Source organism: Schistocerca americana, chromosome 6, assembly GCF_021461395.2.
Source record: "Schistocerca americana isolate TAMUIC-IGC-003095 chromosome 6, iqSchAmer2.1, whole genome shotgun sequence".
In the NCBI taxonomy this organism is placed as follows: domain Eukaryota; kingdom Metazoa; phylum Arthropoda; class Insecta; order Orthoptera; family Acrididae; genus Schistocerca; species Schistocerca americana.
In genome coordinates, this window is record NC_060124.1 from 495379580 (window position 1) to 495451668 (window position 72089).

The following is a 72089-nucleotide window of genomic DNA, read 5'->3' on the forward strand; positions in this document are numbered from 1 at the left end:
TCTCCCAGTATCTTTAACTTAGCATAATAAGACTCGTTTGTCATGTTGTACCTGGTATTTTAAAGACGTACATTTCTTGGGTATCATGGAAAAGCTGCGCTCACTGCAGTCAGTTTATGTTAGTTATGCTTAGGTTATTCACGTGCGCGCATGTATACGGTATTGGCCTTGTTAAGTGTATAGAACAGATTTCTTTCCTTTGGTACGTTTTAATAGCTTGTAAGTTTTGTAACTGCATGTTCTTAAGAGGGAGAAGAGGAGATGAATTGCTGATTGAAGAAGTGATGACTAAGAGCGAAGCTGATGATCCCGAAAGTGGAGACTTCGATTTTGAAGAAATCCAGGATCCGAAAGGAAGAATGATTCCAACACTGGCCAACGAGCATCATGTGATGAAACAGGAGACAGTGATTACCGGCAGATAGTAAATTGATTGTAGACAAATCGGCACAGCGTGTAAGTCACATGCTCTGCTAAAGAAATCGGGCACACGATCTGGTAAAATCATAGCTCATTTACCTGGTTCGAAAAGTGTTGCAAAAGTATTATAAATCCTCTACAGTGCTGTGAACTGTTATTTTGATGAACAAATTTTGCACCTACTCGTTAACTGTACTAATAAGTACATTAAAAATATACGGGGAAACTTCTATAGCGAGAGACAGGCCCAAAAAAACTAATAAAGTTGAAATGAAGGCCTTATTGGGATTATTGTACTACGATGATGTAATGCGTGACCCTCGACTAGGTCTATAAGATTTGCGGTGAACAGATGGCACAGGAGGTGAAATATTTCATCTCATCTCTGCTTCGGTGTCTCAGATTCGATGTAAAGAAAGAAGGCGAATGAGAGTGAAAACATCCCATGGCAGCGATATAATGGGTTTCACCCTAATTGTTCCAAACATTCTGAAGACTTACAGTTCTAAATATGTTATAGCTGACGAAAAAGAAAAAGCATTCCGTGGAAGACGCAGACACCATCAAACAAGCATGTTATAAAGATTCTTGCAACAGTGGATACCAGAATAGTATAAACATCCAACGGTGGAGGGCTGTATTAGGCAACAATGTAAAGACCTCACGTGATCTTTGAAATACTCCTCTGTGATACAGACAAGAGGGAGATTGAGTCAGTAATTAAATCACTGAAGACTAAGGACTCTCATGGTTATGATGGAGTTTCTAGCAGAATATTAAAGTACTGTGCTGCACGTGTTAGTCCTGTATTTAGCCATATTTGTAATTTTTCCTTTAGGAATGGTCAGTTTCCTGAGCGATTAAAGTACTCAGTAGTAAAGCCACTTTATAAAAAGGGAGAAAGGGAGAATGCAGATAATTCTAGAGCTATTTCTACGCTATCAGTGTGTGCAAAAGTTATCAAAAAGGCTGTGTATGTAAGGTTAATTGATAATTTTACATCAGACGATTTGCTATCAAATGTACAGTTCGGCTTTAGAAGTCGTTTAACGACTGAAAATGCTATATTCTCTTTTCTCTGTGAGGTGCTGGATGGCCTAAACAAAAAATTTCGAACGCTTGGCGTATTTCTTGATTTAACTAAGGTATTTGACTGTGTTGATCTCACAATATTGCTCCAGAAGTTGGACCATTACGGAATAAGGGAAGTAGCTCACAATTGGTTCACCTCTTACTTTAGCAACAGGGAACGAAAGGTCATTATTCACAATGTTGATAACGGCTGTGATGTGTGATCTGAGTGGGGTACCGTCAAGTGGGGGGTGCCTCAGGGATCAGTATTGGGGCCGTTCATGTTCCTTATTTATATAAAAGATATGCCCTCTAGAATTATGGGTAACTCTAAAATATTTCTGTTTGCTGGTGACACTAGCTTGGTAGTAAAGAATGTTGTGTGCAACATTGACTCAGTTACAAATAGTGCAGAACATGAACTCAGTTCATGGCTTGTAGAAAATAAACTAACGTTAAATCACAGTAAGACTCAGTTTTTACAGTTTCTAACGCACAATTCAACAAAACCTGACGCTTTAATCTCACAGAACAGGCATATGATTGGTGGAACTGAGCAGTTGAAATTTCTAGGTGTTCAGATAGATAGTAAGCTGTCGTGGAAAGCCCACGTTCAGGATCTTGTTCAAAGACTTAATACTGCCATTTTCACTATTCGAACGGTATCGAAAGAGAGTGATACTTCGACACGTAAATTAGTCTACTTTGCTTATTTTCATTCACGTATGTAATATGGTATTATGTTTTGGGGTAACTCTTCCCGTTCTAGAAGGATATTTATGGCTCAGAAACGGGCGGTTCGGGCAATAAGTGGTGTGAGTTCACGAACCTCTTGTCGACCTCTGTTCACGAGTCTGGGTATTTTGACATTGGCCTCTCAATATGTATATTCCTTATTGTCGTTTCTTGTTACCAACATTAGTCTATTCTCAAGAATAAGCAGCTTTCACTCGGTTAATACTCGGCAGAAATCAAACCTCCATTTGGATTGGACTTCCTTAACTCTTGTGCAAAAAGGTGTGCACTTTACTGCTGCATCCATTTTCAATAAGCTGCCAATCGCATTCAAAAATCTTAGCAGTAATCCACGCGCTTTCAAATCGAAACTGAAGAGTTTCCTCATGGGTCAGTCCTTCTATTCTGTCGAAGAGTTCCTTGAAAAATTAAGTTGATTCATATTGTACTACTGATAACGTTTACTTAAACTTACGGACAGACTTTTTTTCAGGTTCATGAACATTTATTTTTATGTGTTATTACTTTTATGTTGTAAGTTCATGTACTGACACGTTCCATGACCTTGGAGATTTGCTCCTCAATTTGGTCCTACGGAACTTGACGAGTAAATAAAAAAATAAAATAAAATAAAATTGGATGATGTGTGGGCTGCAAAGGCATAAACAGAAAAACCAAATATGTTTGTAAAAACTGCTGAAATACATTTGGCTTGAACATTCTGTTACTGTGTAACAAGACTATATCGACACTGTATCCCACTCAATATGTGCATTATTTCCATAGCTAATCATTTCTCTGTACCTCCATTTAGTGCAAATTGCTTTGACTAAAATGTAAAATTTTTCTTTTAATTTGTATGTCAACGTGATTGGTAATGATATTACCTCAATTACTAACACTTCCCTCCATAATACGTATCACGATGCAAAATAAACCGGTGGAAACTGCAAGGGTCTGTGAGACCAGCTGCGTGCACTGATGTCGAGATTCCAGTTGCGTGCACCGCCGAGTTAACATGGTACGTCTTTCTTCTTCGTGTCTACGCATTTATTCCTCAACATAGTCATCCTGGCGACTAACACGTTTCTCCCAACGAGAGACAAGTTTCTTGATACCATCACTATACAATGTTTGACTTCGTTGACGGGTCCGCAACCTAATCTCCGGTTTCAGCGCTTCATCAATATCAAGGTGAAGTCCTCGAAGGCGTAATTTAAGTTCTAGAAACAGATGAAAATCAGTTATCACCGAGGCGGGACGGTATGGAGAATGATCGATGACAATGAAATCAAGGTGTTGGAGTGTTGCAAATGTCACAATGCTTGTGTGTGGTCTGGTATTGTCATGCTGTAAGTGAGGATGCGTGGTCAAACTCTTAGAAATCGACACTTGATTACACTACGCTGTGTTTCATGCACCGAAATAGTTAGGTCACACACTGCCATGTTACAAACTACAATTCGGAGCCCTCTAGCAGAAAAGGGATGCAAATATGTAGACATAAACAATAAAGATGTAGAACATTAATAACGTTTACTTTATTTAAAAAGCTTTAAGAATTTTTGCATAAAAGTTCAGAGGCTTTATTTGCAGCACGCCATCGTAGCTTTGCCACCAAAAATCCATGAAAGTAAAGAAAACTCTTCTTTAATCAGAGCACCTGAAGTGTAACTGTTGTGATTACAATCCTGTCTTTAGATTTATAATGGGACAAATGCGACCCAAGAACGCGAAAGGGTTAATATGTCTCGGTGTACCAAGGCGGTCTACTTTATATTTTACTTGTTAACACTTGTGAAACGTTTGAGGCATCTTATTTGTTGAAAGAATGCCAGAGCGTTCAGTACCACTGCTTCAGCAGTATCGTCATCATTAAGATTGCAATCAGTATCACGCAGTGCAGGTACAGATTTTTTCCTCGCCACTCATACACTTTCGATACGACTACACGTTGTATTGTTTTCTGCTGCATATCGAGACAGGGTTTCATTGTGGAAATAGTTAAAAGCATATTGCAATGAAGACCGCACCGAATTTCAAGGTTCTGTTAACCGTTTTCATTGTGAAGAACAGTCAGCGAACCCTCAGGTCTGTACTGACTTACTAACTACACACGGAAGCAGTTCGAAAGATAAGTCAGTGTTAAGTACAGTGAATAACACTGAAAACGTTGCGAGTCAAATCGAAGCAGCAGTTTGAGCAACATCTTTGAGTGTGTAGCAACAATAGTCCAGACAAAAGCCGCAACCGTGGAAGCCTTGGTACTGACTGACCAGAAGGATGCGGCATGTTATCGACAGCTTCATACACTGCTGTTGCACTACCGTGTTTATGACGCACGGTCGGACAGCAGCTCCGTCAGTTTCAGTTGCCGACAGCGAATCCCGGCGTACAGCCTGTCTATCAAGACTGTGAGTACGCATCACTTCGTTCTACGCCTCTCCATCAGTACGTGCCGTCCGCGATCGGTGATCTCCAACTACTCTGGGTTTCGATGCGCGGTTGTCTGGGGGTGCTGTCCAAAGATATCCCCACATAATGATCTTCGTTATGTATCTATTAAGCAAAAAACGAAGTCTAGCTAGACATCAAAAGAGGATACTTTTCTGTGCTGCTCCTTCTAACATTACTATCGAAATTTCTTATAACGATCTTATCTAGTCTGTTTTTACTTAATGTGATTTCTGTGTAGCTATGCTCTTTGATGTAACATCCTTGTAAATGTTTTATTGATTATTTATGATAATTTATATATTTGTAATCAATCCATAAATGCAATATCGAAAGTATGTGCTGTACAATAATGAAAATGATATTTTACTGGGTCAGGCATAGGCAAAGTAGGTTTGTAATCGTGTAAAACTTGGAAGGAAGTCTCTCCGCAACGGAATTGGCTATGCTAGAATAGAAAAGATGGATATGTTGGCTGCATTGAAAGGTTCTTGTGTGGCATGAGTCAGTCGGTGGCTAGCAGGTAAAAAGTGGGCATCTTATGAACTGAAAGAGCTGAGAAGAACTGTAAGGTTGTACAATATAGCATCTTATTATTCGTGGCATACGTTGGTTATGCTCTCTACTATGAAAATCCAGCGCTAAGTAGAGAATTTTCAGAGCCTGTTGCACTAGAAGAGCCATGGGTACTTCTGTCGCTTTTCTGAATTGCACTGAAGATCGACACTGCCACCGCCTTCAGCGCACATTTTCAGTTGAGGACTGTGTAATTGCGTGGACCAGTTACATGGTTACCTTTTCAATAATAATTTTGTGTTCGGTAAACTCTGTGCTGAGCCAACCGTATTTTATCCTGAGTCGTTCACCTAGACAGTCTTATCCCAAGTGCTACGGTGAATCCGATTATCCTCTTTCACTGACCTGAAAAGAAATTATTTTCCTTAACAAATGAAATTTTGTGGAACTGGAAAGAACATAATTCCTTAGTGAGTGTAAATTATGAAATACTCCACGTAGTTTTCAAGGATGGACAGTAAAAGCATTCAATTCACTTACTCTTTTAACTGAAATAATAGTGTTTACAATTTAATGTGTTATGCAGTTAACATTGTTTCCCATATTGTCTTGTGACTAATGTGTTCAGTCGCGATCTGTATCTACCGATAAATTAGTTTCTGGGTCCCCAAGCTGATTGTTGAGCAAATTTAAATGTCATATTACAATAACAGGAATCAAGAATAAGCAACAGCCTACAAATATTCAAACTATACTAGATTCAAGTGCCTCATAATCCATTTGAGCTAAATAATATAAGTTAGTGAATACTCCTCGAGTATGCAAATAATAATGAGTACAAAGGTTCCTTTACCTCTTAACTATTAGTAGTCATTTAACAATAATTGTCATTATCTTCCTACTGTAATGTACAGATTATAAGTATTATTGAGAGCCAGTTGTTGGCTAAACACATTAAGACTTCTCCAGTCCATTACAAGTCAATTCACTGGAACATTACTTGGTTAATTGTGCTACTGTCTTGCATATAATCAGCAAAACAGAAGTTTAGTATCAAATAAAGTCAACTCACAAAGTTAACTTTCTTCATGAACCAATACTGCGTACAACTTGGCGTAATTAGGCTGGCGACCGTTCCCTTTTACGGAATCACAGTTCAATTGATTACTAACAGGACCTTGGTTCTCTTCCCTTTCATATTGCTACTACTTCATTTCAATAGAAACATTTGGGGAAACAAAATTAGTCCGATACCTTACCACAACACACCGTCACGGACACAAAATAAAAACTGTTTCACCGTGGTAGTATTATCGGCACAGTACTAACACAACAGCCGCCGGCATCGTTATAGTCCATGTGAAACCGTTTCGTCTAATATTACAGGCTTCTAGAGATAAAATTAATTCTTTCAAAACTACTGCAAAAATAACATTATTTCCGTTGTATTATTCCGAGAATTGAGTGTAATATACATATCGAAACTCTGAGAAAACAGATTTTGATTTCTTTTCGTTTATGGTTCACTCATTCAATCAACAGTCATGCAAAACAACTCGATGAGGTGCAGTAAAATTAATAAATTACATTGCCTGACAATATAAGTGAGATACACAGAAGATATGGCAAAATGTCAATGTAACTGCGTAAATGTAGACACCATCGGCGAGTATGTAAATGATCAGAGCCGCGAACTCTGTGGCAGTGGAAACTGACTACTGTTTCAATTTTCCGTGACAGGTAGAATGACATCAGAGTGCAATATCGTACCTTGCGTCTCTTGTTGTACCCATACCTGGTAGGGCCTGTAACGGGCGTTAACGGACGTAATATGTTCAGTGAACGTTGTCAAGGACACGGCGATGACGCGTAATCGTGTGAGATAGCGTTAGCAGCCCCTGACGGATGTGGAAGATGCCCCATTGTAGGTCACCATTTGGCTGGCTGATGAATCATGCACTATTTAGATCTGTGGGGCATTCGGATGTGATAGTGGTCAGACGTTCGACTAGATGAGAATGCCAGGGCAGGCACATCAGTCGTATAGGTCCCGGTCGATCTCATCTGACAATCACTGTATTGCGCATAAAACACATGGTAACCTCTTCCCATGTGCGCATGCCAGCCGAGAACACGTATTAGACACCCTTCAACATTCTGCGTCATCTGGCACCACTGGTCGGAACCTAGCAGCAGACAGCCTGTTGAACTACCGACCAATACGTAAACTGCCGTTAACACCGCAAGACGAACGGCTCTGTTAAGTGTGTTGGCGTGAACGGGAAGCGTGACGAATGGCGTCGCACTGAGTTTAGCGACAGATCACGGCTCTGCAATGCCCTGGATCGTTAACGATTGTGAGGACGACCTCAGGAGGGGTTCCGTTCTTCCAGTGCGTTGTACAGGCACAGCGATGTTTCTCGTAGCGTCTTGGTGTGCCATGTTATTGGGTGTGGTTTCGGGTCACGGCCGGTAGTGACCGAGGAAGTCTAAAGTTGCAACAGTACGTCAAGCACATCTTGTGTGACCTGCAAGGCATCAGTGTCATGGTGTCATGTCACCTATTAACAGATGCTTGCACGTTCCTCTATGAATTGTCTAGTGGTGTTGAGATACTCCAGCGACCAGAAACATCCCCAGATCTGCACCTGATAAAGTATGTGTGAGGTTAGTGCGAACCCTAACTGCGTCACTTTGCCGATACTCATGATTAGGAGGACGTGTTACAGCGGTTGTGAGCTAGTTTGCCTCGGGAGAGGATACAACACCATTTTGACATCGTTCCCGACCGAATAAATGCATGCACACTGGCGAGAGGGCTACAGACGCATGCCGATACGTGAGCTCTTTCTCCCATGCTCTTTGCAAATGTGAATCGAGTTTGTAACCACTGAAATAACGGGTAAGGTTATAGTTATGTTATGTTAAGTTAAACGGGGACCTAGAAGCGACGGAGAAGCTCCGTCCCCGCCGCAGCCGCAGTAGTCCGCAACCCCAAGACGACTACCGCAGTCCACTTCACCCCTCCGCAGCCCCATACCGAACCCAGGGTTATTGTGCGGTTCGACCCCCGGTGGACCCCCACAGGGAACGTCTCACGCCAGACCAGTGTAATCCCTAAGTTTGCGTGGTAGAGTAATGGTGGTGTACGCGTACGTGGAGAACTTCTTTGCGCAGCAATCGCCGACATAGTGTATCTGAGGCGGAATAAGGGAAACCAGCCCGCATTTGCCGAGGCAGATGGAAAACTGCCTAAAAACCATCCACAGACAGGCCAGCTCACCGGACCTGGACACAAATCTGCCGGGCGGATTCGTGCCGGGGACCGACGCTCCTTCCTGCCCGGAAAGCCGTGCGTTAGACCGCATAGCCAACCGGGCTGGTAAGGATATGGTTAGGTGGTTTCTTACTCTATGACTGAACACAACTGTGTAAGCTGTAATGGCGTTGTTTAATATTGTAATTTTTCACGGTTACACAGTTTACAAGGTGACAATGGTCAAAAGCCTGCATCTTGGTCTCTGAAAGTGAACTAATCCTAAACACAACCGTATTAAATTGTAACTCTCAGAAACTTAAATAATCCTAAACAAAACAATATTAAATTTTAACTAGCAGTTTCTTTACAAGATCATTTGTACGATTATGATGTGATGTTGGCCAGTACTACAATAAATTATCCGATTCCGGTTCGAAGTTTATACTACTTTTACGATGACAATCAAGTCTACGGAGGATGGTTAGTTTTGTGACAAGTATACCAAAAGATAATCTGAGGTGATTAGAATTTACAGTGGACGCAAGCTGGTGAACCAACAAGTTTACGCCTCTGCACGCAGTATTTACCTTAGCTGCGATGAGTTGTCGTCTGCTTGGCTGCTGTCGCCCACTAAAATTCCTATAAAATCTTACTAAGTCTTTCCTGACTTTTCCAGCAGAAACTTTTCCTATGTTTCTCGATATTTGTGAAAACATGAACTCATCCCTAGTCTCAGACTAAGACGATATACACGCGCATGGCTGGAGCAACTTGCATATTATAATGCCTTCTCAGTTCTCGCAAGAACAATTAACTAACTGGCTGGTTCGTTTCTCCACAGTTGGAGCTCAACGACGCTCAGCTGAATTCTAGCTGAAGGTCAGCCACTGTGAACGCAGAGTTCACACAAACTTGTCCTGTGCATTGTACAGAGCGTTATGCGCTCTGTCCTGCAGTTGACCCCAGTTCATAGGAGTCCCCAAAAACTTTGCCCTCATCTTTCTTGTTGCCGAACTCTCTCCCCACCTGGGTTCTTTCATTCTCCACCTCACGGCTTTTTTAGACCAGTAGGATCGTTCCTCTTATTTTGTGGAAACTCTCTCCTCCAATTGCAAGCGTCTTACCATTAAACTGCGTCGAAATCTCGGCACTTTACTCCTTCCTGGTGCGTTTCCGCCAATCGCACGTTTTGTGCCTGCTCCAGACGCCTAAAAAGTTACATGTGTCAATGATGTGTGTACCACTTGCAGTTCACGTGATCGAATACATCACTGATTTCGTTCGTATACCTTTGGCATTCCAAAATGCAGTTTTCTAAAGCGTCTTTCTGTCCTACTTCCCCCTGCAGTATGCGTCACCTGTCCAGTCACTGACCTGCTCTCCCTGTGGGATGCGTCCCCATAAGAGCTTTCTGTAGTGCCTCCCAGGTGCCACCTCTGTCTGCCCATGCTGGCTTCCACACAAAACGTTTCCTCTCGCTGCTTGTTTCACCTCCTGCTCACTGACATGCATTATATGGGAGTGGTGTGTTAATACCGTCGACTGAGTGTCATCCCTTTTGCATTACATACTTAAAGCCAAATCCGCTCATTACCGCCGAAGTAAGTTTGGTGTCATATTCTCCTTTCCATTATGATGTACAAAACGCTTATGTAAGGTGCGAAATTTACCTTCATTTATTCTGGCGCCTTACGCATATCCTTCTCCTTCTCTGTTCAATTTTGCACTTGGTCAATCAGTGGTTGAGAAATTGATTGAAGTCAGTGCAAAATTGTTTGCAATTGCTGACTGTAGTAACTGACCTATTTACTGACCAACTTCCTATTTTAATATGTTGTATACCTTAGACAGCGATTTGGTTATGTTCCTTTTTCTTTCAATATTTAACATTTTTTCTAATTTCTTGATTTTTATACAATTCCGTTTAATTCATCTAAGCTCCTTTTCTTTCAATGTCGTTGTCTACATTTTAATGTAAATTTAAATACAAACAATTGGAGCTTATCTTCAAATTTGTATCATCCCTAATTTTTTTTAAATTTTGAGATTGGTCTCTTTTTTGGTTTCCTAATTTATGTTAAATGATGGTGGATGTGTACTGAAGTTGGGGAAACCGTCATTTAACATTATCCTCCCCTTTTTCCGTAACTCCAGCTTTCATATCAATCATAATCTAAGAAAGTTTCATTTCTGATAATAAGGCCTTATGACTTATTTCAAAATCAATCAAATGATTCCCATGACTTTCAGGCATAATCCTATTCATGAACATGTTTATATTCCCCAAAATCTTAAACTACTGCATTATAATTTTACAAAAACTTTCAAATTTGACTTTTACAAACATATGAAATTTCTCATAGCATGTAAGCTTTTTTATACAATTCTGTTTAATTCGTCTAATATGAAATTTCTAATCTTATTAATTACTTTACAAAACTTAAACAGACACAATGGAAGGACTAAACCTACTTATCTTTATCTATCCTCTCTTTCTGGAAAACTTATTACTCACCAGAATCTTAACCTGTTCAGAAGTGTTACCTTAGGTTTTGTTAATTATGTTAAAAAATATGAGATATTGTGAAGTACTACCGTTGTGTCAAGCTAAAAAGTAATACATGCATCACCAATAAGGATCTGTTGCTAACACATAAAAGTCTTCAAAAGCAAATATTTTTAAACACAAACGCAAAAATTATTCTTATTACCCTTTATTTGGACAGTAGTCTGTCACAGACAGTTCTTTCTCCTACCTCTTTAACACTCATGTCAGATAGTTCTGTATTTTGACAGAATGTAAGTAATGTACATTTCTCTCCAATTTCTATAATTGAGCTGCTTTCTTAATGAAATGTTTGCTTAATTTATAAATGCCGGCACGGTAGCTTAGCGTGTTTGGTCAGAGAGCTGGCTGGCCTCTGTAATAAAAAAACTGAGCTGAAAGATCAACAAGCTTCAACGGATGTCATGTGACGTCCGTTACGACGAAATACAACGAACCATAACGAACAAAAACAAAAACAAAAAGAAACTTGGCTCACTGAAACTGTCCCTTTATTTTTCGTGTGTTTCGACGTGCCTCCACCGAACATGGATGACGATCGGCCGTGGACCTCGCTGCGTCTTTTCTGAGCATGGAAAGACGGTCGGCAGAGATAAAGGTAACTGAAGGTCTGAGCGTGTCGTGAATACGTGGTTGCCTTTGTTCCATTTCGCATGTGTCTATGGCGACGTTGGATTGGAGATCTATTCTTGGCAGCATACACTTTTCTTCTTCATTTGACTAATATTTATATCGGTTCATCAATGGTCTATTCGTTTCCAGGTTTTCATATGAGTAGTCATCTCCCGTCTTTCGGTATGATATCTGAAGGTGTTGCAACTTGCCACAAGGAAAATCGGACTTTGGTACTGCTCGGACAGTTAAATGCAGTAATGGTCCTTTGTGGGAAGGGATTTCAAAAGGTTTCTGTGGTGTCACCGCCAGACACCACACTTGCTAGGTGGTAGCCTTTAAATCGGCCGCGGTCCATTAGTATACGTCGGACCCGCGTGTCGCCACTATCAGTGATTGCAGACCGAGCGCCGCCACACGGCAGGTCTAGAGAGACTTCCTAGCACTCGCCCCAGTTGTACAGCCGACTTTGCTAGCGATGGTTCACTGACAAATACGCTCTCATTTGCCGAGAAGATAGGTAGCATAGCCTTCAGCTACGTCATTTGCTACGACCTAGCAAGGCGCCATTACCAGATTATATTGCGATTGTTACTAATGTACCGTCAAGAGCGATGTACACCAGTTATGGATTAAAGTTAAGTATTACATCAACTACGTACTTTAATTGCTACTATAAAAACCTTTAATTGTTCCAGACCTCACGCCAGTCTGCGTGAGCTTAAAAGCGTGCATTTCGGCCTCCTTTAGCAACACGGTGTTGGCTCTTCTGCCAACACTTCAGTTTCTTGATCTCTTCTGGTACAGGCTCTTCTTTCTTCCAAATCTTCTGGGTTGCATCTTCTGTTCTTGATGTATCTTGCTGTCATCTCACTTGTGTCTTTGTTCTTCTGTGGACCGGGAATTGGGATTGAAGACCTGCTGAACCTCGTTATCGTTTGATCCGTTCTCATGGCGTCTTCTTTGAAATTGTTGTGTATTTTGTTATTGTATTCCGTTGTTCATCTAGATAGGCTGGACAGCCTTCCATAGTTCTCTTGCTTCGTCCCATGAGTATTCAAGGGTTGTTTCGTAGTTGCTTCATCCCGTATGGCCTAATAACCGTTTCAGCGATTCTGCAACTTGCGTTACAGAAACGCGTCTCTTCTTCTTCCTGTGGTGAATTTAAACACCCGCTCTTCCTCGCTGTACTATGTCTGCCTCCGTTCCGGTTTCGTGGACATCCTACTTCTCTCCATATGCTGCTTTGGACAGCTCGCGATAGAAGTGTCAAGTTTTAACACTTTCGCAAAACCACTGTTATGTAGCTTGTATGTGGCTTACATATAAGTCAAGCTCACTTCATGGTACGTACATGGTGATTGTATCCAGGATCCGTTGTAGCTCTCCAAACTTTTCCTCCCAGAGGTGTTATCCTCTTGGAGTTGCTTTCACCAAGGTGGCTTCTTCTGTCATCTCGTAAGGTGACGTACCAGGCACTCACGCTCAGCGTCCCTTCCCCTCTCACCTAACCGCTCTCCTCAGTCCTGTTGTCGATCTGGCCGCCATGATGCTGCACCTCTTCTGCTGACTTTATATCTAATACAATACTTGTTTCAGACTACACTTTCTTACATTCTTTACATCCGCACCTATTATCTTTTTCCTCTGATATCAATATTTCTTTTATTATAACCCTTACTCCCTTCAGTTACGTTACAAACTTTACGAACATTAAATTTTTTCTTCCCGTTTTGTTTAATTCTTCCTTAAGATAAAGGTCATAGTTTCCTCATCTTCATCACAATGGATAGTAAGAGTGACGCTGATGGTGATGATGGTTAGTAAGTTAGTGAATTTCCTATTTACCGCTTATTATTTTTCTAGCTACAAGTATATTATGTTATTTTTAAAACTTCACACATTGACTCCGACTCCAGCGTCTTTTTCTCATCAATCTCTTCTGTTTGGCGTTAGCCGTAACAGAACTTCAAAAACACAGTTTATCTTCTTTCTCCATTCTTTCCGTTTCCAAAAATTGTCTCTGTTGTTCCCTCCCCAGTTGTACTTATCCCTTTCTCCTTATTTTCGATAGTAAACTTTTACATTCCTTTTCTCCCACATCGTACTATTCCCTACTAAAATCTTTCCAGGGTCAATCTTACTTCCTACTGTTTACCTCCTTCCACGAAATAACATGTTTCTTGCTTAGCTTAATACTTCAATCCTCTTTCCTAATTATTACCTCCTAACCATTTCTTATATTTATTTCCCTCATATCTCTCTTTCGATATCAGATTGTGGAACCTTCCACAAATTATATATGCTTCACATATTCCCCCAAAATATCTCTTCAGTTATTTGTTCACGGTCCTTGACGGAACAAATCAGAAATGCCTAACTCATTCTTACCTAACTATGTATTCCCTTCCTACTTCTTTACTTCCTTTCGTCCAGAAAAATCAACTTCCTCCTCCTTCATACTACATCTTTAAGAGAGAATCTACTACTATTTCGTCAAACTATCCACATGGTGATCTGTATCTTCCTCCTTGCTTTCTACTCTTTCCCCAGAACACATTTCGTTTGCAGATGAGTTACTTTAGTTCTTACTTTCCTGTCATTTCTTCGTTATTCTCCTTTTACCTTCCTACAAAATCAATTTTTTTAGTTAACTGAAATAAGTACCAGTTAAAAGTTTTATTTGTGTGCATTTTGTTGTGTTTCTTTAATTTATGGACATTTAATACAACTAAATTAACGTATGGAGCTACTCTTTTCTTCTTTTGTTTACGCTTTATACAATTTTAAACGATTCACATGGTGCAAACCTGTGTCACATAATCCTCTTGGCATACTATTTTTCTCTCCGTTTCATATAACTGAACTAAATCTTTTACAATTTGGTCCTCGTCAGTTTTTGAATTACTGTCTATATTCACCGTTAATAATTCCGGTTCCTCATCATCGGTCGATTCCCAGTGAATTGAATCCCAGCATGCTGGTGTTTGTATCCGATTACTCACTAAACCTACTTCAGAATCTTGCTGGTCAAAACTAAGTTTATTTACATGTTTATTTATATAATTAACTTCATTCTGCTATTGAATCACTTGTGACTGGTCTTCATGACGTTCATTTCATCAATTCTGTCTTTTACCTGGGTTTGGTGGCCTCAACACGATTTCCTGCACCTGTTGATTTCGCGTATTTTTTCCTCCTGAAGTTTGATTTTCCCAACTTTTCTGCGTTCTCACCATTCCATTTCCACCTGAATAACCTGTATTTTGCTGCTGAAAACCTCTAAACCTTCCGGCTTCTTTTGCACGGGGGCTATAGCTCGGATCATAGTTACCACCGTCGTTTCTAGGACCAAATCCGCTATTGTAGTTCCGCGGCCCACAAAATCCATAAATATTATTAGACCTCTGTGAGTTTAAAAAATCATAGTTATTATTGTTATCCCATGAGTGATTACCGTTCTTTCCAAAACGATTACCTTTACCTACGTTATTACTGCCATTGTAACTATTATTTATTCTGTTGTTATTATTGGCCGGCCGGAGTGGCCGAGCGGTTCTAGGCGCTACAGTCTGGAGCCGCGGGACCGCTATGGTCGCAGGTTCGAATCCTGCCTCGGGCGTGGATGTGTGTGATGTCCCTAGGTTAGTTAGGTTTAAGTAGTTCTAAGTTCTAGGGGACTGATGACCAAAGAAGTTTAGTCCCATAGTGCTCAGAGCCATTTTTTGTTGCTGTTATTCCTTCAACCACAATTTTCTCTCACTGTACGTTGTTTCTTCGCGTCATCTTCCCTGAAGATGAATTCAAATCCTCTTAACATCTCTTTAAATGCTTGTACATTATCTCCTGCTCTACCAACCAATGACTGCTGATAATGGAACAGTAACTTCATAGTGCACATTCGTATCAGTTTCCCATCACTGTATGGATTATCTGAACACTGATTCTTTTTTGTCATTTCTTGGAAAAATCTAATTGGTTTCTTTTCATGTTTTATTCTATTGTGGGTTTCCGTCTACCAATATCGCTCCCAGAGTGCGGATTTAAATTGCTCATATGATTGACTGTTTGCGGCTACTCTTTGTATGGTTTCCGCTATTGCGCCGTCCATATGCCGACAAATTAAGTTTACAGTTAAGTGGCCAATGCTCTAGTAAACCGATCTGGAATTGATTTATAAACTTGCACGGATGTAAGCCATTCCCGCTTTCTTTCTAATGTTGAAATTTTCTGACTGTCAAAAAATAATCATTGTCAAATTTTTGTATTCCACCATACGGCGTTTGTGTTTTCACAACACTATCCGTTCCCTTCAACTGTGTCATGTTGTATTGTATTCGTTCTACCACATTTGGGTCTTGAGATGACCTATTTACGTCCCATCTAGCATCGTATCTACGCAGTGGTGTGGAGTTATCTAAACCCTACCGTTCCTCATGCATCGGACTGAACGATTCGTTTACATTTTCCGTTACTGGTTCAGTGCTTTGCCTTCCTATTTGATTCATACTGACTTGCGGTCTATAACCTTTTGTACTGTAACTTGGAAATTTCGGAATTGGTACATGTGTCGCCGCAACTTGCTCTGTTCTCGCGTCATTCGCGTAAGTTCCAAGGGCCGGCTGCCGCTCTGTATGAATGCGCGGTTTTACCGTTTCTCGCTCCATTGTCAGCTGTGACCGCACATTACCTGCTTCGCTCACCTGTGTTAACTGTTCATTTCCCATTTGCTTCTGTCTCGTTTCTGGAATTACTGACGCAATCTTTTGTAGATACACGACGGGAATCTCATGACATTTTTGCGTTTCCGCTACCGCTACGGAAGGTTGCACAACCGACTTGCTAACTTCTGAATATCTGTTCATCACTATGTCGCATGGTACTACCGATTCCGTTGCCGCACTACCACTTTCTGTACTGCTCGATACACTGTCTCAGTTCTGTTCTAATCTGTTCATCCTGTTTCTGATTTTTCGAGACTATGTTTTCAATACGTGGGTCGAATTTCTTTATTCCGGCTAGCGTGACACGTTCTATGACATTGAGTTCTTCCACGATTTGTTGCGCCTTACCAGACGTCTTACGTGCTAACTTATCAACTCTTTGATTAACATTAGACACTCCATCCTGCACCTAGTCAACGTCTGAACACATCTTTTTCTAGTCAACCGTTAACGATTGTACAAGCTCGGGCGCGTTCCTCGCCTCTCTCCGGATTTAAGTGAACTGTTCATCGACTTCCATTCGTAGTTTTTGCTGATATTCGCGGAATTTCTCGAATCCAGCACAAGTTTCAAATCTGAGACCATTTAAGGTAGCATTTATCTCTGTTATTAAATCTGTTAACCCTGAATTTGTTTCACGTTTTAAGTCTGCTAACCCGCCATTTGTTTCAAGTTTTAAGTCTGCTAACACTGCATTTGTCTGCTTTACGACCATAGTGAGTTGCTTCAATATTGCGAACACACTATCTGACTCATCGCCATCGTCACCTGTCACTATTTGATGTAAATTTTGGCTTTCGCGTCTTTTACGTGGCGTCTACCGACTTCCGTACACAGTGCGGACACAGTTATACACATTCTGTCTGTTGGAAACTGTCCCGTATGATTTGGGATCACAATATTTGATTCAACGTACTGAAATTGTTTGTCCTCTGATTCTGTTTCTCAGCCATTAGCTCCGTCATTTGTTTCTTTTTGTGAATGTTCAGACTGTAATACCAATTGCGAAACTATCACCATTACCTATGCACTTCGACTACGTTCCGTCCCATGAGTCGAACTCGATACGTTTTGTTGTACATCAATCTCTATCTCGTCAAGATCTTCAGGTTGCCCTATCTGCGACATTCTCTGTTCTCCCGCCATCTCCGACCGTGTAACTAACCTCTGTCTTTCTCGAATTTCCAGAATATCATAGAAAGTTTCTTAGACTACGCACACATCATTATCAACGCTGTTCACTGTTTGTAGAATTTCAACCCAACTCAACAACGCCGTGAAAAATTTCGTGCCCGCCGGCACAGCCATGCACAAGCTACTTTTACACCAAAGTGAACCTTATCTCATGTATTAATGCAACTTTTCTAGTCTGTGGATGACACATTTACTGTATTCTAACCATTATACATTTACATACATCAGATAATCTCATCAAAAAACAACAAAACAACAGTTTTTTTTTTCAATTCTAAATTTAATTTCCCTTTCTAATTTGACCAATTGCTATCCAGGCAGACCAACTGAGAGCCTGGCAGGGTCGCCATTTGTAAGGCTATGGATAGGTGTTTTCTTATTCTATGACTGAACACAACTGTGTAAGCTGTAATGACATTGTTTACCATTGCATTTTTGCACGGAAATTCACACTTTCACACTGTTTGCAATGTGACAATGTTAAGAAAGTTGTCAAAAGTACTCATCTCAGCCTCTGAAAGCGGACTAATCCTAAACACAACAGTATTAATTATAACTCTCAGAAAGTTAAATTATCCTAAACACAATAACATTAAATTTTAACTAGAAGTTTCTTTACAAAATTATTCTTATGATTATGTTTTCATGTTGACCAGTACTACCATAAATCATCCGATTCTGGTTCAAGGTTCAGTACTATTTTTAGGATGACAATCAAGTCTACGGAGGATGGTTAGTTTTGTGACAGGTCGAGCAAGAGATTACCCAAGGTCACTCGAGTTGACAGTGGTCACAAGCTGGTGTCCAACAAGTTTACGCCACTGCACGCAGTATTTACCTTAGCTATGATGAGTTGCCATCTGCATGGCGGCTCTCAGCCACTGAAATTCCTATAAAATGTAATTAAGCCTTTGCTGAAATTTCCAGCGGAAACTCCCCCTATGTATCTCAATATGTGAGAAAACATGAACTCATCCCTAGTCTCACACTATGATGATCACTCGCGCATGGCAGGAGCAGCCTGCATATTATAATGCCCTCTCAGTTCTTATAAGAATAATTCACTAACTGGTTGGTTCATTTCTCCACAGTTGGAGGTCAAAGACGCTACAGCTAATTTCTAGCTGGAGGTCAGCCCCCGTGAATGCAGTGCTCACACAAATTTCTCCTCTGCATCTTACAGAGCGTTATGCACTACATTCTGCACTTGACGCCAGTAGAGATAAAAGTCCCCAAGTAATTCGCTCTCGTCTTTCTTGTAGCTGAACACCTTTCCCCAACTGGGCTCTTTCATTCTCTACGTCACGGCTTTTTTCGACCAATACGGGCGTTCCTCTTATTTTATGGAAACTCTCTCTACGAATCGCAAGTGTCCTACCACTAAACTGCGTCTAAATCTCTGCACTTTACTCCGTCCCAGTGCGTTTCTGCCAATCGCATGTTCTGTGCCTGCCCCAGACGCCTATAATGTTTCATGAGTCTATCATTTGTGTAACACTTGCAGTTCACGTGATCGAATGTGTCACTCGTTTTGTTTGTATACCTTTGGTATTCCATCCTACTTCTGGTGGCCCGTTATTCCTCTTGCAGTATGCGTCACCTGTCCAGTCGCTGACTCGCTCTCGCTGAGGGATGCGCCCCCTTAAGTGCTTTCTGTAGTGACTCCCCGGGTGCCACCTCTGCGTCTGCCCACGCTGGCTTCCAAACAAAATGTTTCCTCTCGCTGCTTGTTTCACCTTCTGCTCATTGACATACATTATAGAGGAGAGATGTGTTAATATCGTCGATTCAGTGTCATCCCTTTTGCATTACATACTTGTAGGCAAATCTGCTCATTACCGCCGAAATAAGTTAGGTGTCATATTCACCTTCCTGTTACGATGTACAAAACTCTTGCGTAAGTTGCAAATTTGATCTTCATTTATTCTGCCACCTTAGAAATGTCAGTTGACATTTCAACCCGAGAAGTTCCACATTGTTACCTCGAATTCTGAGTGCTTCACTATTTCCCAATCCAGTGTAGGTAATATCGTAGGCCAATGCTCGCACAGTCATATTGATCAAAGGTGTACCTGTTCGCAAAATTATGTTACTACTGATGGAACAATCTGGGATGTAACTGTGCAATTAATTTTTAAGGAGAAATAGATATTAATTATGCAACAGTTTTTCAATCTAAAGGGAAATAGGTTTTACCATTCTAGTATGTATAAAAATGTCATGTGACTAGGGCCTCCCGCCGGGTAGACCGTTCGCCAGGTGCAAGTCTTTCGATTTGGCGCCACTTCGGCGACTTGCGCGTCGATGGAGATGAAATGATGGTGACGAGGGCAACACAACACCCAGTCCCTGAGAAGAGAAAATCTCCGACCCAGCCGAAAATCGAGCCCGGGCCCTTAGGATTGTCATTCTGTCGCGCTGAATTCTAGTATGTAAGGAGAAGCATTGTCTACCAACATCTATGACTCCACCCAGTGTTACTGAGATGTATACTGCCACATGACAGTCTCATTTATCTCAACAGCTCATTAAATGCCGAATTTTCAGGAAGATTGTCTGCACTTCTGGCTATTACATGTTGTCTGCTTGCACAACACAGATGCATTTAAAGGTAGCCGTTTATCAGAGACCGCATTCCGTACATCATGGACCTGTGCTCTGTGTTAGTCACGTATGGATTCAGAGACTCTTAGTAAGTAGTCGTCCCTGTTGGCGAGAGTGACATTATTTTGATAAACAGAAAGGAAAATGAATTTCTTCTCTTACTGCAGGGCTAGGACTTTCAGCAGGGCCAACCTTTCAGGGGGATAGGTGTGGTGTCGCCGCCAGACACCACACTTGCTAGGTGGTAGCCTTTAAATCGGCCGCGGTCCGTTAGTATACGTCGGACCCGCGTGTCGCCACTGTCAGTAATTGCAGACCGAGCGCCGCCACACGGCAGGTCTAGAGAGACGTCCAGGCACTCGCCCCAGTTGTACAGCCGACTTTGCCTGAGATGGATTACCGACAATTACGCTGTCATTAGCCGAGACGATAGTTAGCATAGCCTTCAGCTAAGTCATTTGCTATGACCTAGCAAGGCGCCGTTACCCTTTGTTATATTGCTATTATACTTCTGTATCATCAAGAGCGATGTTTTACAACTATGGATTAAAGTTAAGTATTCCAGAAGCTACGTACTTTCCTTTATAGCATTCATTACGTATCCTGTTTCAGACCTCACGCCAGCCTGCGTGAGTTTAAGCGCGTGCCTTTCGGCTTCCTCTCATTGTGTCTAGGCTGTCTTGCCTAGACACAACAACAGGCACATATAGTTCAGTTGGTTCCACCATGCAGTTTGGAAAACAAAGGCTTTCTCTTCTTCATCTCAGCCTGAGCAGTACACCGTAGCCGAACTTTTCTAACCCTTGTTTTGTATGTTTGATATGGGCGCATTCGACCAGCAACTTTCAACATATTGATGTAACTGGAGCATTCAGTGATAATTCTGGAAACATTCACACAATCAGAAACCCTGATAGTACGAGGGCGTTTCAAACAATAAGGAACAATCGGTCGCGAAATGGAAACCACAGCGACAATCGAAACCGTTTTGTTTACAACAGTTTGCTACACTTCCCAGTTACTTCTCTACATATTCGCCTCTCCGCCTTACATATTTGTCGTAGCGTTGTACCAACTTTCCAATATATTCGTCTTAGAAGGCAACCTCCTGTGCTTTGCGACAATTTTCTACGCTGGAATGAAGCTCGTTGTATGAGCCAAACTGTTGTCTTTATAGCCAGCGATTCGTCTGAGCACAGATGAAAATCAGTGTGAACCAAGTCCGGGCTGTATGGTGGGTGATCAAAATATGGTGAAGAAAGAAAAGCATGACAGTTACGTCATATAAAAGCTAAACTCCGCCAGAACAGGTCATGAAGGGAGAATGGTACCGACCGGCCATCCTCGGCCTACATGCATCACTAGATGCCGAGAGGGAGGAGCAGGTGGTGAGCACACCGCTCTCCCGGCCGTATATCAGTTTACGTGACTGGAGCCGCCACTACTCAATCAAGTAGCTCCTCAGTCTTTCTCACATAGGTTGAGTGCCCTCCGCTTGCCTCCCCACTTGTCAACAGCGCTCGGCAGGCCGGACGGTCAACCATCCTAGTGCTAGCGCAGCCCAACAGCACTTCAGTGATCTGAAAGGGAACCGGTGTTAACACTGTGGCAAGGCCGTTAGCCAGTTACGTTATATAGGGTTGCATAAAATCAGGCGAAATCTCACGGTAGGCACCATGCTTGGTGGGAGAATTTTTTCTTTCTCTCTCTCTCTTTTTTTTTTTTTTTTTTTTTTTTATGTCATCAGCCCTCTGACTGGTTTTATGCAGGCCGGCACGAAATCCTCTCCTATTTTATAGGGATCATTGAGCGCTCTATAAACTGAGAAAAGAGACGTGGCATTTTCTATGGCAAACTAGAGACACTGTTCAACACATCGTTGCAAAGTTCGATTGTTCTTTGCTTCTCGAATAGCTCTTGTATTTAAGTTAGGTAATACAATGTGCCTTCCATGTGGACTTTTGTATGTGGCCTTACTGCCCATAATGCCCGTTCTCTGTTCTCGTTTCCAGTTGCCTCAGAACTCATAGTGATCGGTATCCGTGTATGTGCTAACAGTCTATCAACTCATGTGGCTTACAAACAGCTCCTCTCACTCGCAAGTATATTTCTAAGCCATCCGTAAAATTATTTCTACCTGATGATGTGATGTAATATTGGACAGAGGTGTTACATTCTTAAACCTTTCTTTCGTCCACAAATTGTAACATGTTACAGGCTGCATTTTGCTCAAATGCTACCTTGCACGTACTTTCCGCGCTTGCATTTATCTTTCGTAAGAAATTTCGACCATCCAGATTATGTGACGCTGATACAGTTCTTAGAGAGATACGGCATATCTACCATAAAAGCTCTCTGTTTTGAGGTCATTAGACGAAGTAGGCTACTGACGACAAAACATTTGACCCTGTACAAATCGCCCCTACAAGAAGTCATCTATTACACTTTTAAGGCAGCGTAATGAGAGGTTTGCGCCCGGCCGCGGTGGTCTAGCGGTTCTAGGCACTCAGTCCGGAACCGCGCGACTACTACGGTCGCAGGTTCGAATCCTGCCTCGGGCATGGATGTGTGTGATGTCCTTAGGTTAGTTAGGTTTAAGTAGTTCTAAGTTCTAGGGGACTGATGACCACAGATGTTAAGTCCCACAGCCATTTGAACCATTTTTTTTAATGAGAGGTTTACAGTTAATACTCTGCTTTAGCACTCAGTTTAGCAACTTACGAATAACTTCTCCTCACGTCGTTGTGCTCTGCATTAGCTTTTCCATCTACAAGTTCACTTCCAAAGTCAGATCGCGTTATTAACGGGCCTGATTAAGTATTTGAGAGTACCTTCAGGTGCATAAACCTAGTTCATAGTGAAAAGTGACTATAATTTCGCACCTTAAAAGCACTCACTGACATATTTTGCTGTGATGCACAAACACAATTAGGTAGCATGCGATAGGTTGTAGCCGGCCGAAGTGGCCGTGCGGTTAAGGCGCTGCAGTCTGGAACCGCAAGACCGCTACGGTCGCAGGTTCGAATCCTGCCTCGGGCATGGATGTTTGTGATGTCCTTAGGTTAGTTAGGTTTAACTAGTTCTAAGTTCTAGGGGACTAATGACCTCAGCAGTTGAGTCCCATAGTGCTCAGAGCCATTTTGAACCATTTGATAGGTTGTACACTGTATATATGAATATATGAAGGAGACTGACATTGTCACGTACGTCTTGTAAATAATTGTTAACGCTTATTGCATGAAAGGTGACGGAGTGTCTTTCTTATAAAAATGGCGTAATGAATGATTGCCTATACTAGTAGAGGTTGGAACGCCAATGGAAATGAAACGGCTGACGGAACTGAAGCCCTGGGTGGAAGGCCCACACAGGTGTGTTGGTCCTGCTTAAACACAGGAAATTGCAAGACGGACGTAGTGGCACCTAATCGCTGGAGCACAATAGACGCGACCGCCCGGCTTTGTAGCCGAACGGTAAGGATTATGCTTCGGAAACTACGAAAATATTGGACGCATCAGAGAGGAACAAGGAAGCGTCACATCGGAAACCACGCAGGCTGGGTTATTTCCAAGCATTTTTACTCAGAAGCGTGCCATTGTACAAGTATAGGTTTTTCCACTCAAACTTGCCGTGCTGGACGACCAATGACCAATTATGGTTGGTCGGCGTTCGGAAGGATCTGTAGAAAGGGAGAATATTCCGTGATTTCGGAAGTATGATTAGTTTTCGGAGTTACGATGGTGGGGAGCCGAGCCTTGCTGGGAAGCCAGCGCTGGAGAGACGAGGTCATCTGTTTTGAGCTCCCGTGTGTGATGGTCGCTCAGTATCAGCTTCTTGTTGGTACGCACGGACTTGCTGTCTTTGCTCTCAGGGGAGTTTATAGTTAGAACGGTTAGGCACTGTACTCTTGAGAACTTATATGGTCGGGCTTCGCCTCCAGCAGTATGCAGCGTTCAGTGATTGAGAGCACTTTTTCTGCCTATACTTACGTTGAGACGTTATTCGAACTACATCTTTGTGGCTGGGAGTTTGCGTTTCTCGTCTGTAGAACACAGAGAGGAGAAGACAGTATTAGAGTATAGTAGTCAGAGGACAGCCTTCAGGCCTCCTAGAGTTTGAAACAGTTTACTTGTGGCTGGAGTTCTTCCATCGTCGCAGACGAGTACGAGAACCATCAATTCGACGCACCAGACGCTGTACATACGGTGATATCGCAAATTGATTCGGCTTATTAGGGCTAAAAAAGCTAAACAGCTGTGATTACGTTTATTTATTTCCATCGAGGTTCCACACCACCGTAGATCATCTTTGAAAGTAGTGTCTTCTAGTGTTTGGTACGCAGATGATGTCAGTCATTTCGCGATATTGATACTAGACCACGCAGTCATTATAAGGGGCGGAGTAGGGCAATTGATTAATAATTTTACTTAGGAAATGTAGACTGTGTAATATAAAGGAGTTTTTTATTTACAATAAATATATAAGCAGGAACAACGTTTATCATTTAGTAGGATTAGTTGCCACCATCATTCATGTATGTCTAGATGGTAATTTACAGAATTAAGAGATCCTAAGATCTGATTGAGGTAGTAGTCAGACAAGGCCAAATCTTCATTTCAGCGTTTATTATTTTCCGTTGTGGACATTCATTTTCCATCCGCCTGTAGTAGCATCTTGGAAGGTTTGTGTGAAGCCCTGGGTATAGTTTAAAAGAAGTGGCAGTTTACACCATGTGCAGAGTAACTGATAAATCATTCCGGAATTAGTGGTGGAATTGCTTGTCCTTTTCCTGTAGGATATACGCTTTAAATGTGGCATCACAGTTTTAAATAATAAGTTTGTTTTGATTTTAGTTACCATTTGTGGTAACAGAATCGAAAGAGAAACGGCGAAATTCGTATATAACTAAAGGAAGAACTACACTCCTGGAAATGGAAAAAAGAACACATTGACACCGGTGTGTCAGACCCACCATACTTGCTCTGGACACTGCGAGAGGGCTGTACAAGCAATGATCACACGCACGGCACAGCGGACACACCAGGAACCGCGGTGTTGGCCGTCGAATGGCGATAGCTGCGCAGCATTTGTGCACCGCCGCCGTCAGTGTCAGCCAGTTTGCCGTGGCATACGGAGCTCCATCGCAGTCTTTAACACTGGTAGCATGCCGCGACAGCGTGGACGTGAACCGTATGTGCAGTTGACGGACTTTGAGCGAGGGCGTATAGTGGGCATGCGGGAGCCCGGGTGGACGTACCGCCGAATTGCTCAACACGTGGGGCGTGAGGTCTCCACAGTACATCGATGTTGTCGCCAGTGGTCGGCGGAAGGTGCACGTGCCCGTCGACCTGGGACCGGACCGCAGCGACGCACGGATGCACCCAAGACCGTAGGATCCTACGCAGTGCCGTAGGGGACCGCACCGCCACTTCCCAGCAAATTAGGGACACTGTTGCTCCTGGGGTATCGGCGAGGACCATTCGCAACCGTCTCCATGAAGCTGGGCTACGGTCCCGCACACCGTTAGGCCGTCTTCCGCTCACGCCCCAACATCGTGCAGCCCGCCTCCAGTGGTGTCGCGACAGGCGTGAATGGAGGGACGAATGGAGACGTGTCGTCTTCAGCGATGAGAGTCGCTTCTGCCTTGGTGCCAATGATGGTCGTATGCGTGTTTGGCGCCGTGCAGGTGAGCGCCACAATCAGGACTGCATACGACCAAGGCACACAGGGCCAACACCCAGCATCATGTTGTGGGGAGCGATCTCCTACACTGGCCGTACACCACTGGTGATCGTCGAGGGGACACTGAATAGTGCACGGTACATCCAAACCGTCATCGAACCCATCGTTCTACCATTCCTAGACCGGCAAGGGAACTTGCTGTTCCAACAGGACAATGCACGTCCGCATGTATCTCGTGCCACCCAACGTGCTCTAGAAGGTGTAAGTCAACTACCCTGGCCAGCAAGATCTCCGGATCTGTCCCCCATTGAGCATGTTTGGGACTGGATGAAGCGTCGTCTCACGCGGTCTGCACGTCCAGCACGAACGCTGGTCCAACTGAGGCGCCAGGTGGAAATGGCATGGCAAGCCGTTCCACAGGACTACATCCAGCATCTCTACGATCGTCTCCATGGGAGAATAGCAGCCTGCATTGCTGCGAAAGGTGGATATACACTGTACTAGTGCCGACATTGTGCATGCTCTGTTGCCTGTGTCTATGTGCCTGTGGTTCTGTCAGTGTGATCATGTGATGTATCTGACCCCAGGAATGTGTCAATAAAGTTTCCCGTTCCTGGGACAATGAATTCACGGTGTTCTTATTTCAATTTCCAGGAGTGTATTTCATTATGTAGGCAATTCCAAATGAAGCAGTTGCTACCTTGTCTTGATAAGACAGTCCTTAGCTCCATACACAATCAATGACATGTTTATAATGGTATAATTAAGAAACCCTTAAATACGAACAGACCGCTTGTAATATTTTGACTGGCAACAACGTGGCAGACAGTGCAGACGAGGTATGTCTAAGGTCTGTGCTCAGAGACCACATTTGTACATAAATGTACTATCGTAACTAGCTCACACGGCATCATCCTTCTTGTTGCTGTAGTTATGCAACAAACTTCGATCGGTCTTTACGTGGTTTAGGATCTTGTAACTTAATTTTGGTTATAAATCTTATTTCATTAACTGTAGCATTACCTGAAGCAGGGGATTATCAAACAAACATAAGACTGTTATGCGACATTAGATGATCCCATTTAACCAGAGCATTTCGTCACTTGATATTGGTTAAGAATTTTACGGTCTCTCCTGTACTCCTGAGAAAAGCAACAGGAAATTTAGGGGTCCACAAGCATTTCGTGTGCTTTGCATCTTTACTGTGTATATTATTCAGGAAATGGACAAACGTTTGTGACACTTTAGCCGAAATCCCTTATCTGTAGTTCTGTACATGTTTCGTGTTGTGTAAGTACACCTTATGTCGTACGCGGAACTCCCATTTATCTTCCTGACAAATCAGCCTTTAACCTCCTGTTGAGAGGAACGTATTGCCGGCTTTGCAGTCTGTGTCTCCGTGAAACTGCGTGGGAACGTGAAAATTTTGAAAGGCAAAGCGTCACCTTAGCACAGTTTAATAACAGTTTGAACCCAATGCGTACGTGTTGTGTTCGTTGATGATTTGAGCATCAAATATGTCAACCTGTACTGCGTACCATGGTGTTGTTTCACACGACAGTTAATTTTATGATCAGCTAGCCCATGATCGAATCCCGCTAGAGTTTTAATATAATGCAGCTAGCCTTTTTTTATTCAAGTTGTGGGACAGTTCAGTATCTTCATCTTTAAAAATCTAGAACATACTTTTGTGGGCGAGGTTTCGGATAGCATTTTCATTTACGTTCTGATTTCAGCGAGTCCTCATGAAGCTATTTTTAGGTGAGAAACGACTTCTTATTTTAGAAACTTTTGTAATTATCTTATAAACTTAAATGGCTAATTCAAAATTTCAAATCTCAGAACTGGAAAAGTTTAGACACTTGACAATGGAATGACGAAATGAATAATTAAAAACGAGGATTTCGATTTAACTTATAACTCTTTTAATTTCCATATTAATGAGCTTTTTCCACTAGTGTATTCACTGCTGGGGTTTCATTGTGGCTGGCTGTTCCTGAAATACGGACTCCTTGTAGAGTAATGCTTCTTTCCTTCGGATCCCGGAGATTTCTTTCCATGTCTTGATGCATTGTGCTGTTGCGTCTAGTTGTTGATAGGAACCCATCAGTTTGGTGGTGTCGAACTCTTGGTTGGCCTTCTCGTTGACATTCAGTGAAGTGGAAACGTAAGATACGTCCTCGAAAAAAGGCTTGCAATTGGCCAATCGCACAAGCAGTAGATAAGAATACATGTTTTCATTCTCAAAACGTCGAGGCTGTGCATCCTATAAAAATAAAATTTAAAGCTGTTTTCAAAGGCTGTGTCTAGAGTAATCATTAGGAAGATCATATTTTGGTGATTCCCTTGATTACTTCCACTTTTAGTGCTGATACAATAGACAAATTGGAAGTAGTAATTCCTCGGTGTCGCAAGTGGAAGATGTTGTGCGCTTTGTGGATGGACTATCAACGTGGTAGCTGATCCCTTGCAGGCAGGGAAGGGCTTTAAGTCTGGTGCTGTGTTTTTTGTTGCGTAGAAATGGTTCGACGCGGTTCTTTTGATCAGCGAATATCTCTTTACTAGTTTCCCGAACGGCTGCAAACGTCCGACACAGAATCCTGTGCTCCTGAGTGTCTAGTTCACTGCACGTGTCTCAGGCGCCTGTCCAAATCAGATGTGGTGCCTGCCAGTTCAGTTTGTCATTGGTCGTTATCGTCCCGTTACAAACCTTCTATCATGTGGGCTTCTAGTGGTAAGAAACGCACCGAGATATTTGCTTCCTTACTATGTTCCATCGGTACTACCGTCATTTTGACTCAGTGACATATTCGAGAGGCGTATCTTTGACCGCGTCACACAGTTTTTTTGCAGTCTTCTCTCCGGAGTTCAGGGCGCTTCCTGTTATGTAGTTATTATTCATGTAGTATTTTCTGATGTATCTGCTTGTAAATGAGATCTTCGTGTGGTCCATGACTAGTGATGTGAGCTGTACTCTGTATTTGTCGAACAAGGCAACTGTCGGACGGGAAGGGTTGTTTTCTGTGATTGTGGATGTTATGTATATCAGTAGAGCAGCACATTTAACCATAAAAGCTATCAATCCGAAATACCAAGAGCTTTAGCTCTCAGCATCAAACATCTGCTGCTGGACATTCATTTTAAGTAGAGACGGCACCCTGATACCAGAGAGTATTGTGGTGGGTTGGGGAGATTACTGACTACGAAATCGATGACGGAAACAGGGCGATTGAAAATCACTTAGGCTAAACACTTGCATGCATTCTGATAGCACACAGGAAGCCCTAACGTGATCAAATTTCCGAATACTACACACATGTGGCAGACATGCATTCATATCTTGCTTAAATGTCTGGAGTTCCACAATTTGTGCCGCTTTGAGATAAATCATGGCAGTAAACATTCGACATAACTTGAAGTGGAGTAGTTGGTGTTTCATTTTCCATGAAAATATTTTGGTTCCAAAATTTTTGAATTGGATATTGGCAAGAAAGAGATTTCCTACCTGGTGTTACCATATACCGGATGTTTTCTGGTACTCAGCCGGCAGCATAACGGCAGTGCACGGTATCAATCTGTTCCAAAAATCGGTCCGTGTACGACAGCGCGTGAGACAATATGTCCCAAAAATGCGATTTTTCAGCGGGTCACAGATCGGGTTCTCTTGATTACAGAGGTAAGATGTCAGTTGTTTTGGAGAGCTCTTAGCCTATCGACCATTTGTACACCTATCTGGAGAACGATTATACTGTATCCAGAATGAGATTTTCACTCTGCAGCGGAGTGTGCGCTGATATGAAACTTCCTGGCAGATTAAAACTGTGAGCCGGACCGAGACTCGAGCTCGGGACCTTTGCCTTTCGCGGGCAAGTGCTCTACCAACCTTTTTTTTTTGCAAGTGCTCTACCAACTTTTCTGTTTTTTTTTTGTGTTTTTATTTATTTGTTTTTCTTAATTTTTTTAATTTAAATTATTATCTCTGCCAACCTTTTTTTATATATGGAAAAAGGCGTCTTTCAGTTACGACAAACAAAATTAGAATGTACATCCGTAGCAATAACAGAACAAGAGTTCCTTCTAAAGTATGAAATAGAATTTGAAACTAATAGTGTGATGATAGATAATAAAGAAAGAAAAATGTAACCAAATCCCGCACGCCATTCCATGTGCATTGCCCATCTGCGTACAGATTCCATGTTCCAAATTGGTACAACATTTCGCAGCGTGTGGAGCCCCATGAAGGTGGTCAACCTCTGCCCGGTACACCCCAACTGTGAGGGGGGTTATCGAAGACACTGCGCAAATAGTTCGCAAATAGTTGTCGGTATCGGGGTGTACACTTAAGTGTGCTATGACTGTCCTCGAGAAATTGCCAGCAATCAAGCACCATCTTATCATCTTGAAACAGGTTGTATATGAACATGCCTTTAAACCATGTGAGAGCGTGAGTCTTCGCAGGTGGGAAATAAGTATCCTCTGGACATAGGAGGAGCCGTGGCTCAATTGTGCGAGGCGCGATACGTAGGTAGCAGGCGAGGATCTTCTGCACTAGCAGCCATACCTCTAACGCAGATCCACATGTTAAACGGTGTTCGTCAGTATCCACGAAGCGGTAACGTGTGCAAAGTGGGGAATCCGTCATCCCAATAGCGTGCAGCCTTTGTCGTGTTACAACCTTCCCGTTCACCACCTGGTACCACGCGGCTCGTACCCGCGTGGGGAGGAACGGCTTCTGGACCGCTCTCCACGCTGCTGGCCATGGGGTCGTAGGGCTCTTCCTCTCAATCACATTGCGAGGGATGGACCTTAGCACCAGTCTGTAAACGTCTCTCGCCTTAGGAGTGCGAGTGTTGGGAAGGTCTGGGTGCACGTATCTATACTCAAGAATAAATGCCGAGAGGTGCGAGAGTGAAGGTGTAATGTGCGCAACCGTGACAGGTGGTAGAAGAGACGCGAGCAGCAATTCCTCTAACAGACATCCCGTAAGGGAAGCATCTTTGTTGGTCCACAATTTCATCATTGTGCACAAGTATAACGCTGTAGCTCTCGCTCGTACATTTATAATTCCCAGTCCGCCATCACGCGGAGGGAGGGTGAGTGTTTCGTAGTGGACTTTGAATAGGTGTCCGGCGGTAAGGTCTGTGTGCCATCGCTGTCGATATCGGTAGGACCTGCGCCATGTGGATCATCTTAGTCGCCACGTGAAGGTTGAGGTATTCCACACGCTGTAGGAGGTCCATCCGTCGAAGTAAGTTCCGGCGAACGTCTGTGCATATTGCCTTTAGTAATCGTGCATAGTTCATGGCAGCCGTGCGGCGCACATCCTGTGTAAATGTTATGCCCAAGAACCGGATATTGTTTACTAGTGGGAGTGGGGCTAAAGTGTCCTCCTGTAGACCTTTCCCAATGGGCATCGCTGCCGACTTGGCCGCATTCATGAGGCTGCCCGCTACCAATCCATAGCGATTGATCCATTGTATCACCGAGAGTACCTCGTCACCAGATCGGACAAGTAATAGAAGGTCATCAGCATATATCCTGCAGTGAAAGGTGTGATCCCTCAACGACATGCCCGAGAGCCTGTTTTTCAACACTCTGACAAGTGGTTCGAGTGCGATCGCGTAAAGGATCATGGAGAGTGAGCATCCTTGGCGAACTGACCGTCGGATCGGAAAGAGACCAGCAATCCATCCATTCACCAGTACACGGGATGCAGCTCCACGAAAAAGGCGCTGAAAGATGTCGAGAAAGTCAGGCGGGAAGCCCATGCGGGCCATAACGGACAGAAGGAACTTGTGGTGAACTGTCGAAGGCATGGTCGAAATCAATGGAGATCAGAGCAGCTCGAAGGCGACAGGATGTGGCGATGGCTATTAAATCCCTGCATTCGCTGGTTGCCGTTTGCATGTTGGTCACTCCGCCCTGTGTCGTTTGCTCCATGGAGAGGAGCGGGGGCAGAACCTTCTTTATGCGGCTGGCGAGTAGTCGGGCGAAGGTTTTATAGTCCGAGTTGAGCGTTGTAATGGGCCTGTAGTCCTCGACCGTCCGACCTCTGGAAGGCTTGTGTATCGGTATAAGGAGACCTTCCACGAATGCAGGTGGCACGTGGGAACCGGGGTCATCAGTTCTTGGTAAATGATGATCCATCGGGCCATCATTAGATCGCAGAAAGTCCGATAAAACTCGAGTGGCAGTCCGTCTGACCCGGGAGATTTGTTGAGTGCTCCCTTGTTAAGCGCGTCCTCGATGTCGTCCCTTGTAATTCCACCTAACAGCGTCACGGCTGCTGCATTGTCGAGGGTGTGCGACACGTGTTGCAGTATGTCGTGATCGTCCGCTTCCTCGTCCTCTGTATTCACCTCGTCGTAAAACCGGCGATAGTGATTTGCAAAGGCTTCTGTAACCGCCGCCTGGGTCATTACGACCCTACCACCTGGCAATACGAGGTCCGTGATCAGCTGCTGTCGGCGTCGGCGGCTGTCGAGCACGATGTGATGCATAGACGGGTTTTCTCCTTCCGCGCGGTCTTGACGTCGCTATCGCACTAAGATCCCCTCCAAACATCTCCTCGTAAGAGACAATATTTTACTTTTAATTCGGCGGCTTTCCATTTGTCGGTTTGGAGATGGTGGTTGGCTGTCCAGTTCGCGAACCATCGTGTAATAAAAGTCCAATGTGTGACGATGCCAAGCTGCGATATCTTTTCCGAATTGTGTTAGGACACGCCAAAACGCTGGTTTTGCACAGTCCACCCACTATGCTAGTGTCGAACGGTATCAGGGAAGACGACGTTCGCAATCCAGCCATGTTTTGCCGATAATATGACGGCATTCCGGGGCTTGAAGATGTGCCACATTCAGCTTCCAGGGTCCTCGGCTGCGCCATATCCGCTGCTGCTGTAGAGTGAGTGTGCACATGAAAGCGCTATGATCGGAGAAGGCAAGCGGCCAACGTTCGACGTCCAATACTCCCGGCGCTAGAGCTCGTGAGACATAAATGCGGTCTAGGCGACTGGCTTTGTGACTAGTAAGGTATGTCGGCCCGGGACGGTCACCGTGCACTGTCTGCCACGTGTCGGTGAGAAGCAGATCTCGAACCAGGAGCCGAAGTTCTTGACAAGTCGAGAAATGTGGGACTTGGCCTTTGTAATGGAGCACACAGTTAAAGTCGCCGCCGAAGATATATTGATCGAAGCGGCAATAAAGAGGTGGGCGATATCCTCCGAGTAGAACAGCGATCGTTCGCGGCGTTGGTCAGTTCCTGATGGAGGGTAAATGTTAATGATGCGCGTGCCCATTGCTGTGATCGCCAGCCCCCTTCCTAACGGAAGGTCACTTCTTCGATGGCAATTCCGTCGCGCACTAGTATTGCCGTACCGCTGCCATTCCGGTCCGCCGGTGACACATATGTCACATAACCGTAGAAAACGGGGAGGGCCGCTATATACACTTCTTGCAAAAGGGCAATGTCAACATCCGAATAACGAAGCATCTCACGCAGCAACTGGATCTTCACTGCCGTTCGTATCGTGTTCAGGTTAAGCGTGGCGATACGATAAGCTTGTTGCCGAACCGCAGGTGTTAAGTTATCCATTAAGACTGGAATTACCTATGACGCTTCTGACTGTATTGACACCTCCGCATTCCCCCAAAACCTCACCTGCAGTCCTTCTAGAGAGCCGGGGCCAATGGCGTGGGCCCTGTTGGCGTAACTTGCATGGTTCCGTCGTCGTCGTGGTCATCCGCCCACGTCGGGGAAGTCAAAGCAAGATCGGCTTCCCTAGCTCCCTCAGGACACGGCATGGGTGCTTGCACTCCAGAAGGTGTTGGGCAGCATCTGTCCTGCATATCGGCATCCGGTTTTGCCACTGTAGATGTATGTGGTTTGTCCTCAGTTCCGTTCGGTGGTGCCACACTGCAGCAAATGGCGGCTGTCTCTGTGGTAGCGTCGTCATTGGAGGTGGAGTCGTCGTCCTCTGGAGGCTGTGTCCCATCCCGTTCGGAAGTTGCTCTACGCCTCCGCTTCCTTCGTTTCGGAGAGCGTTGCCTCCTGGTGTGTCCTTCTGTGTCAGACGATGGCAAAGATTCACGACGTTCCGGCACAAAGGCAGCCGTAGGCACAATAAGCGAGTCTACGGCCATGCTATCGTCATGAACGTTGTTATCCGTCAACGTGGGCGGCGGCATCGGAATTGAATCCGTAGCTTGTGGAACGGGTGTGTCATCATCGCCCTGTATTGGAGGATGGAGCCGCGACCCAACAGTGGATGTCGGCTGTCGTGGTGAAGTGGTAGCTGTCGTGAGGGGTGCTGCATAAGTCACGGGAAGCAGCGTCGGCTGCGATGGCGGGTCCGCGTCAGCCGGCGGCAGTTGAGTGATTCGACGTTGGATACATTCTGATCTGAGGTGCCCCTCCTTCCCACAACCAGAGCAGGTCTTCGGTTGCCCATCGTAGATGACGATGGCACGGCAGCCACCGATATTCAGATATGAAGGTACATGTCTTTTAAGTTCTATTCGGACCTGGCGGACTCCGTTCAGCACAGGATATGTCTGAAATTGCGTCCATTTTTCCGCAGTATGATCATGGACCGTGCCGTAGGGGCGCAGCGCTGTCACGACGTCCTCCGCCGGTAGTTAGAAAGGAAGTTCGAAAATTCTGATCGTGCGAAGTCCCATGCCAGAATAATCGACGTGCACAGTCCCCACATTGCCATCAGCATGGCAGAAACGAAGGCCCTGATTCGTGTCCCGAAAGATCCGTTCACATGTTGCGTCGTTGATGATCTTGACATATACGATACTACTCACAATGGACAAGTGAATGCCGAGAATGTCCGTCGCCGGGATTTTAACTTCTTCTCGTAGAAATCGTTCGACTTCGAGTGCTTTGGGCCTTGCAAATTCGTTGCGGAACGTAAATTTAAGCGTCGATTTTCTGTATTGGTGCGCCATAGTGATCTATATGCTGAGTACGGCACGCGCGAAACTGCCGAGTACGATGTAAACAACACGAGCGCTCGCTCCGCGGCAGGAACACAAACAGCGCGTCCTCACCGCAGCACAGCCAAAGGCCAAATCGCTGAGCTACTCAAGCACGACTCACGACCCGTCCTCCCGGCTTTACCTCTGCCAGTACCTCGTCTCCTACCTTCCAAACTTTACAGAAGCTCTCCTGCGAACCTTGCAGAACTAGCACTTGCGGAGACATGGCTTAGCCACAGCGTCGGGGATGTTTCCAGAATGAGATTTTCACTCTGCAGCGGAGTGTGCGCTGATATGAAGTTTGGAAGGTGGCAGAAGTAAAGCTGTAAGGACGGGTCGTGAGTCGTGCTTGGGTAGCTCAGTTGGTAGAGCACTTGCCCGTGAAAGGCAAAGGTCCCGAGTTCGAGACTCGGTTCGGCACACAGTATTAATCTGCCTGGAAGTTTGAGTATACTGTAGTTGCCCAAGAGTAAAGGGCCAAATTTTAAACATGACACCCTTCCTTAAGCCCAGGAAAACTGAGAAAACCAGTTGGTTCTTTTGCATTAGGTGGTCTCGGGTGGACCTTAGCCTGCTTGCAAACGTACCATTTGTTCTTGGGCAATGCCTGATAAAACTCCGAAAAACCCTGATTTTTGGGTACCGAAAATACTAGTTGTGGTGATGGCCGCTTTTATAATTTCTGGTCATAGCAGGTTGTCGAAATTTTTACCACATGTTGGTAACCAGGTATTCTCTGGAAACGTTTCGATATCATTATCGTTACCGACAGTCATAGGTTCAAAGTTACCATATTTTTACATAAAAACACATAAATTGATTTTTAGCCGCTATTGTGTTTGGGCCACAATTCTCTAGATAACTAACAATAGTAAATGGTTCAAATTTTAACTCTACATTCTTTAGACGTTGGTCTAGAAACGTCATTTTCCCGATTTCGGAAACCTGTAGCCGTTATCAAGTTATACCCGAAAAACCACGATTTTTGGGTACCAGATATATCAGTTGTGTTGAAGGTCACTTCTACAATTTATATTCATGGAAAATCGTTGAATGTTTTACCATGTATTTTTAAGATGATGTTCTCGGGGAACCTTAAATTTTTTATTGCTATCATTATCCGTCACCGAGATACAGAGATTCAAAGTTGCCGTACTTATGCACGTAGAATATCCATTGCAAAGTAACATCCGGTATGAGACGTAAAAGTAGTTTTTATTGACGTATTGAGCACGTGGTAAGCGTTCTAGGGTCGTCGCAAGGGCTCTGAGGTTACGCATTTACGTTTTAGTCAGCAGTTTTTCACAAATAAAACTGAAGGTGTGTCTCTATGTAATGCAAACTTCCCACCCATACAAATACACCGAAAGTGGTGCTGCTGTGACAAAGAAAAGGATCAAAAAAGGAGATAGACGCTTGAAAATAGCTTAAAATGACGGAAAAATTTACGTAAAACTGGAAACACTGTATATTCAGTAAAATATTTCTAAAAGCGTTTTTACGCTTTTAAGAAACACATAATAAGCTAGGCGTTATCGATGAACTGCGATAGATGAGCGAAGTATTTACCAAATATGGTTTTGTATTGACCTTATATTATGTGTACTTATTTGATGTTTATCTATAGTGTGTCGAAGTGTATAAATAAACGCTCGAAACTTTATTGAAGTATAGAATTCGTTTTCTGTAAGCAGCACACACTTCTGCAGCAGGGAAAATGAGGGAAACGGCAGAAAAATGCTCCTGTCGGAGCGTAAAAAAGGCGATTATGTTTGTCCTTAAAAGACTCTGAGAAAAAAAGTGGGTAATCAGTTGACTCAGTCCTCATTACGCCTTCCTCTCCAAAAATTTTGGCGTGCGAACACATTCGCGCATATTTGTGCTGATAGAGACAATAAGGCTGGGAATAGAAAGGAGGTAATGATGGTGGGAGAAAATAAGTGAAAGAGAAAGATATGGATGAAGCAATAGCAGTGTGATCCGAAGAGAGGGGAGATATTGATGGACAGTGAGAGATAGTGGCAGTAAAGGAGAGAGGTGGATGGAGATAGAAGCAGTGGAGCAATAGAGACAGAGGAGAGAGAAAAAATATTGATGAGTGGAGACCATACATAAAAGGGGAAGGGGGAGGGAGATGTCTGCACTCTCTGAGATGGCGAAGTTTAACACGGAGACACAGGGGAGGGTGCATTTGGAACCGGAGTTTTATATGCATATGTATAGGGGTAAAAGTGAACTGGACTCCTCAAGAAATTTAGAGAAGTTGACCCACGGTAGATAGTCGCAGTGGGAAAGAAAGACAAAACTAGACAGTGTGAGAGAGAAGACAGTGGGAATGCGATATAGAGTAAATGAATGGCAGAAAAAGGAAACGGTAGAAGAGAGACATATAAAGACACTGTCAGTGAGAGGAGATGCTGAGTATGAAGGCGTAGCTACAAAGAGAGACTGGGTAACAGGACTGATAATGTTGTGTGTTGAAAAAGCGCGGACATGTTAGCAAGCAGAAAATTTGATGAGGATTGGGACAGCTGGTTCCCGATTTTTCTGCTAGAGTCTGTTGAAGACGAACATATAATGCCTTTCCTGTGCACTAACAAGAGCCTTTTTCCGCTGGTATTATTTAACATTATGGCATCCACAGACAATAAAAAGAAAGAGACTATTTACGTTGCACACCTTATAAATGTAAAGAAAGTTGCAAGATATCTTAGTATATAAGACAAGAGTCATGTATTAGCAATTACGACTGTATTCAATCAGGTTCTCTATCTAGGTCATAGAGGTAAGAAAATACATAGAGTATTCTCGCTTCGTCGTTAATGAAAAACGGAGGGCCAACACAAAATCGAGTCTGCACTAATTTAATCACATATAGAGGAAATTACAACACTAAATAATATGGAATGTGTTGGCATACATGTGAAATAAAGAATTCAGAGAATCATTTACCTTAATGTACGTAACTGAGCTAAAATCTTTTTCCACAGAAAAATTACATTGGGCGCCAGCCACTGAGTGCATGGGTAGATAGTGTAGATATACGAATCTTACCGTTATTATCCCCTCTTGGCTTTTGTATGTGTTGTGTATTGCGCGTTTCTCCCTACAGCTTGCCTCTAATTTCCTCAGAATATCTAACATCTTGCACCGTTCTTCATTGTCAAATGCTTTTTCCGAGTCGACAAATCCTATGAATATGTTTTGATTCTCCTTTAGTCATGCTTCGATTATCAACTGGAACGTTAGAATTGCCTCTCTGCTGCCTTTAACCATTCCCAAAGCCGAACTCATTGTCATCTAACAGATCGTCAATTTTTTTCCCATTCTTCTGTATATTATTCTTGTCAGCAACCGGGATGCCATTGCTCGTGAGGTGATTGTGCGATAATTGTCGCACTTGTCAGCTCTTTCAGTTTTCGGGATCGTGTGAATGATAATTTTCCGAAAGTCAGATAGTATGTAGACAGACGTATACTTTCTACACATCAACGAGAATAGTCGGTTTGCTGTCGCTTCAGCCAACGGTTTTTAAAATTTCTGATGGAATGGTATCAATCTCTTCTCCCGTATTCGATCTTAAGTCTTTCTAAACTCTTCTCAAGTCTGATTCTAGTACTGTACCTCGTATCATTTCTACATCGTATTCATGTTTCTTCTTCTATCACTTCATCGGATATGTATTTTCCTCATTGAGACCTGGATGCACTGTTTTCATCCATCCGCTGTCTCCTCTGCATTTAACAGTGGAACTCCTATTGCCCTCTTAATATTACCACCCATGCTTTTAGTTTCTTCGAAAGTTGTTTTGACTTTTCTACGTGCTGAGTCAGTCCTTCGGACAATCATTTCAGATTTCTTTACACTTTTCATTCAGGCATTTCGCCTTAGCTTCCCTGAACTTCCTATTTATTTCAATGTTAAGTGACTTGTATTTCTGTATTTTTGTACTTTCTTCTTTGAACGACCACCTAAATTGTTTCTTTTGTTAGACATACTTTCTTCGCAGTCCTCTAGGTCTTTGTCTCCAACTTCTGTGAGTGCATTTTTTAGAGATGTCCATTCCTCTTCAACTGCACTGCTTCCTGGGCTATTCCTTGTTGCAGTAATCTGTAGGCTTAGAGAACTTCATCCGTATCTCTTCATTCCTTAGTACTTGCGTATCCCATTTCTTTACACACTTAGTTTTTTGACTAGTCTCTTAAACATCAGCTCACTCTTCATCGCTACTAAATTGTGGTCTTGGTCTGTATCTGGGTATGCCTTACAATCCACCATCTAATTTCGGTATCTCTGCCTGAACGTGATGTATTATAACTGTAATCTTCCCGTATCTCTCGGCCTATTCCGAGTATACCTCCCCCTCTTGTGATTTTTGAACAGAGTATTTACTGTTATTTGCTTCTATTTGCTACAGAGTTAGTATTTCTCCTCTCTCATTGCTAGTACCAAGTTCGTATTATTCCGTAACACTTTTCTCTCCTCCTTGACCTACATCCAGATTCCAGTCCCCTATGACTTAGATTTTTGCCTCCCTTTATGTACTGATCATCAGTTCTATTTCCTTATATACTTCCTCTACCTCTTCATCTTCACTTCGCATGTACACCTGAACTATCGTTCTCTGTATTGGTTTGCTGTCGATTCTGATGAGAACAAGCATATCACTGAACTGTTCATAATAACACGCTCTTTGCCCTAACTTACAATTCATATCGAATACTACTCCCTTTGTACTGTCTTACGGTGCTGTTGATACTGCACTGTTCTCATCTGACCAGATACCCTTGTCCTCTTTCCATTCCACTTCACTGAACCCCACTATATCTACCCTGTACATTGGCTGTTCCCTTTTCAGGTTTTATAGCTTCCCTACCACATCAGAATTGCTGACGTTCCACCCCCCGACTTTTAGAACATTATCCATTACTTGGTTATTCATACTTTTTCTCATAGTCACCTACCTCTTGGCAGTCGCGTCCCAGATATCCGAATGGGTGACTAGTCCAGAATATTTTGCCAATGGAGAGATCGTCTTGACACTTTTTGTATTATATTTCATATTTTCTGTGAATATACATCATATATGTTTAACGCAGTGATTTCCATTGCCTTCTGCATTCTCATATTTCCACTGCCTTTTGCATCCTCATACCGTTGATCATTGTTGATTCTTCTGCCTCTAGTGGCAGTTTCCTGTCCCCAGGGGCAAGAGAGTGCCCTGTACCTCAGTCCGCTCCTCCGCCCTCTTTCACAAGACCTTTTTCAGAATGAGGGTGAGTTATTATGCTGGTAGTCTTCGGCCGCCATTGCTGATGATTCAAACTTCAAGTAATGGCGCGGTTCGAACCGGGAACCGCAGACTCTTCGATTGCTTGTCAGAGATACTACCTCTACACCACAGGACGCAAACATGCGTTAGTGAACCGAATAAGAAGAAAACCAAACTTTAAGATTTAATCTACACTCGACACACTTATGACTTTCTTCTGATTTCCGACGTCTAAAAATAATTTATTTAAGTTGTATATCAGCTCCTGAATAAATAGCATAATTTACATATTTAATGCAATATGACCAGAGGTAATATTATCGAAATGGTATCAATTGTGTGCATTTTCTTCCAACACTCCCATTGTTGCAATACAATATAGATAATGAAATGAACCGTTGAATGATTTGGCTTGAGGAAAAACAAAATACATCTGCCCTGTGACTGTTGCAAGTTTCTGATGTTTTCTATACTTGGGGTGAGGAGTAATAAAATTTACATAATATAAGAAATATTTTTGACATTTAATAGAACGTTAGCTTTTACACTTACAAACATTAAGGTTTCTTAACAACAGCTCTAACATTCTTATGTAAGTAGTCAACAATTTTTCCAGCATGTCCCACTGTAACTTCCTTTGAGGAAGGTTAAGTTTGGCATATTGACAGACTACGTATTATTTTGAACTGCATTTAAGAGAATTCTATTTGGAACTCCTATCTTCAGTACTCACTGCATTGAAGATTCTCCAGAGTAAGTCAGCCATTCTAATTTCATGAGCATTTTTTGTCATCAACTGATTCATATTTGCTTCTTTTTGGTCCATACGAATCTGGTAGTGGATTCTTCGTGTGAGCTAGTGTAGGGTAAATTACTGGGATTCTGTTACCTCTAGCAGATTCATCTAAAACCTATATGTTTTTCTTCATGCGATACTGAGATGATGTTAAGATGTGATGTTTGAAACATTTTACGAGAAAATAATAATTTCCAAAAATTAGAGTTTGAAGGATGTCATGGTGTTGTCGAGAGCATATTCGATTGCTCGCAGCGTGAAATTCAACCAATAGGTGTTTCTCGTGTCTGCGCTCCAAGCCTTTGGAGAGCTCTTGGCGCGCTACTCTTCTGCGAAATTCCAGAATTCCAGCGAGGCGGGAGAGAGGTTCCTCTTATAGCAGTGGTTCTGGCGTACCGCTGTAAATCCTCCTCGAAGCCGTTCCCTGTACCTGCTTGATAAGATTTACGACAAGATCAACAACATCAAAGCAGACTAATCAGATATTCCATACACAAAGTGAAAGTCAGCTTCCTGTTGATTAATTTAGTCAGTATTCTCACTCCCGCTTCCCTCCTTCGTTCCAGTTAAAGAAGTCTACTTTAGCTTTCTTAGCACTCATATTTACTTGGTATTAAGGTTCTATATTACCCAGACGCTTTATGTGTTTATTGAGAAAGTCTTCGGAAAGGAGCCGAACTTGTTTTATTAGTTCTGATAACCAATAACCTGTTTCCATACTCATATTGTCTCTAAACCGTATCTGTAAGTGTGAATGTACGAGTGAATGAGGTTGCAAATACGTGGGTGGTGGGGCACAATGTCTCTTTTCTTGTTGTTGTTGTTGTGGTCTTCAGTCCTGAGACTGGTTTGATGCAGCTCTCCATGCTGCCCTATCCTGTGCAAGCTTGTTCATCTCCCAGAACTTACTGCAACCAACATCCTTCTGAATCTGCTTAGTGTATTCATCTCTTGGTCTCCCTCTACGATTTTTACACTCCGCGCTGCCCTCCAATGCTAAATTTGTGATCCCTTGATGCCTCAGAACATGTCCTACTAACCGGTCCCTTCTTTTGGTGAAGTTGTGCCACATACTCCTCTTCTCCCCAAATCTATTCAATACCTCCTCATTAGTTATGTGATCTACCCATCTAATCTTCAGCATTCTTCTGTAGCACCACATTTCGAAACCTTCTATTCTCTTCTTGCCCAAACTATTTGTCGTCTATGTTTCACTTCCATACAAGGCTACACTCCATACAAATACTTTCAGAAACGACTTCCTGACACTTAAATCTATACTCGATGTTAACAAATTTCTCTTCTTCAGAAACGCTTTCCTTGCCATTGCCAGTCTACATTTTATATCTTCTCTACTTCGACAATCACCAGTTATTTTGCTCCCCAAATAGCAAAACTCCTTTACTACTTTAAGTGCCTCATTTCCTAATCTAATTCCCTCAGCATCACCCGACTTAATTTGACTACATTCCATTATCCTCGTTTTGCTTTTGTTGATGTTCATCTTATATCCTCCTTTTAAGACACTGTCCATTCCGTTCAACTGCTCTTCCAAGTCCTTTGTTGTCTATGATTGAATTACAATGTCATCGGCGTACCTCAAAGTTTTTATTTCTTCTCCATGGATTTTAATACCTACTCCAAATTTTTCTTTTGTTTCCTTTATTGCTTGCTCAATATACAGATTGAATAACATCGGGGAGAGGCTCTTTTCTTATACTGTAGAATTACTAACTTTTTAAAATTCCTCCCACGATGTCTGGAAAAGCAGCAAGGTTTCGATTCAGAGATTTCTCGTTCTTTTCATCCATACAACCGCCCCTACGCTGCGTAAAAAACGGGTTCGCATGGCAATGGCCGTTAACTAACGTAAGTAACTATCAATGCCTAACACAGATATTACTGTTTATTTCTACAGCAATCGCTGATGACAAATACGACGTTCTTTAGTAAATATGTAAAGCACGATTGGCCTCCTACCTATTGTCATAACTTCTTCGTGGTTAGTCTTCTTGCTCGCAGAAGCTCAGCATGTAAGTACCCTCGTAGTAGCATTTAAGGCGATTAATAATAATAATAATAATCTATACTTCTATCTACGCTTCGTTTTATTAGCGTCGTTGCTAACCCTTATCATTAATGACAAAATGATTACTATTTTTCAGTTTATGTGAGGGTGGAAGGTGACCAGTTTGGCGACGAGTCATTTGGCGCGCCAACCACGTGCCATTACGTGCAGATTGGCACAGCCCCAGAAAAATCCAACCTCTGTAATCTAAATTTACCTCATGAAGTCCGACCTTTACTATGCCACGTAATGTAAAATTATTTGTTGCATCGCGTTTCATATGAACATCGTCTGCGGTCAGCAAACTTTTTTGCTTGTCAGCGACGGTTCAGCATCTGATTAACACCACATCCGGTAAATGAATCCACAAAGTAGACCATTCACAGTAAAAATCATAAAGTATCAGCATTGCTTAATCAAACTCTGATTTGTGTATTTGTTTCCTGTTGTGGTCACTGTGATTTATCCCGACTTCCAGATAATCGAGATCCGGCAGAATAATACACCAGAAGAATTTTCTTCCACTTTATTCTCCTCTTTTTATTCGATTGAGCTACACTAACGATTTTTTATGTCGCTCTAGGGTTCGCCTTCGGGCTGTGAGTGTACCCCTGTTCTCCGCAACTTTCATGGAATGATTTAATCAGAGATCTGCGGATGCTTATTTTTTGTTAAGGAATCATTCAGCTATGTCAAATACTCACCAGTATACGTTTGAGGTTTTATTTGCGGTGCAATTCTTATACTTTTACTGAAATGACCGAAATTAACGTTGGTTTTTGTTTTAACAGGATACAGCAACGGCGCTTGTGCCTGTTAACTTAAATCTTTTCGCATTCCTTAAAGAATTCATGTCTCTCAACTTATGAACATAAGTTTTCATTATATCAGGTAGCTTAAATTGAATTTTCAGGATGTCCTTGCTGAGTACAGTCGGTAACTGTTTAGTTCGACAACCGCCTTCAGTAATGTACCCATGGTTCTTATATGTGTTTGCATAGAATTTGTCATTGAATTTGTAATTGTCTCCCGCTCTTTGTTGCTTCAACCCTAACGTCGCGCGATCTCCACGAGTGTTGTCATAGACAGCATCGGTGAACAGAACAAAATTTTCTGTGCACATGGACTTCCCATTTGTGTTGTGTGAACCTAGTTTAAATGAAGATATTGAATTTATTGTACAGTGCGCCGTCAAATTCGAACGACACCCATGGAAAAAAAGCAAGTAAACTGATTAGTATTTCAAACGCAATCACCATAACTGTTAATGCACTTTACCACTCTCAGACAGGATGGGCAGCACCTTCGTGGGATAAGGTCTGCGGTTGTCTACGGAACCTTGATTATCCCATGGCGTGCACCTCTGCGTCTGAAGCAAATCGAAAGCCACGAATACCTTTCTGCAGGGGTGCAAAGTCCGCAGCTCGTGGTCTAGTGGCTAGCGTTGCTGTCTCTGCATCCCGGGATCCCCGCTTCAATTCCCAGCCGGGTTGGTAAGTTTCTCTCACCGGGGATTGTGTTTTTCTGTTATCATCATTCCATCCTCAATCATGAAATTGGCTAGCTTGCACTGTGTACAGACTGGAAAAGTGTACGGGAGCTGATGACCGCGCAGTTGAGCGCCCAGTATACCAAACTTCATCATCTTCAGGGCTCCTAAAATATTGGAACTTCCTAGCGAAACTTCCGCAGCTTAGCCGAAACAGCCTTGGCAACATGTGATACGCTGGACCAGTGAACAATTTAAAGACAACTAAGGAATGCATTGTCAGCGTTACGTGAATAATTGTCGTAATTAATGTCCTTTGGGGTAACGAATTTTATGTTTGCTGGTGTTATTTTTTCACGTGATACACCTGCGTTTTAATTCAGGTCCATAAAGCTCTTTCGATCCACATTTTCTCCTTGCATTGGTGGCGTCTGTCGGCAAACACATAATGCTAGTAACGGAGTTAGTGCAAAGGAAATAGGGAGGATTGATAGGTTAATAATAGAGAACTGGTAATGGAATTAGCAGAGAGAATATAAGCTTCTGCAAGGGTGCAGAGGCAGAGCACAGAGAAACTGAGCGAAAGCGTTGAATCTGTCTCAAGAGAAACGCTGGCTAACATCGGTGTGTTGAAAATGCAGATACAATATTTAGATCAGAAATTTGAATCCATTGGGATGATGTTTCCCACTTCACAATTAAGGGATTATTATGGTGCAAAAATTTCTAATGTTGAAACTAAAATTGCTACTGTAGGGGCAGATCAGGTTAAATCACAGGAACTCGTGAGTGAACAGCAGAAAATAACACAAGATAATTTTCAGATTTTAAGAGAAGAAGGTGAAATTCTACGGGAGTTGTCAGATAAGTTGAAAGTTGTAACCAGTCAGGAAGTTGGTACGGAAATTCAGGGGGAAATTTCAGATAATAATGCATTATTGCAGGGTTTAGAAGAGAATTTTGGAGGGTTGGAGATTGGTTCAGAGAAGGAAATGTCAGTGAATAGGGATGAATTCAAAACAGAATTAAGAATGTGGATGACATGGCAATGCCTGTTGCACAGTTAGCTGTTAATGCGAAACAGAGTTCAAATGGTGCTGCACCTGTGAGTAATGGTGGCTCATTCAAAATCTTACCAATTTGGTAGGTACATGTAGTGTCGTATAGCCTTTTGACTTACAAGGCTCGTAAAAGTAACTAAATTGATTGTATTATTTTTACACATATAAACTGGACAGTTTAAATATATTTAAATTTTATAGTTAATCGTTTGACATTGTGAGGGACATAATGAAAAAAAATTTTCAGCTGTGGGACCGAACCCGATTCGACGAATTCCTATTTCATCTGTTTAACCGGTAGGCTACAGAAGTGACACATATACGTTCGCTCGAAAATCCCTGATACTCTACACTTAGAGAACTTAAGCGTTGTTGGAGTGTTTACACATCCTCGGCTACCAGCTGTCTCACTGCTGCAGACGAGTTGCTCCCATACATCGAGAAATAAAAAAGTTTCGAGTATTTATCACAAACATATGTGATTACCTGGATGCTCTCAGAGCCGTTTATAAAATATGAGGATTCGTATGACCACATGACTACCGCCGATGCACCGGGACAGAGATGGGCATGTCGCGCGTGACTATCTGATGGATATAGAAACCAATATCTCGAGAACAAAGTGAGATAGCGCCCTGCTCTAAGTTCGGTATCTTATCCACGTTTCGTTTCCAGCAATGTATGGGGGAATATCAACCATACAAAAAGTGTATGCTGTGGCCGAGGAGTTCTAAGCGCTTCAGTCTGGAACCACGCGACCAGTAGGGTCGCAGATTCGAATCCTGTCTCGGGCATGGTTATGTGTGATGTCCTTAGGTAAGTTAGGTTTAAGTAGTTCTAAGTTCTAGGAGACTGATGACCTCAGTCCCATAGTGCTCAGAGCCATTTGAACCATTTGAATAGTTTACGGAATGCGCTTTTACCTCTGGAATCTAATTAAAATTTTTTGCAATGCTTTGCTTAATTTGGTGGAGAACAGTAACTATGATGAAAATCGCAAAGAAATTCAGTTCCTAATTAAGCGAGTAAATCAATGTTTTTCTCCTAATACTGTTCTTAAAATCGGATGTAAATCAGCCAGCAAGTATGCTTGGAAAAAACTGGCACACAGGTATGCGACTGTCCGACGGATATAAAAATCAATTACTCGAGAATGAAGTGCGATAGTGTTTTGCTCTCAACTTTAAATAAAATCGTGTTAACTGAATTTTCCGTCGGTTTTTGGTAGAACAACTGTTTGACAAATGAAAAGCACTAGTTTGCTCATGTTCTACAGTTTTACTTTTACTCCGGCTTGCAAGGGTATCTTCAGGCATTTACTGACTGTTGTCGCAAAATAAGTTACAATGTTTGTAAACGACGTTGGAAAAGAAGTCACATATCTAAAATGAAGCAGAAACGGACAGTAAATAACATATCCGACAGTGTGGTCATAATGTAACGTGAATAGCGTAACGTTGAAGACTAAATAATGTAAACAGGAACAAACTTTAAGACAAAACTGTAACAGAAAGCCTACCTAACAGTTTGTATTAATAAACAAAACCAAGAAAATAAAATAAAATGCGTACTTGATATGGCTACTTCAGGACGTATAAAACATGGAGATACACAAACCAATTGAAAGAAAGACTTATCAGCGTAACTACAGAATATATGAGGAATTTAAGCAATATCTGTAAGATAAACGGGAATGAATAAATGTAGGAAAATGAGGAAAATGCAGGGGTGTGAGGGAACATACAGTAAATGCCATCTTTGGCATTTTAAAAAGTGTAAAGTGGAACAATATACAAATACAAAAGGAGCAAGCAGGAAAAACATTAACAGTGCACTCAAAACAATGCCTATGTAACGGTTTGCATTAACTAATGAACCTATTGAAACTGTCTCATCAACTACTGTTTTTAATTCTATTGGTTCAGGAATAAAATAAAACAAACATATGTAGTGTTGAGACTCATACCCGAGATGTCACGTTTCCAGTCTTTGCGCTAAACCACTCAGCCAAAGCGCCATCACGACAAGTGCTGCTCTACAACCCTTCATACTCTATGCTTGCACAATACTTTACACGCAGTGCTCAAAGAAGAAATACTCAAAGAAAAAATACTAACCTGGTGTTGTAAGCGACATAGCAACCTCAGTGAAAGCAGGGACGGCATCACACACGAGCACACGCAGTTGAAAGTAGACAGCTGCGTTCCTTCACCCAGCAAATGGCAGCGTGGCTCACTGCCGTTTCACAACTCATGACCAGTTTGCAACTACTGCGGAGAGAGCGCTATAAAAAAATTTTTTTTTCTGCTTTGTTTGCATACCAGCATGCATTCGAAGAGAAATGGCGTGATTATAGTGCTGTACCTGGCTTGCATTCAAAGAGAAATGATGTAGTTTTCGCGCGATGTCTCCCCTGATAGCTGAGTGGTCAGCGTCACGGATTGCCGTCCTACGGGCCAGTGTTCGATTCCCGGCTGGGTCGGAGATTTTCTTCGCTCAGGGTCTGGGTGTTGTGTTGTCTTCATCGCTATTTCATTCCCATCCGGCGCGCACGTCGCCAAACGTGGTGTCGAATGTAATAAGACCTGCACCAAGGCGGCCGGACCTGCCCCGCAAGGGGCCTCCCGGCCAATGACGCCAAACGCTCATTTGCATTTCCATTCGTGCGATATTTACAGTGTGCTGTAGCATATTAGCGGTTAATCACCAGCTGCTGTGAGCGTTGACGATTCAGAAGAAGTAGGGCATTATTGAGGCTGAAGGAAGGTCAGATGCCGGCCGGTGTGGCCGTGCGGTTCTAGGCGCTTTGGACTGGAACCGCGTGACCGCTACGGTCGCAGGTTCGAATCCTGCCTCGGGAATGGATGTGTGTGATGCCCTTAGGTTAGTTAGGTTTAAGTAGTTGTAAGTTATAGGAGACTGATGACCACAGATGTTAAGTCCCATAGTGCTCAGAGCCATTTGAACCATTTGAAGGTCAGATGGAGATTAAAAGGAAGAGAAGAGAATCCACTCAGGAATGAAATGGGTCGGTCTCTAAGATTGAGGATAAGTTGGGTGAAGGTATTGCACTCTGACGATGATGGGGATTCAGATCATGAAGCTGAGTCTGATCCTGTAGCTTGTTATGAGAGACGGAGAACACAGGTGCAGCCACGATTAGTTAAGTCACAAGAGTGTGAAGTCTGAAGGCTTGCAAAGTTTTGACAACAATCATTTCTTATCTTCTCTAAAGTCCTCAGAAGCACATTATATAGCATTCATCCTCATGCTCCGTTAGAACAGCCTCAATTTTTTCTCTCGCTTGCAACTTTATAAGTCAAATGGTTCAAATGGCTCTGAGCACTATGGGACTTAACATTGAGGTCATCAGTCCCCTAGACTTGGAACTATTTAAACCTAACTAACCTAAGGAAACCACACACATCCATGCCGGAGGCAGGATTCGAACCTACGACCGTAGCGGTCGCGCGGTTCCGTACTGAAGCGCCTAGAACCGCTCGGCCACAACGGTCGGCTTTGTGAGTAGCGTGAGGATTTTTGGAAGGTGAACGGCCATGTCTATGTGCACTTGAGCTAAGAGTAATGTATCTTATGAGTAGCTTCGCCATTTGTTCTTTTCTGCATACTGGTCTGAGACAGCACAAGGCAGAGTCAAGAAAGGCACATCGCTATTGCAAAATTTTAACCTTTCTGGTTTCACCAATTCTGCCCGATTCTGTGAACATACTTTATTGAAAAATCCACTTTTGTAGAAGCATTACTAGTATTCCGAGATGATGCCCATTAGTTTTGTAAACCTCTATTGCATTTGCGTATGATTATTCTTGCTGGACAATGTAAAGATGATTTACGTTTCCAGAGTTCATTACTTGACAAATTCCTGCTGGCCTCTGCCTCGGTTTCTTCAGCTGATGTTTGATGATTTTTCTGATGTTTGCCAGGGTGAATGGCTGGCATTGCCAGGGCTTCACCGACCACTGCTGGTGGTGCATCGGAGTCGAGCTTGTGGCTGTAGGTTATGTGTACCTGTCTTTCTCCGTCGAAACAACTTCTCTTTGGTCAGTCACACGCTACTGTGGAGAAAAGCTACCACACCTGCTTGTTATGAGAAGTCAGATAGAACCACAAACATGAAAGAAGAAAGCCTCAAGGTACCTGTGCTGCACGGTACGACTGTTGCAGGTAGCAAGGGGAGTATCACAGCTTTAATGACATGGGAAAATTCTTCAGAGGTTCATACAACACTTGTAAGTATAGGCTTCGTCGGCCGTTGTCACTGTTAATAAAATTCTTCTGCACTATTGGTCGCATTGTCAGTATACAATATTGAGTCAGCTGAGCACAAACCACTGAGGAAGGTCACTTGCAGTAGTGGCCGAAATTTTGGACAATTTTACACGTTTACAATACGGTCATCATTCGAGAATAATTTTATTGACATTAATACAATAGGTATATAAAATCAACTGTGATCTTGACTGCAGTCCGCCACCAACAACGTAGGATGAAGCTTTCACAATGCTGGCCATCCGCGCTCAAAAAACGTCGGAGGGATCGTCAAACAAACGTCATCAGAAGAACTTGAGAGGGAAGGCAACAGGCGATTTGTCAATGTATGACCATGAAAGTTTCAATAATTTTTATTATAATAGCTGCAGTAGGATAGTACTGATGATAAGAATACTGTAACTATGCTTATCGTGAGCCAAGTTCACTGGCGAATACAAATTACGACTATAAGCAACACGATTCTTGTCGAGATTGCTATAGAAATGGAAGGAGGAGGCATTAGGAAGAAGTGCCTGATTACAATAAATGCAAATTTAGAATAGGTAGAGTGGTGTTGACTTCAATCTACCCTTGACGTTTTGTCTACAACACGTGTTTGTAAGACGGAGGTAGGCATAAAGCGCCATCCAAAATCATATTCAATGCATTTTCAGAAAATAATTTTGAATAATTTATTCAGGAGCCCACCTGAAGTGTAAATGGTTGCGAAAACATACTTGATCTCTTAGCAGCAAACAATAATGATTTGAAAAGAAAGGCAAATTTTACACATAACATGACACATTATTCAAGGTCATGACAAGATTCAGTGAAAGTCAAGTAAGCAACTATGTTTTAGTACTAATAGGGACTATCTCGGAACAGAGGTGCGACACAGCAAATTTCAATGTCAGATACAGATTCGAAGCGGAATAAGGGATCACATATCATTACCAATAACCAAGATCTTAAAGCTAGTTACCATAGGTCATTCGCAGGTTGAGTTTTGTTTCTTGGGAACCACTATTTTTGATGTCGTATCTGGAAAGAGCGAAAAGAGATTTCATCATTAAGTCTTAATTAACTTGTTTATTGGCGATAATAAATACATCACAATGTATAATTAATGTTATTCTGATATTTGAAAGACACAACAAACGTGAATGAAACGTAAATTATTTATTTAAAAGTCGTTGAGTGAGTCCTTGTCTTTCATTCCTTGGGATCACCCTTCCATGTTGTATCTAACATTGTACTGTATTTTGCTTGATCACTCGTCTATTACAAGCTAGTCTCTGCTAGAACTAAGAACATATTTTCTTATTTGGCCTTCATTGAACCTTGCCATAACCCTGAATAATGAATCGTTTTATAGTAAAATTTGTTAGTCTTTTCAAATCTCAAATCGCATATTAAGGTTCCCATTAAAAAAATCACTTTAACCTCCAAATCACCTCAAAAAATCACGTTCAAGGACGCGGCCATTAGCAGCAAAGCGTGACCCTCTATGCTACCTGTATGTAGGTCTTAAGTAATTTCAGTCCTAACCATAATAATTCTTGTAGCATATTCTGACTTACCCATTAATTTATAATTTTTTCGCTGTATAACATAAACCAGTTGGCCATTCAAAAGATAGTGGAGTGCCTGTGTAGGACGCCTGGATACCCGGTTCGCTAGACAAACATTCAAGCAAGCCATATTTGTGAATTTTATTAGAACAACGAAAGATACAGTACTTAAATTTGTCCATTACACAGATGTATCACAAGCAACGGGAGACATACTAAATCTTCTTCACTATAAACAATCCCAATTCTGCGCTACATAGAGAGTACAAGCGAGGCAACTAGAGTTGTCTCTGCTACAGAAGTTGCTAATCTTGAACCTGCTATTGAACTGGGCCGTCACCAGTCGGTCGTGGCGCTTTTGTCCTCTTCACATAGGCGCCACTGCTGTCGCTTTGTCGTCCTGGAAAGGAGTCGGTCAGCGTGCAATTGGCTGACTTCTTCTCACAGCCTTCTCTGCTTTGTCGTTCGCCACTGGCGTGGCGGCCCTTGATTTTGAGCAGTGACAGTTAGTTCCTTTTAATATTAGTCGGCTCAGTTTAGAGCGCCTTATTTTCTTTAACAGTAACATTAAATTTATGGTATCTTATAATTTTCACTCTCTAATTCTTAGAGTCACTGAGTATACAACTCGGGACACATGGAACAGCAAAGTCTAATCACAAGCGAAAAGGTTTCGCCGTTATGTTAGTCAAATATTGTATTAGAGTCGTGGAATTTATAATTTGGGAACGAATAGCTTAACGTTCTATAGACTTAAGCCAACAGGCTCTGCCACGATGTTTAGTTGACATCAAATTGAATTGTGAAACAAATATTTTAAAAAATTCTTTCGTTAGTAGACAGTTCTACTAATCTTGGAAAAACGGTAGGATGCCTTACGCCAATTTCTAATTTCCTCCGGTAGTCTCGTTTGGAATACACTGCAAATATGTTCCATTTTACAAGAACAGGGTAATAAAAGCTTAGTGTTCAGTTGTACCTTATAGATTTGCCCTCATATTTGGCTTTGTAAAATGACGGTTTCTATCCTTGCAATGTTATGTTCAGTCATACCACGGTTAGCTTTGATTAATCGACCCAGATCGTTTGCGTTATCGCTTTGTGTCTCCACTGAAGTGTGTATATATCTGGACTTGGCCGCTGAAGCGTTTCAGCCAATGGGAAACGTTCGTGGGAGTCTAGCCACGAGGCAGTGTCTTTCGAATGGGCACTCGCCATTCTCATGCTATTTTTTGTGCTTCTTCTGTTCTCAGTTTATGATGCCAGCTGAGCAGCTGCTTGAGTGAGACCTAAGGAGTCCAGTGTCGAGGAAGCTGACAATGGCCCATGAAGCGGTGTGCTGACGCCATGTCGCTATATAAAATGCCGCCACTGACTGCGCATGTCACTGCGGTCGGCCGTATTTGGCCCATCAGGACCAGAACGTGGTTCTAGGCGCTTCAGTCCGGAACCGCGCGACTGCTACGGTCGCAGGTTTGAATCCTGCCTCGCGCATGGATGTGTGTGATGTCCTTAGGTTAGTTGGGTTTAAGTAGTTCTAAGTTCTAGGGGACTGATGACCTCAGATGTTAAGTCCCATAGTGCTCACAGCCATATGAACCATTTTTGACCAGAAATCGTATAATGCATAGTGCATACCAAAAGAAAAGGATCCCTTAAATTTCGATCACGTGAAAAATTGCGCAAATTTAAAATTCGTGAATTCAAATTACAATTATGAACAAGTTAATTTGGTACCATCTCACAAAAAAATGTTGAGGAGAGGCGAAACAAAGGCTGAGTTTGAGCGGCTGAGCACTTACAAGCTGGAACGCATCTACAGGATATCACATACACTACCCTTCGTGAGCGTTGCTGCGAGGTCTGGAGTCCTTAACAGGTTAGATTGACGGATGACTTGGAAAATTTTCAAAGAAAGACAAGTCATTTTGCATTATCGTGAAGTGGGATAAATGTGTCACAGACATGATACACGATTTAAGGTGGCTACCATTCGAACAAACGTATTTTTAGCTGTGGATATATCAGTCACAATGTTTCAATCACCATCTTTCTCGTACGAATGTGAATGTCACAGCAATGCGAAATATGATATTGCGGCTATTGGGTGGTGATCTTCACTGAATGGTAGCATTCATGGGATGCAGTACACTCCCATATAGTTTCTGTTCTTGAGATGTATACGTAAAATGAAAATTAATCAACTATATCTGTACACATGCATCGGTATAAGACTGATTCAAAACAAACTGCCAAGTGGGATGAAATGCCACATAGAATATAGAACCCTCAGCAGAATTAATGTTGGAACATGATAAAATTTTGTGCGCTGCGTCATGGATTATGTAGGGTACAAGAAACGACGGGAATGTATAATTCTGTCTCTTTGTTCATACACTATTGGCCATTAAAATTGCTACACCACGAAGATGACGTGCTAAACATGCGAAATTTAACCGACAGGCAGAAGATGCTGTGATGTGCAAATGATTAGCTTTTCAGAGCATTCACACAAGGTTGGCGCCGATGGCGACACGTACAACGTGCTGACATGAGGAAAGTTTCCAACCGATTTCTCATACACAAACAGCAGTTGACCGTCGTTGCCTAGTGAAACGCTGTTGTGATGCCTCGTGTAAGGAGAAGAGATGCGTACCATCACGTTTTCGACTTTGATAAAGGTCGGATTGTAGCCTATCGAGATTGCGGTTTATCGTATCGCGACATTGTCGCTCGAGTTGGTCGACATCCAATGACTGTTAGCAGAATATGGAATCCGTGGGTTCAGGAGGGTAATACGGAACGCCGTGGTGGATCCCAACAGCCTCGTATCACTAGCAGTCGAGATGACAGGTATCTTATCCGCATGGCTGTAACGGATCGTGCAGCCACGTCTCGATCCCTGAGTCAACAGATGGGGTTGTCTGCAAGACAACAACCAGCTGCACGAACAGTTCGACGACGTTTGCAGCAGAATGGGCTATCAGCTCGCAGACCATGGCTGCGGTTACCCTTGACGCTGCATCACAGACAGGAGCGCCTACGATGGTGTACTCAACGACGAACCTGGGTGCACGAATGGCACAACGTCATTTTTTCGGATGAATCCAGGTTCCGTTTACAGCATCATGATGGTGAACGCACATTGGAAGTGTGTATTCGTCCCGGCGTGATGGTATGGGGTGCCATTGGTTATACGTCCTGGTCACCTCTTGTTCGCATTGATGGAACAGTGGACGTTACATTTCAGATGTGTTACGACCCGTGGCTCTACCCTTTATTCGATCCCTGCGAAACCCTACATTTCAGCAAGGTAATGCACGACCGCATCTTGCAGGTCCTGTGCGGGCATTTCTGTATATAGAAAATGTTCGACTGCTGCCCTGGCCAGCACATTCTCCAGATCTCTCACCAATTAAAAATGTCTGGTCAATGGTGGCCGAGCAACTGGCTCGTCACAATACGCCAGATACTACTCTTGATGAACTGTGGTATCGTGTTGAAGCTGCATGGGCAGCTGTACCTGTACCCGCCATCCAAGCTCTGTTTGACTCAATGCCCAGGCGTATCAAGGCCGTTATCACGGCCGGAGATGTTTGTTCTGGGTACTGATTTCTCAGGATCTATACACCCAAATTGTGTAAAAATTTTATCACATGTCGGTTCTAGTATAATATGTTTGTCCAATGAATACCTGTTTATCATCTGCATTTCTTCTTGATGTAGCAGTTATAATGGCAAGTAGCGTACACACGCAGTACTAAGTATATGAACTAAATCGCTCTCTTACATAGTATCATTTAGAGAAAACTGGCTTTCAGTATCAGAAATAGATAAGGACAGAGTATCACGTTGCTCACATTCCATAAATTAAGATGGCAGATGACACAGCGCAATAATCAATAACAGTGACATAACTGAATATTCTATCGAACAATTCTTGATATGTTTATGTAGGAGGAGTTCAAGTAATGAATCAGAAACACCCATAACTAATAGTGAAAACAACGACGTCTCGGATTTATTGCCAGATTAATTGCTCAACATGCGAAGGAAGAAAAAGTGCCTAGCGTTTCCAGAAGAAATGGATGAAGTTGAAGAAAATTTGTTATTACGTAGGTTGGAACTTAAAGTACTGGCAGCACTGCTGTGGAGACATTATGCGATGGAATCTACTATTGTCGCTGATAGCACACGTGATTGACATACCTACCTCTCTTCCGAGCAAATGGGCTCGTCCGCCCTACAATCGAGGGAAATAAAGTCACTTGTGAGCGAGTGGTCTCACTTAACGGTGTCACTATATTTTCGATACAGGAACAATGGAGTTGGATCAAGAGTGAATGTGCCAGAGGTCGTACAGCACGACGGTGTCATCAAGGTCTTCAAGAGGCTTGCGGGGAATCGACATTGCATTACAGAACAGTGGCACGTTGGGTAAAAACCTTCAACGAAGGTCGGCAAACTGTGGCAGACATGCATCGGACAGACCGTCATAGCGTCTCACAAGAAGACGTGCATGCTGTTGCCGCGAACTCGCCAACGAAACCGGATTAGCGCATACGACTGTACTTCGCATCCTGAAGGAACGCCTGGGCATGGAAAAAATTGAATCACGATGGTTTCCGCATGACCTGACGGAAATGCAGAAATGGACGCAATACGATGCTGCTCAGACGCACTTGGAGCGCTATGAGCCCGAACGCGATGCTTCCTTACGCCGTATCGTAACACTGGATGAGACATGGACCACATCGTACGAGTCAAAACTGAAACGGCAATCCAACGAATAGCGTCATTATGGGTCGCTGCGAAAGTCGAATGTGAGTCAGAGGCCCAGTATGATTAAAGTTATTGTGATTCGCGTGTGCGAGTCTGATGGGGTTATCCTAACGCATTACGTTCCTTCACGACAGACCGTCAAGGCACAGTATTACTGTTAGTTTTTGGAGCATCACCTGCGACCAGCTTTGCGAAAGAAGTGGCGACACTTTCTGCGCACCCACCCATCATTTTGCACGACAATGCGCGGGCGCATACAGCGCAAGCTGTGGCTGCTCTGTTCGGTCGATGGGACTGGGAAGCACTGTACCATCCACCATACTCCCCGGAATTAAGTCCTTGTGACTTTGGTTTGATTCCGAAGATGAAGGAACCAATTCGTGGCATTCGCTTCAGAACTGTTCCAGAGATTCGACAGACAGTAGACCGCTCCATTCGCACCATCAACAGAACAGGCTCTGCTAACGGTATACTACGCCTTCCACATCGTTGGCAACGGGTTCTACTACTGACAACTTTGAAAGACAGTAACAGGTGCAAACATGTAACTCTTTTGTATCGGTTGCGAATAAATAGTTGCCACTATTTAAGTTCCAACCCTCGTATTTGCCGTTAGCTGTGGAATGTCTACTGAGCAACACATTTCACTAGAACGGCATCAAAGTTCAAATTATTGTACACTATCTCTTCCAGGCCAAATTTTGCTATGGATCAGGCTAATTAAGTGGAAAAGGGAAAAAAGAAAAAAGCATACGTTTATAAGATGTCTGGGAATTGGGTATACGTACTAATGACGTCCGAGAGAGCACCGGGGAAGAGAGAACACATTAGAAGTAGCGCCAGGCTGTTATGTCTGTTGTCGTTGGCTTCCGAAATATGCCTATTTCTAACCCATTCCTATTCTTAGTAATTTGTAGATCGAGATAGCTGAGGGAATTTTCGACTTCTACCTCTGCTGTGAACTTAATTTTCCCATACATTTAAACTGGGTAGCCAGCTGATCTATCCCATCCAACCGCACTTTAAATAAAATAAATTTGTCATCAATATATCTCCTGTAAATTACAATGTCAATGTCAATGTAGAGGTGATAGTTGCTCATTACATTGTACACAGGACCCCTCTTTCTAGTTAATGAAACACTGTTTCAATGATGAGTGGAAATGAACAGAACAAGTTTTAACTTTGGCAACAAAAGATTCAAAGAAATGATTGATTTTAACATTCAGCAGGCAGCACGCGCACACAAAATGAGATTCTAATGAGATTCTCTTCGCAAGTGAAACATTTCCTCTGCGTAGGCGTGGGAAAACGTGCCAGTGCGTCCGCCCACGTATGAGGATGAGAATCACTCGACTACGAAAAATGGAATGTGAACAGATTTCGCGGTGTGAATATTTTTCAGTGTTCTCGTTAAAACTACGTTAACAGTTACGTACTTAGTTTGTGAAGCTTCACTGAGAGGAAAAAATTATTTTCATGTGGAGAATCATTAAAACACGTTTCTGGTACCTACACGTACAATATTAAGTTTTTGGGGTGTACTGATAACATTTTCAACTAATATTCATAATGAATTTGAATGACAGTAAAAGCTCTGTATAAAAGTCGCGAAATTATTAAATAAAACTTCGCTGAAAAATACGGACTCAGGCCCCTCTAGAAATTGTATTCCACGTTATGGCTATTTGTTCTCGCAGTCAAGTTGGGATGTAGTGAAGAACAATGTACGGTGAAATAGAAAGAATAGTACATGTTTTCGGCCATTTGCAACTGGAATGAAGGATTTTTATTTTCAGTGGAACATTTTCCGCAGAATATGAAAAAATGTGTGTCATTTGCAGGATAGGGAATATGACTGAGCTACCATCAAAAGACTTAGTCAGTTGCAAAGGCTGTGTCATGTTAGAGTTGGCCGGCCGAGGTGGCCTTGTGGTTCTAGGCGCTGCAGTCTGGAACCGCGAGACCGCTACGGTCGCAGGTTCGAATCCTGCCTCGGGCATGGATGTGTGTGATGTCCTTAGGTTAGTTCGGTTTAACTAGTTTTAAGTTATAGGCGACTAATGACCTCAGAAGTTGAGTCCCATAGTGCTCAGAGCCATTTGAACCATTTTTTGTTAGAGCAATGGAATGTGTGCACACCACAAATTTTAATACTCCACTAGAGGAAGAAATGAATGGGATGATGCGTAACTGCGATCAACGCACATACCAGTTTTAAATATAGCTTGAAAGGTGAGTGCTGTAACGCGAGCGTCTTTCATAAATTGCACAACTTTGACTGGTCATTCAGAGTGCTGATTTTTCAGCTGGGCTCCTTGTGCGGTTTTAAGCACAGCTCTCTTCCCGGGCAGCGCATGGAGTAGATGTGATTCAGACTCTGCATCTACATATATACTCCGTTAGCCACCAAGCGGTGTATGGCGGAGGGCACAATTCGCGCCAAAGCTATATTTCCCTCCCTCTGTTCCACTCGGGGATCGCGCGAGGGAAAAACGACTGTATGAACGCCTCAGTACAGTTTAATTTTCCTTATATTTGAATGCTGATCACTGCGCAATTTTAGAGTTGGTGGTAATAATATATGCTCTACATCCTCGGGGAAGATCGTATTTCGGAATTTAGTGAGCAGCCCCTTCCGTTTAGCGCGTCGTCTATCTGCAAGTGCGTCCCACTTCAAACTTTCAATGAGATTTGTAACGCTCTCGTTATGGTTAAATGTACCAGTCACGAATCTTGCCTCTCTTCTTTGGACCTCCTGAACCTCTTGAATCAGACCCAACAGGTAAGGGTCCCATACAGACGAACAATATTCTAAGACTGAACGAACTAACGTATTGCAAGCAATTTCCTTTGATGAAGTACTGCATCGCTTCAGGATTCTACCAATACATATACATCTACATGATTACTCTGCAATTCACATTTAAGTGCTTGGCATAGGGTTCGTCAAACCACAATCATACTATCTCTCTACCATTCCACTCCCGATCAGCGCGCGGGAAAAACGAACACCTAAACCCTTCTGTTCGAGCTCTGATTTCTCTTATTTTATTTTGATGATCATTCCTACCTATGTAGGTTGGGCTCAACAAAATATTTTCGCATTCGGAAGAGAAAGTTGGTGACTGAAATTTCGTAAATAGATCTCGCCGCGACGAAAAACGTCTTTGCTTTAGTACTCGTGTATCATATCTGCCACACTCTCTCCCCTATTACGTGATAATACAAAACGAGCTGGCCTTTTTTGCACCCTTTCGATATCCTCCGTCAATCCCACCTGGTAAGGATCCCATACCGCGCAGCAATATTCTAACAGAGGACGAACGAGTGTAGTGTAAGCTGTCTCTTTAGTGGATTTGTTGCATCTTCTAAGTGTCCTGCCAATGAAACGCAACCTTTGGCTCGCCTTCCCCACAATATTATCTATGTGGTCTTTCCAATTGAAGTTGTTCGTAATTTTAACACCTACGTACTTAGTTAAATTGACAGCCTTGAGAATTGTACTATTTATCGAGTAATCGAATTCCAACGGATTTCTTTTGGAACTCATGTGGCTCACCTCAAACTTTTCGTTATTTAGCGTCAACTGCCACCTGCCACATCATACAGCAATCTTTTCTAAATCGCTTTGCAACTGATACTGGTCTTCGGATGACATTACTAGACGGTAAATTACAGCATCATCTGCCAACAACCTAAGAGAACTGCTCAGATTGTCACCCAGGTCATTTATATAGATCAGGAACAGCAGAGGTCCCAGGACGCTTCCCTGGGGAGCACCTGATATCACTTGCGTTTTACACGACGATTTGCCGTCTATTACTACGAACTGCGACCTTCCTGACAGGAAATCACGAATCCAGTCGCACAACTAAGATGACCCCATAGGCCCGCAGCTTGATTAGAAGTCGCTTGTGAGGAACGGTGTCAAAAGCTTTCCGGAAATCTAGAAATACGGAATCAACTTGAGATCCTCTGTCGATAGCAGCCATTACTTCGTGCGAATAAAGAGCTAGCTGCGTTGCACAAGAGCGATGTTTTCTGAAACCATGCTTATTACGTATCAATAGATCGTTCCCTTCGAGGTGATTCATAATGTTTGAATACACTATATGCTCCAAAACCCTACTGCAAACCTTCGTCAATGATATAGGTCTGTAGTTCGATGGATTACTCCCACTACCCATCTTAAACACTGGTGCTACCTGCGCTATTTTCCAAACGGAGTCTAGATTTCGCCTTGCCCGTTACTTGTGTAATCAGATCATTCCATTTGAGATCATTTCGAATAGTCACGCCCAGATACTTGACGTATGTTACCGCTGTAAGTAGGCTGTTTAGGTTTTTTTATTGGTAACGCCACCTCTGTATGAAAATCACTGGCTGTGCTGTGTGCAGTCTGTGGCTGCTTTGCATTGTTGTAATACTCGCCATTGTAGTGTTGGGCAGCGGCAGCTGGATGTGAACAGCGCGTAGCGTTGCGCAGTTGGAGGTGAGCCGCCAGCAGTGGTGGATGTGGGGAGAGAGATGGCGGAGATTTGTAATTTGTCATGAACTGCTATATTTATATATGATGATATCAAGGTAAATACATTGTTTGTTCTCTACTAATATCTTTCATTTGCTAACTATCCCTATCAGTAGTTAGTGCCTTCCATAGTTTGAATCTTTTATTTAACTGGCAGTAGTGGCGCTCGCTTTATTGCAGTAGCTTCAGCAGCGAAGATTTTTGTGAGGTAAGTGATTTGTGAAAGGTATAGTTTAATGTTAGTCAGGGCCATTCTTTTGTAGGGATTTTTGAAAGTCAGATTGCGTTGCGCTAAAAAAAAAATATTGTCTATCAGTTTAAGGACAGTCGTGTATTATTGTTCAAAGGGGACGTTTCATATGTCGACCCTTAGCCTAGGATACCTCACTGGAATCTTCTGATTTTTTTCTTATAGTTTGTGTAATTAGTGTAGCTATTGTTTATTGCTAGCGCGTAATTATAGAGAGAATTTCCTTTGTAGTTGTAGTTTTTCATTGTTGTACAGTAAAACAGTTGTGGCATGCATGTAGATTTGCACCAAGTATTTCGCAGCTGCGCTGGCAATTAAGTAGACATTATTTCCATTGCTATGTTATTTTATTTTGCTCTTCAAATTGCGCTTTTCTGTGTTATCGTGTGAAATACTGTGACAATAATGGCGTGTGAAAAACGTAATACTAGGCTCCAAAGTAAACTGAGAAATGACAGTGAAGACGAAAGCAGTGTGTTAGCGCCGCAGAGTAATGAATTAACTAATGTTCAAAGTAGTAATTTGGTAATTGCGCATAGGGAAATGGAGCGGGCGGCAAACAATGGTGTAGACAGTGAAACAGGTAGTGAACAGGGAAGTGTTATCGATCGATTGGTCGGCAACAGCTCGCCTCAGGAATCGGGAATGACATAACACAATATTGCAAATACTGCAGACTCAGGTTTTGGGTTCCCACCGTTTTCTCAAATGAGTCAAGACACATTTTCCACTTGTCAAAATGTGAATGTTGCCGGTGCAACTTCACTGCCGAAAAGCACTGAGGAACATGTTTCAGACACCAGTGCATTGTTATTACAATTAATGCAACAAATGGGACAAAAGCTTGAAAAGTTAGACACAATGGAACAACATCAGAGACAAACACAGCAACAGTTGGACACAATGGAACAAAATCAGAGACAAACACAGCAAAAGCTTCAAAAGTTAGACACAGTGGAACAAAATCTTAAAAAGTTAGACTCATTGGAACAAACACTTGAACAAACACGTGAAGATTTAATTACTGAGTTACATAACATTGAATCGAAATGTCAAAAAGTCTGTAATGACGTAAAAACACAAATTTGTGAGCATTTTCAACCTATTTTTTCGCGTCATGAAAATGCATTACAGAATCACGAAGCAGCCATAAAAAAACTGCAAACTATTGTTCATGAAAATCATGAGACCTTGCAAGCAAAATTTGACTCAGTTGCATCTATCGATTCGGTTACGCAACTTGCAAAAACTCAGGAAAACTTAAAGGACACAGTAGATACTCTGAAACGTGGTTCAGAAAAACACACTGAGGAAATAAGTACACTATCGGAGAAAGTAGCCGAACTTTCGGATCAGTTCACTAATTTATCTACAAAGGTAGATGATGATCTGAATGACACAACACCTGTAGCCTTCACGGACACTGAAGAGTATGAACAAATTAGAAAATTCAAACAAAATCAAAATCAAATCAATACACAGTACAAAAGAGAAATCCGGGAAGTGCAAGATCAGTTGGCACAAGTAGTACAAGAATTACGTGTTTCAGAGGACACTCGCGCCCCAATACGGGAAGAGGGACATAGAAATACGGAACAGACACAAAATAACAACACAGGGCACTTCGGAAATTGTGTAAGAAGTTGGCAAGGTACGCCGAATTTTGAGATGGAACCGCCGAAACGACATAACAATGACCGACATGCGACTTGCCGACATGATGACTTTGACTATAAGCTGTTCATTACTACACGTAAATTCAAAACATTTAAGAATTCTGGCAACGACATTCATCCACAAGCATGGCTCCATCAATTCTCTCATTGTTTTCCTCCCAACTGGTCGTTAGAACACAGATTAGAATTTATGTGTGGCTACTTGGAGAATGAACCAGCTGTAAGAATGCGATCGCTCATTCACGATTGCCACAGTGAAGGAGAATTTTACCATGCCTTCCTCTCAGCATATTGGTCTCAAGCCACACAAGACCGAGTAAAACATGGCATCATAATGATGAAACATTTCGAACAATCTGAATTCTCCAGTCTTGTGAAATATTTTGAAGACATGTTGCACAAGAATCAGTACCTGTCAAACCCATACAGCCCCTCAGAACTCATCTGCATTTGCTTAATCAAATTACCTGAACATTTACGGCATATTATTTTAGCAGGACGTTGCAAAGATGACATTGAAGCATTTCAGGGACTCCTACAAGAATTAGAAATTGACACAGACAGTCGCCGGATGCGAAAACAGGAAAACAATCACTACAGGTCACATACGTCACAATTCCGTGATGACGGAAACAATAACTGGACACGAAAAGGCTATTCTTATAACGTAAATCGTGACCAAAACAGACACCACCCATATGACAACCACTGGCAGAGTAATAATAGTTACAGAGAAAGATCGCATTTCCGTAGTAATGACTATCACAGAGACAATCAGAGAAACAAACAATTTGGGAACTAAAATAATTATTATCAAGGGAGACAGAATAACTTTAGACGCAACGGTCCAGCGTGCAGTTACGATTCAGGGAGAAATTCTCCACCACTTAACCGACAAGAAAGAAACTACAGGAACTACCGACATGACGACAGACGATATGTTCGTAACGACAGACGTGAATTTCATCAGAACTGGCGGAACAGAGCTGGGCCCTCTCGACAAGGTGAATTTGTAGAAGTTAGGTCTCCTAATCCCAATAACAACGCGCGCCAATAGACAGACAATGACTCGCGCCGCAGGCACCCACGTGCGCCGGCTGGCTCAGAGAAAAATAACATAGACGCTAACTTTGAGAAAAATTCCAGTATTCTTTACCGACAGATACCGCATGACAATTGCATTCAAGTTCAAACTCTGAGTACTATGAAGAGTAAAGGCTTACACCACATTTCACACGTAAAACCATTTATTGAAAGATAATCTGCTTTTTAACTTTGTCTTTGCCATAAAACTTTTCACTTCACATTTCTAGTATGCTTTGTCAGACTTAAGAAACTGTTAACATGCAACAATGTTTGAAGTTAAATATCCAGTCTAGAACCTAGGGAACATTTTTAAACAGAAATTACGAATGCATTGTTATAGTGAACAGACGACACAGTGTTCTATTAGTACATTCTTGCTTGTTAGTTGCACGATTACATAACGACTATCAGGCTTACATACTTAGGACACATACTGGAACTGCTAATGAGATTTTAATGCAACATTTTGGTTTACTTGAAAATACATTCTGGGTTTAATGAACTTTCTGTGAGATACCAGACGACACAGTGGTTAGTTTAAGTGACAACTACACGGTTTTATCACGACGCTTCTAATGAGTGACAATTTACAATGTTGCTTTTGTAGTGTTTCTGTTTTATTTCTGCACAGTTTTTCTGTTTTATTCTGCAAAGTAAAACATGTTTTAGTAGTAACTTTTGTGATATAGCAATAATGAGACAGCCTTTTCTGTAGCACTACAATACGTTACAGTACAGTACTTTCTTCATCATGGCAATAAGCGTAATAACTAAGATATCTATACATAAAGCATTTCACTTTTGTTTATCATGAGGTAAGTACATTGACTTCTGCAGAACTTAGGTTTCGGAGGACGATAAGTACGACACTTCCACAGAATTATCTTACAGCAAGACGCACATTTAGCGCTACAGGACACGCATTTGAGTGATTAATTTTGTACTTAAAACATTTATTTTTAAGGATACTTGAAGTACAATGATACAAAGGTTTTCAGTGATACATTTCATTTCATTGCTGTAATCTGTAACACCTGAGGGTATAATTACATTAATTCTCAGGGGGGTACACGCTTACTTTGTGTACCATGTGTGTGGCAACCACAAGGAACCCTAGCTAATATGGTATTTGCTTATACAACTTTACACATCGGTACCATATTTCTCCAACACATAATTACACAGCTATCTGATCATTTAACTGAGACAGACAAACGTTTTTACTACATCAGTGACAGATGTTTACGTAATTACACAGTTGGATAACTTCACACTTACGAAATTGTATTTTGTCTGTACTTTGAGAAATGCTCACATTTTTCGGAACCATTGTGATACTATGAGAGCTTTGAATGATGTATTTGGTATGAGTTCATGATTTTTAAAGTACGTTTGAGGTAGATGACACTATTGAAATGAGCAGAGAATTTTTTTTAGGTTTTGAAATTATTGCAGAAAGCTACGACGTTTTTGAGATTTGACTGAGGTGTTATGATGTTATTATTACGACGACGATGTGTACTATGCTGTTGAGATATGTTTATGATCAATAAGATGATGCTACCGTATATGAGGAATAAGAAGTATGTTGGAAACCAAGAATCGTGCTTTAAGAGTTATGAAATGTGCGTAAATGCGTGACTGTATCACAATGCTGACGAATATTTTATTTGGACACTTATATTCATAGGATTTTGTTTCTACAGATTTGCAACGCTAATTCTTGACCTGTCAAATATTTTTATGTGAGACTCGCTGTAGCGGAAACTGCTGTCGTAAATATTTCCGTAAGAAAGTTAAGTGACCACCTGCACGTAATGCGTCGCGGGCACCCACCTGGGCGACAGCCGCCCGAAGGAAAAAAAAAAAAAAAGCCATTAGCCTTTCAGCGGCACAGGTAGAAAAAAAAAGGGAGGCCATTATTCTGGCTATTGACGTTCCTTTGTAGAAAGCATCGTAAATATTACACGCTCATTACCTGAAAACATATGATTACTCGTACTTTGTGCTAATTACTGCAATGCTTATGAATTCATGGGAAATATTCGTACATCTGCTCACCTGATTATGACAAGTGTCTTTCTATGAGAGTTGAGAGCTACTGACTTACGAAATGCCACATGACTATTGAATGATGTTTTCATGCTTTGGTTTGCATAATTGCTTATTTCATTTGACATCTGTTTTTCAGCTGTGTTGCAGCATTGGTTTCATAAAATAAAATTAAATGCATTTGCTAATGTGAACACTTTCTGTCAACAGATCTATTAAATAATAATTTTGTGATCCACATTCTTCAAAAAAGGAGCACTTGGAAAGGAAAGAACAATAAGAAGGGACTAGTGACAGTAACTGCATACATATTATTCTTTTCAAGTACATGGTAATATTCCTTTTTACAATTAGTTGTAGTGGTGCACCACTTTAATTACTTAGACATTAAGATGTGAATATACATTTCCCTTATCTGCATTGTTGTTTTTACTGTAATATTTTTTTCTGCTTGAGCTATGTCATGTTTAGGTATAAGTTACTGCTGTTTGCCAGGCGTGGTGTTACTGAATTTGACTTTGTGTTACTCTGCTAAGCCAATTTTACTACTCATTTATTTTTCTTATTGCTGCACATTGGCTCATATTAGTTGTAATGTTGCATTGCTTGGTAATTTAGATTTACTGTAGCTTGCTTTGCAATTTTCCATTTTTTTGGTCATTGCTGTTTGTGTTACTTATTTTGTGCTGCTGCACTGCCTCGTTCCTTAGTTTAGCATCTGAGCTCAGTAGATTTAAGTTAGCTTAAGAGGGGGTAGCCTCTAAGAGAATGAGTTGCGATGAATTGGAAGAAATGCATTCAGAAGTTATACGAAAAAAAGTACAGAAAACAGGTTTAGGTAGGATTTTCTTGGAAATAAATGTTGAGGTAAGAAATGTGTGAACATATAAATACAGAAAGCATGCTTAGATAGAATTTTTTCTTGGTGGAAACAAAGGATGAAATAAGAGGAAAGATATATGAAGTTTTGGGTTGGACTGCAGTACCACATGTTACACTGAAAACGAACCCTGTCCTTTCCTATTGGTGTTATCCCACTATGTGTTTGTGTACCCTTGTGTATTTGTTTTCTTCCTGTCTCTGTGTAATTTCATAGAATTTTTTTCTTCTTTTAATATTAAGCTACATTCACTATGATGAGGAATATTGTTATCCTCGAATATAATTGGCATTAATAATATGTTATTTACTTTGTAAAGATGTTAGATATTATTAATTCTGTTCTGTTTAATGCTCATGTGTGAAGTTGATGTTTCGAAAGTTATTCTGATCTTTCATCTATGTACTCATGTCATAATTCCTGTAACACTGATGTATATGTTTATTTCTATTCTTTTGTAAAGCCCCTATTACTACAAATGTTATCTGTATTATTATGTTTTTAGTGATGTATTTTGTACCTTTGTAATTGTATTCTCATCTTATAAAATTGTAATTGACACCAGTTCATCTTATTATTAACTTGTAAGTTACATTTCACTGCACACATTTCTGTTGGTCATAGTACATGGACAATATGTGAGAAGTAGGGACTGTTAGTGTTTGCACGTGTGTTAATAATTCAGCAAGGGGCTGGATAACAGCATTGCTGGTTCTAAGGACAATTCCAAAAACTTTGTGAGTGCACAAGTGGTGGTTTATGGACTTGCTATATTCTCCGCAAGACTCTTCGATGGTGATTGTGCACCTGCACATTTGCAACAGATGGCTGCCGGCTGTCTCTACCAGGACTACAGTGGGTCTGCATCTTTGATGGCCCACCAATTGCTACAAGGACTGCAGTGGGTCTGCACCTCTGGTGGCCCACCAGTACCGTAATTTCTACCAGGACTACGGTGGGTCTGCTCTGTGATGACCTAACTACCAATATTCTTCAAAACGTCAACTGACTCTGCTGTGGGTTTACTCTGTTGTGGCCCATTACCTGTCTGCATGTCGAGTCAGCACTGTCTTTCCGTTGGAAGGACAACACTACTTCTTCAAGACTGCATGGAAATCCACTACGTCTGTGTGCATTGTCTTTTACTGCTCAGACTTTGAGAAAAAGACTGCAATTTTACTGTGACGAATGATGAGGACTGTCTTTATGGACTGTGAGAAAATTTTAGCTTTTGACCAACATTATATCAATAAGTGTGTGCCTTTGATTTCTTTGTTATTGTTATTGTGAAAAAAATTTAACAAATATGTATTGGCCAGTGCCCAAAAAAATTTGTAAAATTTTTTTGGGTAGCATGGGGGCTATGTAAGTAGGCTGTTTAGGTTTTTTTATTGGTAACGCCACCTCTGTATGAAAATCACTGGCTGTGCTGTGTGCAGTCTGTGGCTGCTTTGCATTGTTGTAATACTCGCCATTGTAGTGTTGGGCAGCGGCAGCTGGATGTGAACAGCGCGTAGCTTTGCGCAGTTGGAGGTGAGCCGCCAGCAGTGGTGGATGTGGGGAGAGAGATGGCGGAGATTTGTAATTTGTCATGAATTGCTATATTTATATATGATGATATCAAGGTAAATACATTGTTTGTTCTCTACTAATATCTTTCATTTGCTAACTATCCCTATCAGTAGTTAGTGCCTTCCATAGTTTGAATCTTTTATTTAGCTGGCAGTAGTGGCGCTTGCTGTATTGCAGTAGCTTGAGCAGCGAAGATTTTTGTGAGGTAAGTGATTTGTGAAAGGTATAGTTTAATGTTAGTCAGGGCCATTCTTTTGTAGGGATTTTTGAAAGTCAGATTGCGTTGCGCTAAAAAAAAAAAAAAAAAATATTGTGTATCAGTTCAAGGACAGTCGTGTATTATTGTTCAAAGGGGACGTTTCACACTACGCATTTATTTTCTGCAAATCCTCACTGATTAGTTCACAACCTTCTGTGCTACTACTTTCCTGTAGACTACAGCATCATCGGCAAACAGTCTAATGCCGCTGTCAATACCATCAACCAGATCGTCCATGAAAATCGTAAAAAGCAGCGGACCTACTACGCTGGCCTGGGGCGCACCTGAAGTTACGCTTGTTTCAGTTGCAGTCACTCCATTTAGGACCACATACTGCTCTCTGTGTGTTAGAAAAATTTCTATCCAACCGCAAATGTCATCGGATAAACCGTAACCGCGCACTGTTGGAGTAAGCGACAGCGCGGAACTGAGTCGAACACCTTTCGAAAGTCGAGAAATATGGCATCAACCTGAGAGCCGGTATCTAGAGCCATCTGTATATCATGCACAATGAGGGCCAGCTGTGTCTCGCATGACAGCTGTTTCCTAAAACCATGCTGGTTTCTGCAGATGAGCTTCTCAGTCTAGAAAGGTCATTATATCTGAACACAAAATATGTTCCATGATTCTACAACAAATCTACGTCAGTGAAATTGGCCGGTAATTATGTGCATCCGATTTTGTAGTCTTTTTACAGATTGCTATGACCTGGGACTTCTTCCAGTCCCGTGGAACTGTCCGCTGTTCCAATAATCACTGGTAGATGATGGATAAGAATGGTGCTATATAAGTAGCATTCACTCCGTCTTCAGGCCACAAGTGGCCCATCGGGACCATCCGAGCGCCGTGTTATCCCCAGTTGAGGTTGCGGATAGGAGGGGCATGTGGTCAGCACACCGCTCTCCCGGTCGTTATGATGGTTTTCTTTGACCGGAGCCGCTACTATTCGGTCGAGTAGCTCCTCAATTGGCATCAAGAGGCTGAGTGGACCACGAAAAATGGCAACAGCTCATGGCGGCTGGATGGTCACCCATTCAAGTGCCGGCCACGCCCGACAGCGCTTAACTTCGGTGATCTCACGTGAACCCGTGTACCCACTGCGGCAAGGCCGTTGCCTATATTTGTTGCATAGTCAAGATATAATCTTACGGGGATACCGTCTGGGCCAGATGCCTTCCTGGCGTCTAAGGATCCTAACTGTTTTACAATCCCAGATACACTAACCACTGTGTCAGCCATCCTTGCGTTTGTTCGATAATTGAAAGGGGGAATGGTACTGCAGTCTTCTACCGGAAACGAGTTGTTGAAAGCTAGGTTTAGAATTTCGTCCTTCTGTTTATCATCATCCGTTACATTACCCGTACTGTCAGCAACAGAAGGTATTGAATTATTTGTAGCGTTGATAGATTTTACGTACGACCAAAATTTTTTGGGGTTGTTTTTAGAATCATGTGTGTCTGATAGGGGTGCATTCTGTTGGGAATGCAGGAGGACGGCGTAGATTATCACCAATCAGAAAGATTCCCAACAGTTAATAATAAAATGATGTTTATTAAACATGAGGGAATACTCAAATGTTGCTTCTTCTTGAAAATAGTCCATCACAAGTAGACATTTGAAATTATTGGAGTCGTCTAAAATATTGGAGTCATGTCACTACGCTTCTGAGTGATACCTTCGTAGAGTCCAGAGCTGGTCTACGATGCCAACGGAGCCTGCGTCTCGGAGATGACTAACGAAGACTGCAGATTACAGACTCGGCGGTAACTGTAGACTGTAGACGAGTCGGCACACTGAAGAGAATTGTCCGCCGTAGCTCAGTGCTTCGGTATTTAACGAGACATTGACCAGTTACTATCCACACACCGTGATGCCCATGGGTAGGCAGCTGCAGGCCATGGCAGACCTCGGTATAGTTCGCACTGCCAACGCATATATCTACTGGGCTACGACTCTTTCGAACGCGGCTTCTCGATTGTGGTGCGGTACTCTCTGGAGTCGTGAGTACTGTCACCATTCGGTTAGCAAATTTCAACGTAATGACAGAGACTGCATTCGGATTTTATTGAGGTGGCTGGTAATCACGAGAGTGTTGGTGATAAATAAAAGCATGTTCTTTTCGCTTTGCATTTTGCATCGTATTTACTATGGAAAGCCGGCCGAAGTGGCCGTGCAGTTAAAGGCGCTGCAGTCTGGAACCGCGAGACCGCTACGGTCGCAGGTTCGAATTCTGCCTCGGGCATGGATGTTTGTGATGTCCTTAGGTTGGTTAGGTTTAACTAGTTCTAAGTTCTAGGGGACTAATGACCTCAGCAGTTGAGTCCCATAGTGCTCAGAGCCATTTTTACTATGGAAAATGTTATGCCTTTGTTCTTGGTTTTGTTCTCATGTGAAAAAGTGGCAATGGGTACCTGTTTCTGAGAAAATCACCCCTGAAACCAAGTAATCTGCAAACAGATTTTCCCCATGTAGTGTCATTGCCACAGATACTCCTACAACGCCGCGCCAACACAAGGTTGGCAGCCCGTCGTCTGCCGAGCACAGCGCACTCTAACGGGCTGTGCAGCTGGAGCATGCCTCGTTCACTTCTTTTCTAGATTTCAATGTAGGCAGTCGCACTTTCATAATCGGCCCTCAGCCAGTTCTGTAATGTTTGCATTGATTCTCTGAGGAGGGCGCATCAGGCTTAGTCTCTGAGCGTATGTTGTATTAGTTCATGGTATACCATGTTACGAGATTGTCAGTTCACAGCCACAGCTGCAGTCCTACAAACTACTGAAGATGACTAATTTCATTGTACTATGTGTTTTTTGAATAATAATCCTTCTCTCTAACAGCGTGCCGTACCGCATATTACTGCAGCATGGACTCCTTCAGCTCCTATCAATTCGGCCTCCTATTTATTAGCATTTAGTACCGAGCTGAAAACACCCACGCGTTTTGTGGCTCTGAACAGTGAGACACAATACCCCACACACAAGGTGTGGTGTCACCGCCAGACACCACACTTGCTAGGTGGTAGCTTAAATCGGCCGCGGTCCATGTAGTACATGTCGGACCCGCGTGTCGCCACTGTGTGATCGCAGACCCAGCGCCACCACAAGGCAGGTCTCGAGTTACGGAATAGCACTCGCCCCAGTTGTACGACGACTTTGCTAGCGAGTACACTGACGAAGCCTTTCTCTCATTTGCCGAGAGACAGTTAGAATAGCCTTCAGCTAAGTCCATGGCTACGACCTAGCAAGGCGCCATTAACCGTATAAGAGAGTCTTATTTGTATTATCAACAGTGATGTACCACAACATGGAATAAAGTTAAGTATTTGAGTTCCAGAATTGACGCCAGTCGGCGTGTGTGTACGCGTGCCTTTCGGCTCCCTTCTCAGTGTGGCGTAGCTAGCTTGTTGCGCCACAACACAAGGTAATGGAGATGAGCGTTTGGCGTCATTGGCCGGGTGGTCCCGGAGGGGGTAGGTCCGGCCTCCTTGGTGCAGGTCTTATTACATTCGACGCCACACTGGGACACCAGCGAGCCGGATGGGGATGAAATTATGATGAAGACCACACAACACCTAGTCCCTGAGCGGAGAAAATCCACGACCCACACGGGAATTGAACCCCGGCGCTTAGGACGGCAATCCGTCACGCAGACCAC